This window comes from Camellia sinensis, chromosome 2, assembly GCF_055761805.1.
Source record: "Camellia sinensis isolate YWXY chromosome 2, ASM5576180v1, whole genome shotgun sequence".
Lineage (NCBI taxonomy): Eukaryota > Viridiplantae > Streptophyta > Magnoliopsida > Ericales > Theaceae > Camellia > Camellia sinensis.
Genome location: NC_138962.1, coordinates 16255925 through 16328013, shown reverse-complemented (window position 1 = coordinate 16328013; position 72089 = coordinate 16255925). Strand labels below are relative to the sequence as shown.

The following is a 72089-nucleotide window of genomic DNA, read 5'->3' as shown; positions in this document are numbered from 1 at the left end:
ATAGACGTACGGGTCCCACCTAAATAATAGACTAAAGTTAGCAAAAAATTTTGTTTTTACCCAGAATTTTTCTACCATTTCCAACAAATTGTTATAAAGTAGGGATTAGTTTTAGGTGTGAAAGTATTTTATGAATGAAATTGAATGTTTGATTATGATGCTTGCATTTAGACAAGACCATGTGCATTGTGGTTACATGAAATATTATTGGCCATTCAGATTTGCCAACTCTAAGGTTGTGTTTTACTAGCCCGATCTGATCATGGTCGATTCTCATTATTGAATCTATTGATAACCGGACTAGTAAATCTATTTGTCCAAAAAAAAAGGGTCAGAAAATTTATTGAGAATTTGATTATGCGGGCTTTCTTTTTTAATAAAAAGGCGCTTCTATGATGAAGGAGGCATTGTGGACTATCTTGTACATTATTTGTAGTGTTCATGGCGAACACATAGCCCAACTACCACCTTGAGGCATGGACAACACATTGCCCAGCCAACACCTAGAAGTATTGTCTGCTTTGGCCTAAAGCATGATAGCTGGAGAGCCGCACGGATTTATTCCTTTGGTTTCCCAAGGACGCCTCCACAATGGAAGTGTCCAATGCTATCTTATAAGTCTATTCTAAATATTATATACAATCGATGTGGGATGGCAACACATATTTGAAACAAGATAATTGAGAATATTATCCGCAATCGATGTGGGATGGCAACCCATATATTTGAAACAAATGATATAATAACAAATATATAGCTTGGACATGAACATTAAATACATCGTATTAATATTTTTCAAAACTGGTGTCGTTCAATGGTCAATTTTATTGAATTATTTTAGAAAATTTGAAGTTATTTTCAAATTTTCAAAACTTTAATTTATATTTCTTTATTTATCTTGATGAAACTTTGTCCCACGTAAAAAAAGAAAGGATAAAAATAATGTATTAATAAATGAAGTTTTCAAAGTAATTTTTAAATCAAAGAGGCTTGATGATTTAAACCAAAAAAGTATTTTGACGGTGGAGGTATTGCTGATGAAGAGTGATAAAAAAAATTTATTAAAAAATCTACGTCAATAAATTTTTATTTTAACTTTACAAATGGTTGATATATATATATATATATATATTAAATATACTTAAACAATTTGATAGGTATAGACTGTTAGTTTTTAAAAGTACAATCATATAATACAATCTTATGAAATCAAATAGAAATCTCGACATAATCGATCAAAATTCTAATATTTAGAGCTTGTTTGGCATGAGCGTTTTTTATGAAAGTAGTCAAAATGTCAAAACATCTAATCAGAACACTTTTTTACTTTTTATACATCTTTTCTTAAAACATAAAAAGAATCAATTAAAAGAATCAATTCCGAAATAGCCCCTAATGTCTTTTTTCACCTCTCCATTTATTTATATTAATCGTAACTAATAGATTAAAATTTTACAATACATATGGCACGTTTGTTTGTTTGGTGAGTGCTACATATGAACTTAATATTCAATTCATTAACTTTTTTCTATTATAATTTGAACTCACAAAATGATTACAGAGGTGCGAACCAAAATTATAAGCAAATAAGTCTCAAAAACTGAGGCTCCGTTGGGAAAGTCTCTCAAAATATGGTTCCACCCGTTGATTTGAGTGTGTTGTTTGTTTGGATCTTTCAAATCATAATTCTACACCCATTTCTCAAAACTCAATTTAAAACAGAATTGTTACTTTTCAAAACTCATAACCAAACACATAATTCAAAACTTTTTTCAAAACTTAATTCAAATCAATATTTTAATTTTAAAAATATTTTAAAAATATTTTAATTTTGTTAAGATTTTAAATATTTTAATATTTAAATATGTTATGCATTTTTTAAATTTTTTGAATATTTTTAAATATTTTAATTTCAAAATATTACGATTCTCAGTTTTTAAATTTTAAAATATTTTATTAAAATAAATTCAAACTCTATTTTATAGAAATATTTTTAAGTATTTTAATTTTTTTGTTATGTATTTGGTTACGATTTAGGTGTAGAGTTGTGAAAGTCGTATGGAGTTTCGAGTTATGCGTTTGGTTATGCGTTTTAAAAATAATTTCATAATTGACTTTTGTTTTATGTGTTTGGTTACGATTTGAGTGTAGAGTTGTTTTTAAATTTAAAATATTAATATTTTAAATTATTTAAAATTTTTTAATATTTAAATTATTTAAATTTTTTGAATATTTATTTTAATTTTTTACTTTTTAAATTTTTTAGATTATTTAAATTATTTAAATATTTATGATTTTAATTTTTTGAGTATTTATTTTGAAAAAAAATTATTTCCTCTGTAGTATTTTCTATTAAAAAATTGATTAATGTTATTTTCTATTAACAATAATTTTTTTTAATAGAATTCTAAAAAGAGTTTGGCTATTAGTGTTGATCAGAATTTTCAATAGTGTGAAAGTAGTATGTTTTGTTTTGAGTTATAATAATTTGAATTAAGTTTTGAAAACTCTTTCCAAAACTCATAACCAAAAATTTTTTCTTACTTCGCATGTCAGATCAAACTTTCAAAACTCAATTCCACACTCTATTCAAAAACTATAACCGAACAAATTTTCTACACTCAAATCATAATTCCATAACTCACAAACTCAAAATACAACTCATACTTTCAAATCATATTTACAAAACTCTACCAAACGTAACCTAAAATTATGTAGTATTCAATACTCAAGATCTAAGAATAATTAAAACAAAAAATAAAAAATAAAAATTTAAAAATTTTGCCAAACGGGCCTTACGAAGTTGAAATCGAGACGTAATATAATTTGTTTTTATCAATTTAAATAGAATGGTTCACGACACTAGAACTATTATAAAACTACACAATTCAAAGGATTTGTAAATTCATACCAACTCAACTCGAGTCAATGCCCGAACCCACAAACAAATTAAGAATATTATTTAACAGATACCCAAAAAAATAATTAATAAATAAATAAATAAATAAATTTAATTTGATTCAACTCGTTACAAATATATTATTAACATCACAGTTATAAGAAGTATGCCATACAATGGTATTATTAAAATTTCAAAAATATCCCATGGCTTTTACTCAACCGCCTTACTATAGAGGCTAATAAATTGTGTGCGTGACATTAGTAAGGCCAATCGTCTAGCCACACAAGATCTTATGTCCCTATTTTTCCCTCCACATATTTCAAATTATTTATTTGTCATACGATAAGTTTGACCGTATAAAAAGAAATGATTTGAGACAATGGGTCAAGCCCGTGTGGTGATTTTTGGATCCAATGGGTCAAGCCCATTTTGCCCATAACCTCCCTCTCTACAAAACTTGGGCACCCCTTGGGGTGTGCCCCGAGGTCCAATCCCGTGCCTTATAAACCCACTCAAAACATCCCACCAAATCAATGTGGGACAAGCCATTTTCCAACCTTAAGGAATTTCCCCCAAAACTCCATTTCCGTGGAGCTCACTTTGGCTTCAATTTCCCATTCACCCGATAATGGTTTTGAGCAACCAAATATACCACGTGAATCACAACGCGGCATAGAACGCGTTACCGCTTAGACCCGCCAAAATAGACGTACGGGTCCCACCTAAATAATAGACTAAAGTTAGCAAGAAATTCTGTTTTTACCCAGAATTTTTCAACCATTTCCAACAAATTGTTATAAAGTAGGGATTAGTTTTAGGTGTGAAAGTATTTTATGAAAGAAATTGAATGTTTGATTATGATGCTTGCATTTAGACAAGACCATGTGCATTGTGGTTACATGAAATATTATTGGCCATTCAGATTTGCCAGCTCTAAGGTTGTGTTTTTCTAGCCCGATCTGATCATGGTCGATTCTCATTATTGAATCTATTGATAACCGGACTAGTAAATCTATTTGTCCAAAAAAAAAAGGGTCAAAAAATTTATTGAGAATTTGATTATGCGGGCTTTCTTTTTTAATAAAAAGGCGCTTCTATGATAAAGGAGGCATTGTGGACTATCTTGTACATTATTTGTAGTGTTCATGGCGAACACATAGCCCAACTACCACCTTGAGGCATGGACAACACATTGCCCAGCCAACACCTAGAAGTATTGTCCGCTTTGGCCTAAAGCATGATAGCTGGAGAGCCGCACGGATTTATTCCTTTGGTTTCCCAAGGACGCCTCCACAATGGAAGTGTCCAATGCTATCTTATAAGTCTATTCTAAATATTATATACAATCGATGTGGGATGGCAACACATATTTGAAACAAGATAATTGAGAATATTATCCGCAATCGATGTGGGATGGCAACCCATATATTTGAAACAAATGATATAATAACAAATATATAGCTTGGACATGAACATTGAATACATCATATTAATATTTTTCAAAACTGGTGTCGTTCAATGGTCAATTTTATTGAATTATTTTAGAAAATTTGAAGTTATTTTCAAATTTTCAAAACTTTAATTTATATTTCTTTATTTATCTTGATGAAACTTTGTCCCACGTAAAAAAAGAAAGGATAAAAATAATGTATTAATAAATGAAGTTTTCAAAGTAATTTTTGAATCAAAGAGGCTTGATGATTTAAACCAAAAAAGCATTTTGACGGTGGAGGTATTGCTGATGAAGAGTGATAAAAAAAATTTATTAAAAAATCTACGTCAATAAATTTTTATTTTAACTTCACAAATGGTTGATATATATATATATATATATATTAAATATACTTAAACAATTTGATAGGTATAGACTGTTAGTTTTTAAAAGTACAATCATATAATACAATCTTATGAAATCAAATAGAAATCTCGACATAATCGATCAAAATTCTAATATTTAGAGCTTGATTGGGATGAGCGTTTTTGTACAAAATAGTTAGAGGTATTACTATGAACAAAAGTGACGACAGACATTAAAAAAAATTATTTGTAATTTTGTTACTAGTTTTTAACAAGTTAAAAGTTGGTACTAAAAAAAAATTAAAAACACTTTTTCTCCTACTTTTAAATTATTTTTATTTCATAAATTATAAAAAAAGTAATATAAAATACTTAGACATAAATTTAAAAAATAAATAAATAAATAAGTAATTCCGTAAACTACACTATATGTAGTTTGGTACTGGTGGTTGAATGTGCCTCGTCTCGAAAAGTGGGCTTGTGAAAAACTTTTTTAAATAAATAAATAAAGAACTGGGTAGACTGCTTTAGCTCTCAAATCAAAAATATCTAACCACGTACCTGTTTGTTGGAGGAGTTACAAGATATTTGCATAACAACAATGATTGGAAGCTTAAGCCTCCGTTTGGGAAGTGGGTTGATTGTTTGACTTTTTAATTTTTTGTCTATTTTAATTTGAGGTTAAAAAATTTAGTTTGGGAAGGATTTTTTGATTTTTTAGCTTTTTTAACTTTTTTTGTGAGAGAGGAGTGCAATGATTATGGGTTGGATTTGATATTTTGTTTTTTGTGACTAAAATAACCTATTTTATTTTTTGCAACTATTTTAGCCCCTAACTCACCAAAACTAACTTCCCAAACTATGCCTAAGTCAGGTTTGGGATTAAATTTTTTTAATAGGTTTTTAATTTTTTGATTAAAATATAATATAAAAAATTAGTATATTTAAAATAATTTTTTTAATTTTTTACTAAAAGATATGCAAAAAACATAGAGATTTTTTTTTTTTTTGATTTTTTGATATAGATTATAAGACTTTTAATTTTTTAGTGACTTTTTGACTTTTAAGATTAGTCAATGAGAGTGAATCTCACTATAATATGATAGTTTGACCTTATTTTATTATTATTTATTCCCTACCACATTATTAAAATTCTAAAATTGGAAAATGTATGATTAATCTTGCATAATCACTCCACTCTTATTTTGTTTATGCCCAAATTATCCCTTGATTGTCAACAATTAACATCTTTGCTTAGGTCTCGAAAAGTGCGTTTTGTTCTCCTCGACTAATGCTAATATGGTGCCGTTTTGGAACTTTCATAAAAAGTCACTTTTTTTTATCATTTTCTAAAAACTTAAATGGCCAAAAACGTAATAAAATTAGGGATTGTTTGGGATGTCCTAAATAAGTGTGCTTTTTGACTTTTTATGAAATATGGATTGTGTATGAGTTGGGTTTGAAATGATGTGATAGAGAGGTGATGTGACTTAAATAAGATGATGTGACTTAAATAGAATAGTGACTTTTTGATTTTTTGAATTTTTTTGAGGATGCCAAACTTGACCTTAGTTTGGGAAGGGCAAAAAATGCAAGTGTAAAATTGCAAATTAGGGCTTATGATAAAAAAATATAAAAATAAATTTCTTATGTTGAGTAAAAATATTTTGGTCATTTTAATTTGATTTAACACCATAAATAAATATTAAACTAAAAAACAAAAAGCCAGCCTTTTACCAACTTTTCAAATCTAATATAAGTGTTTCTGAAGCACTAATTTAATAATATATATTATAATTTTAATAATTTTTTAATTATTAATTAAATTAATGAAACATTCTTCTCTAATTTTAAATAATATGAGAGATCTAATATATATTTTTTTTATTAATTAAGATCTCTCAATAATATTATTACAAAAATTTCAACTCATCACAAAAAAAATTCTCTATAAAATTTTTCTTTGAATAATTGAAATTTTTTTGTGAAAAAAAATATATTATTTGTGAAGAACTGATAATTTTTCTATGAAAATGTTAAGGAACTCTAATTGTTACGAAAATATTACATATCTTTTATCTTATAAAATTCTAATATAAAAAATCTTATATTATAATTTTATTTATTAATTGATTACTTCTTAATAAGTACATATGAGCACTTGTTACCATGACCTTATTCTAGTAAGAGTTCGTTTGGAATGGGAGTTAACTTTTTGACTATTTTAACTTAGAAATAAAAAGTTTCGTTTGAGATAGAACTTGTTTGGAAAGTTAGGTTTGGAGCTTTTTGGGCTAAAATAGCCACACACAACCAAAAAAAAAAAGAAGGTTTTTTATCCCAATAAGACAAAACATCACATCTAATTCATAATCATTACATTCTTTCTCTTACAAAAGTCAAAAAAGTCAAAAAAATTTATCTCAAACGAGACTTTTTAGCCTCAGGCTGAAATAGTCAAAAAGTCAACCCACTTCCCAAACAAATCCTAGACTTTTTTGACTTTTATGAAATAAAAATTGAACAATTATGAATTAGATATGATATTTTATTCTATTTAGCTAAAATAATTAATTTTGTCCTATATAACTACTTTAGGCCAAACTTACTTTCCAAACAAAGCCTAAGAGAAGTACCGATACATATCTTATCTTCCTCTAGAAACTCTTATAGGGCCTCTTTGTTTTGGAGTGTAGATGGTGGGATGGGATTAGGATGGATGTGGGACTCATTTTTGGTTTGCGGTGTCTTAGAAAAGTGTATTTTTTTGTCTTTTTACGAAAAGATATACAGAAAAGTAGAGAGATGATGTGATGAAAAAAAGATAAAAAGATAAAAAGATGGATTCTATAGGTTATGCTAAACCTAGCCTTAGTGTTGTGTTTGTTTGTAAATTTAGGGAAGGGATTGAGATGGAGGAGAGGATTAGGATGGAGGTTGGAAAGGGGATTGGAATGGAGGAGGTGGAGGTGGTATTAGAAAAATAGTGAAGGGACTAGAATTTTTTTTTTTTTTTTTTACATATAAGGCATTTTTTTTTAACATTATTGTTTAATTTTTTTATATATTTTTATTTATTTTATTATTTTATATATAAATAATTGAACAATTATTATACTAACAACTATTATCAAAATAAATATAATTTTACTTAATTTTTTCAATATTAATTCTATAGTGAATCCCTCCATAACTGGGCATAGAGCACTCAAGGAAATGAACACGCACTCGCTCACTCCTTCCTTCTTGGACGGTGACTTATTAATTAGTATTACTTGAAAACTTATTCGGTAGGTTTAGTTTCAAGTTTTTGTATTTAATTTTTTAAAATATTTTGTTTTTTGTTTTTTTAGTAAATATTTTTAAAATTTTAAATAAATTTTTTTAGATGCATCTTAAATAATAAAATATCTGTGAAAAATATTTTACAAAATTAATAAATATACAAAAATATAAAAAATGTATTAAATTTTAATTTTAATTTTTTGTATATTTAGTATTTAGTGAATTTTTTAAAGGTTTTTTTTCATAAATATTATATTTTTTAAAGTGTGTTTAGGTGTGTCTAAATTTTTTTTTAAAAAAATTACTTAAAATATTAAAAAAATTCAGTAAAAAAAAAAAGGAAAATGAAAAAGTAAAATTTTTTGAAAAATAAATTCTGAAAACTAAAATCAAAAGTATGATTACTACTAGTCCATGTTTATTTCGACGGATTAAATAAGGAGGTTGAAATAACTAAAATAATGTGTATCCGATTTTTATTTTGTCATGAGATTAATGTCTCAAAATAACCATTTTAGCAAATCTCACGTTTGATTAGAAAGTTACGAAAAATTCTGCTTGGTAAAGTTTTTGAAGTTTAATCCTGCCCCTTAGTTTGAGTGTGTAGTTTGGTTATAATTTTAGAAAATTAATTCTACACTCATTTTTCAATATTATATGTTACATCACTCAATTTAAACTATTTTTAAAACTCATAACAAAACAAATTTTCCACACTCAAATCATAATTCCAAAACTCACAAACTCAAAATACAACTCTATTCTTAAATCATAATTCTAAATCTCTACTAAACGCAATAATTTCTCAAAAGATTATTTTATCTTTTTGAACTGTTTACAATCACAATGCTATAATTTGCTAATACAATATATATATATATATATATATATATTATATCACGAGATTAATATATATATGTTTTAAAAAAATCAAAATGTTTATAAAAAATACGCTATATATTCTTTTCCTTTTAAATATTTACCCGATTTTTTTTTATATATCACAAAATTAATATATACATGTTTAAAAAAAAATTAATATGTTTAATAAAAATGTTTCAAAAAATTAAAGAAATAAATGTTATATAATTGAGGGTCAATTTCATCATTTAATTAGCTAATCAGCTAATCGGGAGATTGGCAAATATGCCAATTTCTATCCTACAACCCCCAATGTGATAGAGTTATCCCAAGAAACTATTAATCCAAGTTTTTTTTAAAATTTTTTTTTTTATCTAAATGTTGAAATAATTATTCCATTGGACATAAAGTCCAATCTAATGGTTCTATCTCACCAAACAAACAACCTCCTATTGTAATAAACAACAAAAACTCCGTTGTACCTTAGAACTAGAACAAAAAACACAAAAAAAAAGGGAAAAGTGGCTTAGAAACAAAATACATTATACATAAAACACATTCAAAACTATGTAACAATAACATTCTTGTAACTATAAGTTATAATAATAAGAATAATGTTTGAGGAGTTATGCTAGAGATACTAAAAATTTTATCAAAATTTTTATCAAACGTCTCATATGGGTATGAGACCTACACAATGTGAGTCTCATGTAGGTCTCACACCCATGTGAGATATTCGGTAGAACTTTTGATAAAATTTTTGAGGTTTCTATCATTTTTTATGTTGGAGAGCTCTAGTTTGAAAGTTTTAATGCAGCTCTAAGAATATCTCCAGCGATAAACCAAAATTTTCACCAAATTTGAAACAAAGAAGCCAATTTTCTCAATCTGATATGGCTTGCTTCAACCGTGCATTCAAAAGGGAAGGGTCGACTGGTGGGTCGACCGGTAAGGCTAATTTTTTTTTTTCTTTTAACCTGTTTGAACATTTTTGACCAGTTTAAACCTACCTATTTAAAAGGGAACCGGTCGATCGGTGGGTCAACCGATCGGACATCCGGTTGGTTGACCAGTTGGCCCACCCCAACGGTCAAACACAGTGAAATACTGAAATCTGATACGTGTTCTCAATTTGATGAAATTTTTGTTCCATTCTCATTTTGATATCAATTTAGTGAAACCATTGGAGTGAAAAAAAGTAACTGTTTCATCAAATTTCAAATCTGATACAAGGTTTGATAAACCATTAGAAATGACCTAATGTAATTTTAATGATGTGAAAAGTACTCATATAAAGGTGGAACTCAGACTCCTCTTCCTATCTCCCTACTCTCTCTCTCACATTACTAAAATTTTATTTAAAATTCTAGTATTAAAGTTATGTATGTTACTGTTCTTGGCACCCAACCCAAGTGACGGAGCTCAAAACCATTACAAATTGTGTACTTTTTTACGCACTATTTAAAAGATCAACTACATGTGCATGTGCTTTTACTGTCTTTCTTTTATGTTTTTTTGTTTTTCTATTCAATTTACCTTTTTGTCTACAATGGATGTGTCCTTTCATGTGCTACATTTATATGAAATAAAAGCTTACCTATTTCATGCAATTAAATGATTTTTTTGGGGATTAATGAGCCTAATAATAATTATAATTGCAATAAAGGTAACAGAAATGTTAGTTATCACTTAAAGGTATTTCATCATTTTATTTGACTTCACATGTATTTTAATGCAATAAAAATTATATGTATATGTAAGATCAATAATATATATATATATATATATACATATATATTTGATTTATCATGTCAAATAAAAAATAAAAAGATAAAAAAATCTAATAAAATATTTTAGTGATATATAACTATAAAAAAATTGAAGTTTTGATGAAGGCGTGCTATCATCAAGACTTTCAGTTATTTTTATTGCCTTAATAGTAGTTTGCTATATTTTATTGTAATGACATTTTTTTGTTCCCTTGTGAACTCAATATTAAAAATAAAATAAAATTGAGGTAATGTAGAAATGTACCAAATTAGGTACTAATTAATCAACTTTCATTAATAAAATAACTTTTTCAAAATTTAAAGTGAAGAAAATGACAAAATTACAATTTTTATATTTATAAGGACAAAAATGACAATTACACAACAAAAAATTATTTTACAACTTATTTATCAAATACTACTCCGCTGCTTAAATCTATAATCACACAGCTATACCAAACAGGTTACAAGCTTATACTCACAGTTGTAGGTTATAATCTATAACCACTTTCCCACAACTCTACCAAACGGAGCCATTGAAGCAAAAAAAATAGAGCATTGTAAATCCCCAAAAACTCTCTCATGGCTTACATTACTTCCGCAATTAGTTAGTTAGAAAATATATCTACTAAATATTTTTGGTATCAAAGCCCAAGTTAGTAACGAACTTGAAGAAACGCTTGATCAAGTTCTATGTAAGTATACGTTTGATGAAAGATTTGTGAAGGGAAAAATACTGAGATTTATAAATACTCTTCATCAAGAGTGTTTATGTATGGGATTTGTGGTTGATTGTCTTTAGTTCAACTCTCATGTGCTTGGTTTGCCTCCTGTACCCGCAAACTCCACACCAGCCAACGTTTTCTTGCACTCATTAATGCAATAATTCTGGTCATCAAACTTGGCAAAACCAACAATTCATGCCGCACAGCCATTAATGTCATTTATGAAGATATGAATACAACATGCTTGGAAAACTTGGGCTAAGCTTGATGAGGGGACAAGCGATAAATAAGGGAAACATTTGTCACTCCAAGAAAAAGACCATTACAAACACACAATGAGAAGATGCTTCCAACATTTTCACTCCAAGAACTATCTCCGACAAACTTACCTCAGATTGCCACCAATGTTACAAACATTTGTCATGAAAATGTCTACACTAGAGTTTGTTAGAATTCAAAGATACGAATAATCCTTGACAAGTCAACTTTGCTCTAATGGAGAAATGAAGTGCCAGGTGTAAAATCTTTGGAGAACCATTGTGGGAACTTAGAAAGCAACAAAAAAGCATCTCTTTCCTCATTCCTGAACCTTACTAAAACATATGTTAAACAAAGCTATTTCAAAAATTTACACGCATAATATACAAATGTACTTGATCAAGCAACTTTATGTTTCTTCTGGAAGGACAACCTGAGTTTCTCTACATCATGTAAGAGTGAGGAATTTCCTTCGCAAGTTTCTATTAATAACTCGAATCTTTTCTCAACTTCGCCCATACTTACGGATGAACCTTCCCTTTGTCCAGGCTTCTGGTATTGAATAAAATCCAACATCATGCCCTGTTATTACATTCCACCAGAAGTGGGCAAGTATAAATACCAACAAAATGGGGCTTTCTACAAACAAAGGAGAAAATGAGAAGATGGTTATGTCCATGATGCCACACATTAACTATCTTGCATATGACTGGTTCCTCAATCATCAGAAGTTGTGTTTCCCCCTTTGATCTGATCATACAATAATATATATATATATATATACTAGTAGCTGACACACTCAATGCATGTCAATTAAAACAAGTAAAATAAAACACAATTTTTACAATATATGGTATGTCATGCGAGTGGTAAGAGCCTTGTTTATTAAACCTAAGGTCTAAGGTTCAAGTCCTACTAGTGTCAACTATCTAAATTTTTTTATTTCAAATAAGAAAATGAGGACACGTGGCATAAGGAGAAGCCAACAAAGTTTCGATACCAAGTGAATTGTTCACTTTTAATAATAGTATAGATATGTGTGTGTGTGAGAGAGAGAATATAATCTCACACTTATCAGTGGTGAAGAGTAGCTTTGACAACTCCATGGTTAAAGCCACAAATTACACTGGCAAGACCCATGAACAGGAGCCTACAAGTGAGTGTGACTTCAAATCAAATAGATGCATATGATTTCACAATTTTACAATTGTACACAAACACAGTTACTTAGCAGCATGTCACACTTACCAAATGCACACAAATACAAGCAACATGTTTTCAAAGTCAGCAGGTTATCATGCATGAAGAAAAAATCTCTCATGTGATCAGATGCATATATAGTTTAATAGTTGTTAAAAAAAAATTCATACCTCATGTTGCTGTTTACGAGAGTAATCTCGCAGGAGAGACTTGGCAAGCTTATTTCGGAGTGTTAACTTATCATCATTGCAATAGCCAAACATAAAACATGTAAGATGGTGAAGAACCAGAGTAAAAGCCACTGTTCCTCGAGTTGCAGCTCTGTCAAGGGCACCAGATACCCATGACTTCACATAAGCCTCCAAAATCTTTTCATTATCCTGTACAAAGACTGAAAATTAAACTCCGTACTTTGATACTGTGAAGTTTGTTGTCCTTGGGACATCTAACTAATAAAGTACCACATATTAGCACATGCAGAGTCGGTGCCTTTTTTTAAAACAAAAAATGTACTAGCAAGAATTAGTTTCCAGTGTTACCTCAACAGGTTCAAGGTACCCTTCAGCTTTGGCAAAACAGTTTTCCAAAGGAGGCAAAAGTTCAAGAACACGAGCATTAGATAGTGCACTCCAGGCTGCAAGGCGTACAGAAGATTCAACACAACGGTGTAGATAAATTGCAACTTGTCGACCATAAATCTCATCACCATAAGATATAGCAGCAAACTGCTCCACAAGAGTTTCCATAAACATAGAATAGCTCTCGTGTATCTCCGATTGAAACCTCAGGAATTCCACACTGTAATTTTCTCCAGTTTCTGCCAAGAATTCTTTGCTTTTACTTGACCATGATTCATCAAGAAGCTTCCCATAGAGCTCTTGCAAAGTTTCATACACATCCCTACTCTTCTCCTCTTCAAGCACGCCCATACCAACAAGTAAGATTACAGACAAACAATGCAATTTCCAAGTTATTGGTACACTCCAAATTGGTGACTGGATCTCAGTGGAAACAAATGAAGACATTGCTTCAATACCTAAAAGAAAGAAAAGTCCACCTTTAGCAACTTCAATAATATCAATGAGGTCCTCCACTGGATTTATTATGTTAGAAGTGCTAGGAAGATTAGCTTGTTTGCTGCCATTGATAGTTGAGACTGGACTGAGAAACCAATGCATGGGAAGAGGCAGTCTCTGATGAGCCCATTCTACTGACAAAGAAGTGCAGAGATCTTGACTGGTCATACTTGATGTATCCAAGTCCTCATGAATAGTATCCAGATTACCACCCTTCTTAGACATTTTCTCCCCAACACCACGACTTCCATCCACTGCTTTCTGCTTCTTCTTCTTTACTGTCAACCACCTGTTTCTGAAATGAGAAGCCAAAATCTTACTGAAAAGCTGGTAGTCCTCTTCTTTGTACTTCCACACAAATGGTTTTAATCCCTTATTAAGGCTAATAAAATGGTGAATACAGAAATCAAAATACTTTAGAACAGGGACTTGGAGCAAGGTATCCAATGCCTTATCCATTATAAATCCAAAGCTTGGTCCCACAATTAAACATACACCAAATGCAGAATTTATCCTTTGAGTAGTAAAGGTCATCTCTTCACCTGTATGCAGATCTGTAGCAGATACATTTTGGAAGATTTCAAGCAAGGGAATAAGCAATCCTACATCTGTTTGTGCCAACAAAACATTTTTAGACCAAAACCCTCCACCAACAGAACCCCAACCCAGTCCAACCCCTGGAGCTGGGCCGCCTCTGCCAAATATCTCAATTGACTGCATCAATTGCCACTCAGAAGAAATTAACTTCATGAAAATAGTTATTACACTTCTGAATTCAAGAATTGACGACTTAACTATCCCACCAGAAAGAATCAAACCTTCTCTTGACATAATGAGGTCTTGAGATGATGGAGTTAGAATCTCAGACTTAGCCAGTTGGATCAACTTATCAACAGAAACAACAACCTTAACTAAACCATGAAGGCAACAAACAGAAGCCACTGAAGTTTCATGTTCACCTTGATGTCTCAAATGACACAAATACTCAACGAAAGAGCTACCTTGCACGGGATCAAATCCATATTCTGTACCATTTGTCATTGAAAAGCTCAGAAAACCATTCTTAATAATTTCAAGTCCAATCTTAGGGACAAACTCTGGTAGCCATGGCAAATGGCCGCCAGGCAGGCTGATTGCATCCTCTGGGATCACTCTATCTAGCACACCAGAAAGCATGTGCAGGGCAGCTGAAATCGCCCATAACAAGGAACTCATTGTTGAATACTGGATAAGAGAATTTCCCTTATTTCCGTTCTTCCACTCAAATATTTTAGAAATGTATAGATTACTCCTCAATGCTGTCCACTTTATAGCTAAATCGACCATTGGACCAACATGGACCCAGCACCAAGTCTCCATGTCTTCAGCAGCAACTTCAGATGTTTGATTATGTGAATAAAAATTTGGAAGTTTTCCACTTAGAACCCCCAAAACAAGGAATGTTTCCTTAGTGATGGCAACAAATTCACTGAGAACATTGTTTTTGACGAGTTCTTCAAATGTTGGTACACTCAACCACATGCAGAGAGCAGGAAAGAAATCTGAAAAGTAAGATAAACAATATCCATACTGAATGCAGACCTTCCAAAAGCGCAACTGTTCAACTATCAATGCTGATGAGAGTTTACAATTCTCCCTTCCCAATTTTAGCCACTGGTCAAGCGGGAATGCATATTGATACAAATGCCATGTTGCATTCCGGAAAATTCCATTTTTCATAAAATCAATACAATGCTTCTTATCGGATCGTGCCAACACCTTTTTGTTTACCCAAAAAATGAAAAACAAAGAACACTAGTGTAAGAATATGCCTTCTGTTAAATGCCAAAGTAATTGACCTGAATATTTATATATATATATATATATATATATTAAAACATAAAGACAGATTGTTCAAAGTAAAAGCAAGAAATTGCTTACCTTCAAAAGGGTAATCGATTTTATCTTAGAAGGATTGACTTCCATTGGCTCTTTTGTTGTAAATCTGTCCACAACTGTTTGAACAAGTCTTTCACTGTTCATGATTGCATTTGCACAAGTAGGGGAATGCCTCGCTATTGCTATAAGCATGGAAATAATACATTCTTCCAAAGCTGCAGAAGGGTCTGTCTGGACCATAAAAATCAATATATCATGTAAAACTAGAGAACCAGCAACCACACAAATCTGTTAACTATTGCCACAATCATATAAGCAATCAGAGAACAGGTTAAAAGAAACATGTTTAACCCGGAAAGTCTACACAGTAACCATGTCTTCCCACATATTCAAATACTGTACTTTTAATGTTTCTTATAACAGATGTATATATTAAGACATGTAAGACACTGTAATTGAAAATGGCATGGTTAGTGCTACTTGGCACAAAACTTCCATTTATGGTTATCCAATTCCAATTTATAGATTCAAAAAGAGCTCCCCTCACCAACTAAAGAGATGCATTAGAAGAAACAATCATGTGTTTTCATGCCACTAAAACTATTTTAAAGTTCCTAAACTTTGTTTCTTTACTTTCTACAATTATTCCATGAACACACAAAGTTGAATGAAGAGGGATACATCCCGATTTCGTGCAGCCCATTATCGACAACTAATGAAAATATATACATATGTATAAATTCAAATTACTAAATGCAGAATTCATGAAATATTCCTGTGCAGTTCTTTCAAATTAATAAAGAAAACAAAAAAAATCCATCAACATCATGCTTACCTCCAAAAGATAACAAATCCTTGGAAGGATACCCATCCTTACCAAACCTGCTACAAAATCTTGTCCAGCTACAACCATATCATCCTGAATAGTATGTTCACCTTCTTCATTATTGTCATTCACAATATGCTCACCAAAAGGCAAAATATTAGAAGGCTTAGCATTGTACTTCCAAAAGCCACCCTGAAGGAACCCAACATCAATATCTGGTCTACTTCTGAATACAGGAGCGGTAAATGTGTCCTTTGAATAAGCTGCTATTTTCTGAAAGCAGAATACATCAAACTTGAATTTGTAATAATGTCGATAAAGTTAGGGGAATAAAAATCCTGACGAAAGCAAATTACCTCTGAGATGTCAAAATAGTTCTCATTGATATCGCAGCTCAATATGCACTGAATAACTTTCGCACAAGCTAAAACTACTGAATTGTGGTTATCATCAAGAGACATTCTACAAGATAAGTAAGTGTACAGTTAAAATGCAACAAGAATTTCTCTACTTAGAATTTGAAGTACATAGATGGTGACAAGAAATTGGAAAACAAATTGTAAACAAGCCTACAAAATTATTAACCGAGTTATTGAAGCTCATGCACCTATCTACGATGGAAGACACTACTCTGAACCAGAAAGAAGATAAATCACAAATGCAAGTTGGTTCTGCTGTTAGAATTTCCCATCTTTACCTTCACCTACTCCACTACACACTCCACTTCACCTACCTCCACTTCACCACACACTCCACTTCACCTAACCCACTATCACCTCCACTCAAGGTTCTGAAAAGCGGTTGCGGTTGCCGTAACGGTGGCGGTGACGCGGTTGCGGTTGCGAGGTGTAAAGGCCGTAGTGTAACGGTTGCGGTAACCGGAACCGTGAATTTTTTTATTTTTCGCACAATTTGAAAAAACTTACAGATACACATTTTTTTTCCATGATCATATTTATTGGGTTAAAAATAAATATTTATCAATTTTTATAAATTTTTAAGTATGATCCAATATATTTCATATTTTTAAATCACTATAAATTGAGTTTTTTACATTTTATTTTAATAATTAATGACTTTATATTATACAAAAAATCAATCACTAACTATTATATATAAGATAAACAATGACAAAAGTAAGAGAATAAATAAGAGCCTAAATATATATATATATATATACATATTTTAACCAAGCCAAATAGATAATGACTACACTTATTAGCATTATTATTTTCAAACAATATATAGATAGATACACACAAACAAAATGGTTTAGTGATAGCAGCTGAATAGAATAGCATAGGTTTTACAGTTTCAACAAATCAATAACATGTTCTTCATCTTCTCTCTTCTCTCTCTCTATCTCTTGCTCCTCCATTTTCTCTCTTTATTTTCCCTCTTCTCTCTATCCCTCTTCCTCCATTTTCAGCTTTTTTTTTTGTGTTTTTTCGAAAGAAACTGTTTGGAACCGTTACGTAACAGTGTGTATCAGGCCGTTACGGCACCGTTACGACCGCTACGGCAGCCCTTACGGCCGACACACCTGTGAATCTCAATCACACTGTAAAAGCGGCCGTAACGGGTAGCGGTAACCGCCAAAACCGTTACGTAACGGCGTTACGTAACGGTTGCGGTCGCTTTTTAAAACCTTGCCTCCACTACACCTACTACCACATTTTCTTCTATATATAGATTGTATAGGAATTGTAATTAATCAATCAGATATCAATCAATAATACATCATTTTTAACATGGTATCAGAGCAAGGTTAAGACCTTAGTATTTCTCGCTTCACCGGCGGGCGGCAACCTCGCCTTGGCCGCCCGCCGGACCTCAACCTAGTCCGCTAGAATTTTCTACATACCTTCACTTTCCTGCATCTTCCAACTCATCAACAAAATCCCCACCGTCTCTTCTCGCGACGAACACGCCGATCTAAGGACTGGTTATTGTTGAATTATAATTTAGATAAGAAGAAGAGAGGAAATCTAATGGCATCGACGTTCAGCGGCGATGAAACTGCTCCGTTTTTCGGCTTCCTCGGCGCCGCTGCTGCCCTCGTTTTCTCCTGTATGGGTGCTGCCTATGGAACTGCAAAGAGCGGTGTGAGCGTGGCATCAATGGGTGTAATGAGACCAGAGCTTGTGATGAAGTCGATTGTGCCCGTTGTTATGGCTGGTGTGTTGGGTATTTATGGTCTGATTATTGCTGTGCTCATTAGTACAGGTATTAACCCGAAGGCCAAGTCGTATTACCTCTTTGATGGATATGCACACCATCTTTCTTGGTCAATACCTGTTCACAGGAAGTGAAACTACTTCTGTTTGGCTGGAGGTAAATGAATTGAAAGGGGAAGACGTGGTTTGTTTGATAAAGAATATTGCAGGTGCTGCACTTATGTCTTTCCCTGTTTTGAATTCATGTCCACATGCTGCCAGCTGATCACCCAATTATGTTGTTTTTCTCTCTCCACACTTGCCCCACATGTCCCAATAAATAGACTTTCTCACTTTCCCCCACTTTACCTTTATTTATTTTATTTTATCTTCTCTTTTTCTTTATCTGCAGCTGTTCCCAGCACATGCTTTCCCTCTTACTCTATCTTATTATTATTATTCTTATTATTATTATTATTCTTACACAATCACACCATTAATCTATTATTATTCTATAGTTTTTGAAGCCCACGGTTTTCCATTCTTCTTATTATTCTTATTTTATTATTATTATTATTTTTTTTTTTTTGTTTTTAAATAATAAAAATAATAATAATAATAATAAAAAAAAAAAAAAAAAAAACGAAAACAGGCAGAAGACGAACTTGCACAATACACTCATTTTATTCATCTCGGGATCAACCCCGATCACCATTTTACAACATCAAAAAAAAAAAAAAAAAAAAAAAAAAAAAAAAAAAACACAACCACATCCACAGTGGGATTTTTGTCTTCTCTACTCTGCCGCCGATCTCTTCTTCTTGCCTCCGTCCTGAGCGGCCCTTGACGGTGCTGCCTCCGTGTTTTCCACACCGCCGAGCACGTTCACTCCCCCATACTCCTCCACTGCAGCATATGGCGGACCTCCGAATCGAAACATCACGGTGGCTTTCCGCTTCAGTTCCTTGTTTTCCGCCTTTAACACACTTATCTCTGCTCGCGCATCCTTATACATGCGTTGGAGCAGAGCCAGCTGGGAGTTTAACTGTTGCACCTCATTTGTCCTGCTCTGCAGTCGGTGCGACAAGTTTGTGACCGCCGTCATGGACTCCACACATGCCTTCAAAGTATACTGATTAGCCTCCACATCCGTTTGCACTGCCATTTTTTGCTCCACCGACTGCATCGGAAAGTTCAACGGAGCAAACCCAGTGGTGTTTGGTTGAGGTTCACTGGCCACCGCACCAGTTATTTCTCTTGTGGGCTCGTTCAGTTCTGGAAAGAGCGTGAGCAGGTTCTGGGTAGCTGGACGGGAAGAAGAGGCCATGTTTTTGGGTTGCTAAGTGTTTCAGAGAAGGGTTGGTTACCGGGTGTTTCAAGATTTGCAGAGACAAGCTCTCCGAGAGTTCAGAGGTTTCAGACTGGTATGCACAGCCTTCGCCTCAACCTTGTTTTAAATAGCCAGGGCCAGCCACGCGCATCGCGCGCCTCTTGCCACCAGCCGACAAACGGGCACGCAAGCCAAGGCGCCCACGTGCCTCGCCATCATGTCCGGCACACCTTTTGATGAATTGGGCACGCCTTTTGATGGCACGCCTTTTTTATGGATTGGGCACGCCTTTTGATGGCACGCCTTTTGAAAAATTGGGCGCACCTTTTGAGGATGCGATTTTTTAAAGGGTCCGACAAGACTCTGTAAACTGTCCCGACATTGATTCCGGTTAGCTCCTTTATGGGTCCGACAAGACTCTGTAAACTGTCCCGACATAGATTCCGGTTAGTTTCTACAAGGGTCCGACAAGACTCTGTAAACTGTCCCGACATAGATTCCGGTTAGTTTCTACAAGGGTCCGACAAGACTCTGTAAACTGTCCCGACATTGATTCCGGTTAGTTTCTACAAGGGTCCAGCAAGACTCCGTAAACTGTCACAACAACTGTCACAACATTGTCTGCTACAACGGTCCGACATGACCCCATAAACTGTCTTCTACAACGGTCCGACATGACCCCATAAACTGTCTTCTATATCGTTATGACACCCCCATACAGTGTCATCTACAACGTTATGACACCACCATACAGTGTCTTCTACCACGTTATGACACCACCTTTCAGTGTCTTCACCAACGGTCTGACACGACCATACAGTGTCTCCTATCCTTTTTTATTTTTATGTATTTTCTTGTTTTGTTACTCTCTCCAAACTCAAGTTGGTTAGTTTCTCTCCTCCTTGAGTTTGCGGGGGGCTGTTAGAATTTCCCATCTTTACCTTCACCTACTCCACTACACACTCCACTTCACCTACCTCCACTTCACCACACACTCCACTTCACCTAACCCACTATCACCTCCACTACACCTACTACCACATTTTCTTCTATATATAGATTGTATAGGAATTGTAATTAATCAATCAGATATCAATCAATAATACATCATTTTTAACAGTCTAAATATCGACATTTTTTAAGCAATATGTATCATGTAAAATACTACTGTAACATATACCATCATCTCACGTGTATGCCAGCGGAACTATGAGAAGCCAAAATAGGTCAAAGATTTTGGATCCTCAAGTTTTTATGAATTTTCTTCTTTGTTACTGGGGTCGACCCCCAAAGCCATAGCGTCTCAAAACAAGCAGCATAGTAGAAGACTTTATAAATGTAGCTACTCCCTCCGTTGCATTTTGTTTGTCCATGTTTCCATTTTGATTCGTCCCAAAATGTTTGTCCACTTTCTATTTCGGGATACTAAATATTGTTAGACTTCCAAAACTACCCCCTATAAATCATTATAAACACATTTTAAAATTCAAGTAGAAGGGCAATGGTGGGAAAAATATTTCTAAATTTGAATTAAAATGTAATGATTGCATATCTTCTTAATAAGTTAGATTTCCTATAATGGACAAACAAATTGGGACAGAGGGAGTAATTGTTAGTTTTTTTTTTTAATCCTCTTGGTGTGTGATAAGAAATCACAGATCCTTTTGCTGGTTTTGATTGCTTTTTATGATTTATTTATAATTTCTATCTGTAATCAATCAGCAGTTACAGTGCATTATATGAGTTACTTTTGACCAAGGGTAATTCTATAACCAAACAGTATTCAAAAACAGCTGTACTTGAATATCATTTCCGCAAGTATTATGAATAGAGACATCAAGATAAAGACATTAGAACTCACTACCAGGTAATAAATGGTGAATAGTTGTTCAATTCAAGCTAGTTAGCATATAACCTAAATCTGAAACCAATAAATAAGCATATAATAACTATTAGATAACAAGTTTATGGATAGAATGGCACATACTAGAAGCAGAACAGTCAATTATGATAAAGGGTCATTAAAATGAATCACAGAAGCATTGAGAATTTACCTCAGAGATAAAGCAAGTTCAGGTTCTGGGCCAAGTGCATAAGCCCATACGGCAGCCCAGTCAATAAAATTGTTGGCGCCAGCGTTTTTCACATTTAACCCAACTTGGTTTTGACAAATGTTGTGTAATGCTTTATCAAGCACGGACGCAAGTAAATGCAATGCAAGAGAACGTTGGCCAGGAACCTGAAATTGGTGTTTGAACAAACAAGTTGGGGAAACATATATAGCTGTTTAAATATAGTCACTTTTGAAAAACCTACTGACAAAAAAGCAATCTAGCACCAAGATAAATGTCCACTAACCACACTTCTAGTGAGAGCTACTGCTTCTTTGACGGTGTAACCTGCAGCAGCAGGATCTCCCTCAGTTCGAAGGAAATCACGTTCAGAAACATTGTTGGAGCTATACCCACTTTGAGTAGATAAATTCCCTACAATATGATAAGTAGGGGGCAAGAATCTGTAAGAAGATGCATTGGCTACAATATGATACACACGGGGGAACAAAGGTCCTTTTATTGGAAAATAAATTACTGCGTGACAATATAGTAGTTTAAGAGTTAAGACTCAGGCTTTTTGACTGCTTGAAGATGCAAAGAGTTTGACATAAAATGCATAATTTCGTAAATGACAAACAACAGACTACCACAGAGAGAGAGAGAGAGAGAGGTTTCGCAAGTAATAATCAAAACCATGACAGTAAGGACGATTATCACAACAATAATCAGAATATAGTGACTTACCAGTCTTTGGTACCTCAGCAAAATTATTTTCAACAACATTACCATCCAATGAAAACCTCAATTCCCTGACAGCCTCAACTGTCTCACTCCAAGCATCCCACAAACTGCCAGAACTGGAACTCGAATTCTGCATAGCATTATAACTCAGCCCGCTCCTTGTATCTATTGAAGCCGCTGTTGTCACATCACGGGAGATATCCCTCTCAGAGAGTGGAGAACATTTTGCATCTTTGATCAACTTTTTCTCATCCTGCAGATTACCCACCTCACCTTTGGCAGCCATGTCTAAGCTGGAGACTCTTTCTTTCTTCAATTTGTGTTGTCCACGCTTTCTTAATGCCTCTATTACTGCAGGATTCATCTTCTCCAGGATCTCAGCCTGCGCTTCTGCAATCTCATCAGCTGACATTCTCTGTAACTGGGCACAATTCTCGGCATCAATTTGACTCTCAAGACTTGTGGACTCTTCCATGTTGATGGAAGTATGACTGGAAGTTTTATGCGATGTTGACACCTTTTGCTTCTCAGTATCCACTCGCCTTTGCCTTTTGGACACTTCTAACGATCCAGGGTCCATAACCTTGCCCCTTGTTTCTGCAATCACATTTTGTGAAACTTCTTCTAACAATTCGGGATCCATTGCCTTCATAGTCACATCTTCTGAATTTGCATCCTTATCTGGTGACATTTTCTGTGGCAGTCCACCATTCATGGCACCAACGCGGCTGCTTACTTGGTCGGAATTTTCAGTTAACTCATTAGTCTTCTTCTGCTTTTTCGATTCCAAAACTAAATACCTATTATTGTTGTTTTTCTGAGCCACGTAAGGATTGTCATTGGCCATTAGCTCTCTCCACCGACTCAAATCCAAACTTTTCTTCTCTTTCCTTTGAACTGGATTAGCAGAAACTACTATTGGATCAAACTCGGTCAAATCTTCATCTTCTGCATCATTCTCCTCGTCCTCGTCGTCCTCGTCCTCGTCGTCGTCACCACCACCACCACCACCACCACCACTGTTTCCACTACCCATTGGAGCCCAATGCTGCAAAACCAAACTCTTTTATAACTTTATGAAGCTACCAAAAACCATCAAAACAAAAAAAACAAACACAAAAAAGATGCTCCTAATGCTTCTTTAAAAATCAAAATTGCAAAAAAATAAAAATAAAAATTTAAACTTTTTTTGTTTTTTTTATAACTTCAGTGCTCTGGTTTGCCGCAACCTCTTTTGACTTTTGGAACTTCATATTTACCCCACAACAATGTAGAATTGTTTATAATTTACTTCCTTCTTCTGTTTTTTCTGATAGATAATCTATAGCCAAAAAAATCTAATTCGCATTTAATATCGATATAAGATGCACCTTTTAATTGCTGATATAAAAAATTAAAAAAAAAAATTAAAAATGTGGCTATGTTGGGGGATTTTCTAGAAGAGAAACAAAACAAATGAGCCCTTTGCAGTTTTTTCAACTACTTTATAGCCTATATTTGGGAGTTTTTTAGCCTATGTTGAGAAAAAAACCCTTTCTTTCAGTTTCTTTCTTTTTCCTTGGCTTTCTCAGCAACCATACAGAGGAGGGAGGGGCTTACAGGGCCATGAGAGCGATGACGAGCCACGGGAAAAGGAAGAACGGTTGGACGAGGGGCCGAAGTCGGCGGAATAGGCCGGTTTTGGGGCTTTTCTGAGATTCCCTTCTCGACTATGCTGCCAACTAGGTGTGAAGCATCGTCTTCTGACATTTGAAGAGAGCTCGCTCCAAAAATCTTTTGCCGCGAGGGTTTCGCAGGGGTTTTTCCTCCGCCGCCGCCGCCGCGAATCGCTTTCTCCATCAAGACTGTTTACTTCGTAGACGGCTGTAGAAGCTATTGCCGCAAGGACCGGGAAGTCACGATGATGTGAACTACACCTCTGCTGAATTTTATTACTGTGGAATATATAAGTAATCCCATTATTTCAACAAAATTACATTAACCAACATTTTTACAGTGTTTTGTTTATTTATATTTACTTTTCGGGTTGACAGGATCAATTTGGAAACTCAAAAACTTAAAAATTTTAGTTTATTTTGAATTATATTACCTCTTTTTTTATACATATTTTTTTAAAAAAAAATTAATTTTTAATCACTTTCTCAAAATAACCCTACATTTGTTTGGGAAGAAAAAAAATAGGGGTATTTTTTTTAAGGTCCCTGATATTATGATTTTATAGTATAAAGGACATCAACTATTTTCATGATGTCTAAGGTCCCTCAACATCAATCCAGAGAAATTTCAGTCCCAGAGAAAATTCGATCCAGAGAAAATTCAACCAGAGAAAATTCAATCCAGAGAAATTCTCTGGTCCAAACCAGAGAAAATTCAATTCAGAAAAATTCAATTCTGTCTAAAATTTACCTCTCATTCTAGCTAAAATGAGGTGTACAATTCTAGAAACTAAAGAACGAGAAAATGAAAAACATGAGTTGCAGAGATAAATCTCTCAACAGCAACGGTATACGGACACAGCTCGTTGCCTTGAAGGTGGCATGCACATAATCACCATGATGAGTATGAGAACAATCAGCATAAGAGTTGACTTGATATCTGGAGCTTCGTCTTCACCTTCTGCCATGATCAACACTTCTTGCTCAAGCTTTCTTCTTCTTTAGTTTGTTTCTCTGTAAACTATCAGTTTGATGCTTTTGCTTGTTCTTGTACTCTGCCCAAAATAAAATGTAAAGTTGTGGTTAACAACCAAGTTGACTTGTTAATTATTTTGTGCCTGAGTTGGGAGTGTACATTGAATTTGCATTTAGTTTCTTTGAATTTGCATTTAGTTTCTTTGAATATTTGACCTAAAATTCAGTTCAAATGAAAAAAAATAATCGAAATAGACGTTTTGTGAGCTAAATTACCAGAGAAATTCTCAATCCAGAGAAAATTTTCAACCCAGAGAAAATTCAGTTCCATTGCCAAATACTCTTGGAAGCTTGAACCCAGAGAAATTTGAATTTTCTCTGGGTTGAATCCAGAGAAAATTCTCAACCCAGAGAAAATTCAGTTCCATTGCCAAATACTCTTGGAAGCTTGAACCCAGAGAAATTTGAATTTTCTCTGGGTTGAATCCAGAGAAAATTCTCAACCCAGAGAAAATTCAGTTCTATTGCCAAATACTCTTGGAAGCTTGAACCCAGAGAAATTTGAATTTTCTCTGGGTTGAATCCAGAGAAATTTGAGAAATTCTACTACTAAGAAGGTGGAGAATTTTTAAAAACAGAAAAAGAAAAAAAACCTATTTTAACCTCCTTCACTTGTGCATGTGTTTGGTCTCCGAGAAACCGTGGAAAAATTATTGAAAATTTTTAGATTCAGTATTGTATTTTGGTTGTAAGTGGCTGTACTGATGTTTCAAATTTTCAGATTCAAAGCATCAATCGGAGCTCCGTTTGACGAGATCTGGTAACCCTTTCACATTGATTCCCTTTCCAATCTTCTTCTTGCCCAACAAAACCACCCACCTGAAATCGAGACAGAAACTTGATTTCTAGAGAAAGAGAGAGAGAAAAGGAGGGACAGAAGGGAGTAGAGAGAGAGAGAGAGAGAGATGTGGGTGTTCCATCTGATCTCGCTACCTCTAACATTGGACATGGTGGTATTGACGCTGTGGTACTTCGCTGGACCATATGTGCCTCGCTACGTCCTCTTCACCGTCGGCTACACCTGGTTCTGCTCTATCTCTGTATGTATGTATATATGTACATGTCTGTGTGTGTGCGTGAGAGTAGACAAAAGGAAGGGGCAGAATTTCTCTGTGATAAATGAGAGGGACCTTAGACATCAAAAAATAATTTTGTGGATCTCTTCCATTATGAAAAGTGGGAGAGGGACCCTAGACCAATTTTCCCAAAAAAATAACTTAATTTAAGCTAAAATTCACAAAAAGACAAAATAGGCTAAAATAGTTAATAAGACAAAATATCACATCAAACCTATAATCATTTCATTTTTTGTCTCACAAACATCACATCCAACCATAAAAAAATCCAATCATCTTCCCAAACACAAAAATTTTTAACCTACTAAAATAATCAAAAACTAAAATAGCAACTTCCCAAACGAAGCCATTATTAACTTTTGGGTTGAGACACTACATTACTCATACTTTACCAAGGCTATGCCCTCCTTTGGAAGGTTGGTTATTTCAATTAATTTTTAAATTTATTTGATTATTTTAGTTAATAAAAAATATTTAATGTGTTTGGTTTGAGTTTTTTGAATTAACTTTTTTAAAAATTGAGTTTTTTTATTTTCGTATTTTTTTGTTTTTAGTGAATACTTTTAAAATTTTAAACATTTTTTTACTTTTTTAGATGCACCTTACTTAAATGTATTTAAAAAGTAAAAAAATTATGAAAAAATATTTTTAAAAATTAATAAATACATAAAAATATTAAAAAAAAATGTACTAAATTTTTTTTATATATATTTTTGGTATTTAGTGAATTTTTAAAAAGGTTTTTTTCAATTTTTTTTACTTTTAGGTATATATATGTTAGGTATGTCTAAAAGTTAAAAAAATTGCTCAAAATATTTTAAAAAATTCAGTAAAAACAAAAAAATAAGAAAAATAAGAAAGTATAATTTTTTGAAAAATGTTTTTGAAAAATGATAACCAAGCATGCTGATTTGTGTTTATGGATGATCTGTGATTTTTTTTTTTTAATTTAATAAATTATTGTGAGAGAAAAATTGATTGATTAATTGATGAATAAGACATGAGATTTTGTATTATTAATTATTTTAGTCAATGTAGTTCATAACACCACCTATGTTAACAAAAGTGGGTAAACAAGTACTAATAAATAAATAAAAAATTGATAAATATGTGATTATCATGAGATGTGGAGAAAAACGAAGGGTTTGTTTGGGAGGTTGATTGGTTTTTTTGCTTTTTGGTTTTTTTAATCTGGGGTTAAAAAATCTCGTTTATGATTGATTTTTTAACTTTTTTGACTTTTGTGAGAGAAATAATGTAATGATTATGGAATTTGATGTGATGTTTTGTCTTATTGACCTAAAAAACCTATTATGTTTTTTTATAATTATTTTAACCAAAAAAACCTCAAACCTAATTTCTCTGTTTGAGAAATTAGAATAATCTGACAATGTTGTTCAAGTGTCGTAAGTCTCTGTTTGGAATGGTTAGTTGCAAGATTATCCGATACCTAAGTAATCGTAATAAGTGCACCAAGAGTATAACTAGAATCATTGATGTTGTTTGTACCTCTTAGGCTTGAATGACTTGCTTATGTGGGCCTAATTTATGGTCATTGGGTACTCAAGAGATCACATTCACTAATTCTTTACTGTTCCATTTTGAATGAAATCATGTTCTGTGATCACAATTTTCAAAGAGTGAATAAGTCCACGATAAGTGGCCTAGATGTTGGCCTAGTTTCCCAATGTTTAAATTGTCTATCCAAATAGCTAGTTAGCTTCAAAATTCAAGTTGACACATGGTATTGCTCGATTTTTTAAAGTATTTAAGCTCGACCAATCTGTCTTGCTCCATCCCCTAGATCGTCTGTCCAACTTCTTAGCCTTAAAGCAAACTCACTTAGCGAGATAACTTTTAGGCGACGGGTTGTGGCATAGATTTTTGATTTTACCTCTCACACATAGCAATGTTATTCTTGTAGTGTAATAATAATATAAACAAATATAACTAATACACAATTATTTTTATCCATTTATATATTTTCATTGGCAATTCCATAAACGTAAAATATTAAAATTATCCATCTTCCTATTTTCCTTGTCTAACTATTGTGTGTCCCTCTATATTCTCACATTTTAGAACAAAAGGAGACCTTAAAACTATTGCATACCACCACCACCACCACCACCATCTAGCACCATCACACATGGGCACCATATTCTCTTTCCACCCTCACCAACATCTTCAAGCTTGGCTACAACAACTCACAACTAGGGGTGTACGCGGTGCAGTTTGGGCGAGTTGATAGTAAATTTACAAATCGAATGGCGGGTTGGCGGATTAGTAGATTGACAAATTGTGGTTTATTCTAATTAATTATCATATATTTGCATATTACATAACACCAATTTGTATAATATTTGTTAGATATATAACATAAAGTAATTTTACATAATATGTTTCATATATATAACCACTAATTTGTAATAAATTTCATATCTTAAATCTCTCTCACACTCATTTTTACATTGATATTTTATTGAAAGTTAAAAAATATATATGTATTAATTATAGCGGAGCGGAACGGTTCGGTTGACGGATTATAAATTTTAAAGTTTAAACCGAGGTTAACGGTTAGAGCGGTACGGATAGATGCGAATCAGAACGGTTTTAGTGGATTTGGAGGTATTTTGCACAGCTCTACCCACAACCCTCATTATGGCTTTGCTCTCTGCAACTTTTAAAATTGTTAACCATGATTGTTAACCCCTAACCACCCCATTGTCACAACCTTCTTTCATAGTTACCAACCATCTCCCATTATCACAATCCCCAACTTTTACAGTCGTCAATGACTACTATATGTGTGGGTGAAAATCTGACCACACTGCCCGTTTAGTGATCAGCTGGAGAGCACAGGAAGAATAGATGGCTTTAGCAACCTGTAACAGAAAGAAAAAGCTCCGGCGGTGGTTCTTCCACCCGGGGGCACTCCGACGATCAAGTCAGTATATCTCAAAGATAATCAAGTGCTAAACTGAATACTCAAAACATAAATTACATACCTTAGATCCACGGGGGTGCCTCTCTTTTATAATATACTCAATCCAAGTCCCACTAGAAGTATGACTTCTATGAACTCCAATTTACTGCTTACTCTGGACTCTATAAGAGATAAAGATAAAACTCCCTAAGAGCTTTATCCTTATCTTGGTTAAGTCCCCTCTTTACCTTAGGACTCTTGTCCCTTATCTGCTTATCTCGGATTCCGATATATTCGGGGATAACCTCGGCAACTCCGAGATAAGCAGATAAGGGACAAGAGTCCTAAGGTAAAGAGGGGACTTAACCAAGATAAGGATAAAGCTCTTAGGGAGTTTTATCTTTATCTCTTATAGAGTCCAGAGTAAGCAGTAAATTGGAGTTCATAGAAGTCATACTTCTAGTGGGACTTGGATTGAGTATATTATAAAAGAGAGGCACCCCCGTGGGTCTAAGGTATGTAATTTATGTTTTGAGTATTCAGTTTAGCACTTGATTATCTTTGAGAGATATACTGACTTGATCGTCGGAGTGCCCCCGGGTGGAAGAACCACCGCCGGAGCTTTTTCTTTCTGTTACAGGTTGCTAAAGCCATCTATTCTGCCTGTGCTCTCCAGCTGATCACTAAACGGGCAATGTGGTCAGATTTTCACCCACACAATTTGGCGCCGTCTGTGGGAACGAAGGAAGAATAGATGGCCAGTAACGGACAGCAGGAAAATATTGGGGATGACGCCCCCACTGGGAGTGGCAGACCAATTGACCTTGACATTGAAGGAGACAACCACGATGCAGAAGCCCGTGACCAGGGTCACAGAGAGAACGATGTCATCCCAGAAGGCGACACGTCAAAAAGAACAAACCGAGGAAAGTACTACAATGAAGATAACCTCCAGGTATGGAGAGACAGGTGCCTACGGAGGGATGAAGAAGTGAAAGAACTAGCAAACAAGTTGGCGGACCTTCAGTCAGTCGTCAACTTCATGATGCAGAATAATGTTATGCAGCCACCATACCCGCTGCAAGATACGCCGATGCCAGCGACCAACACTCAGAAGGGTGGAAGAAAAACAATCCCCGAGGTCCCTCAGCATACCAGGAGCGGAAGGCATTCTCACCGGCCTTCCAGAGAAGTCGGACGGGAAAAGCCGAGGCAAGAAGAGTCCCGAAGGACACACCACATGAAGAATCCATACCCCAAAGAACATCGACATGTTCAGGGGCAAGTACTCCATTTTGACACAACCCGTGAAGAAAGACCCAAACGGACCCACCACGAGGCCGAAAGCAGTGTACCAAAAAGACTAAAATCCAAAGACAGCCGAGCTCTAGGGAGGAGCAAAGAAGACCTAAGGGACTACCTCAAAAGGAGGCAGCAGAATGCAGAAGCCGAGGTAAACTCCCCAGTAAAACCGAAGATAGCCTTCTCGGTGGAACTGGACAAATTCGAACCGCCTAAGAGATTCAGTATGCCGAGGTTTCAAATCTATAATGGTAAGTCAGATCCAAACTTTCATGTTGGGCTATACCTAAATTCAATGGCATTATATAGCGGGAACAAGCCGTTGCTCTGCAAAGTATTCCCCTCATCCTTTGGGGAAATTGCATCTGATTAGTTCCATAAGTTACCAAAAGAAAGCATAAAGACATGGGAAGGCTTGGCCGAGATGTTTGTGGCCAGGTTCGTGACCAACAAGCTGCAACCCCTGAGGGTTGATGCTTTGATGGCTCTACGAATCACCAAGGAAGAAGGCCTTAGGGCCTATGCGAAGAGGTACTACGAGGTGTTCAACCGAATACCCGAATGCAACCAGGAAGTAGCAGTCGTGTCTTTTAAGAACGGCCTGAAAGATGACTGCCCACTACGGAAGTCTTTGGCAAAAACATTTCCAAAAAGCATGGAAGAACTCATGGCAAGAATTGAGAAATACGCCAGGGCCGAAGAAGATACATCGGGAAACAAAGAGGTGAAACAAGAAAAGGGAAACGGCTCGCCAAAGCGAGGCCGAGTCAACAATGGGCCGACCAAACAAGAAATAGAATTAAGAAATAAACAGGCGGTAACCACGGTATTCCGGATCCCAATCCATAAAATCTTAGATCGGATTCGAAATCAACCTTATTTCAGGGCCCCGGCAAGAGCACCGGGGGAATTCATGGGAAGGAACGTTGGTAGACGTTGTGCCTACCACAATGAAGAAGGGCATCCAACTCAAGGTTGCAGAGCCTTAAAAGCACACTTGGAGGACCTGGTAAGACAAGGCCTTCTGAGGGACTTGGTCGATGAGGCCAGAACAAGGGAAGAGCAGGCAAGGTTGCCTCAAGCACCAGCAGCACCCCCTCCCCCAGCACAGCTACCACAAGCAGGAGAACCGAGGGTGGTTAATGTGATCCACTCAAGGGTCAACGAAAACGAAGTCAGAGGAGAAACCCAGAGGGTAAGACATTTACAACATATCTACCAAGTCGGGGAAAAGAGACATCGGCCAGAAGAATGCCAAGGGCCAATAATAGCCTTTACTGAAGCCGACTTAGAACTGGTCCAACATCCGCATAATGATGCCTTGGTAGTATCCCTCCAGGTTGGGGAGTGCCAAGTAAAACGCATCCTAATAGATCAAGGCAGCTCCTGTGACATCATGTATGTCAGATGTTACAAAGAGCTAGGCCTTCACCCCGATGACCTAGAACAATCAAGCGGCCCGATGGTCGGCTTTAATGGAACACCGACATAGCCACTGGGTGCAACAAACTTAGAAGTACAAGCCGACACTAAGAAGATCAGGACGGAATTCCTGGTAATTGACACACCCTCACCATATAACATCATCTTGGGAAGGCCGTGGTTGCATGCAATGGGGGCAGTTCCCTCGACGTTGCATCAACTACTCCGGTTCCCAACAGAGCATGGGATTGAAGAAGTTAGAGGGGATCAACTACAAGCCAAAACTTGCTCCATGGCAGCAATAAAATCCACCTGTAGTATACGGGAGCCAAAGAAAGCAGAAGTTGAAGACGAGGACATGGAAGTCCTAGAAGACGTCAGGAAAGAACCAGCCGAGAAAAGCGAAGAGGCGCTAAAGAAAATTCTCGTCCAGGAGGGCGACGAAGAACGATTTTTTCTTCTCGGCTCAGGCTTAGCTAGAGAAGAGGAAAAAGAACTGGAAGATTTTTTAAGGGCAAACATAGAGGCGTTCGCCTGGACACCTTATGAAATGCCTGGCATTGACCCCGAGGTCACCTGCCACAGTCTGAATGTCGATAGATCGGCAAAGCCTGTGATTCAACGAGCCAGAAGGTCGACGTTGATGCACGTCGAAGCAGTAGAGGAAGAGGTAGACAGACTCCTTGAAGCCAGGGCCATCCGAGAAGTTCAGTACCCAACATGGTTGTCCAACACAGTAGTAGTAAAAAAGAAGAATGGCAAGTGGAGGGTTTGTGTAGACTTTACCAGCCTCAACAAAGCTTGCCCCAAAGACAGCTTTCCTCTGCCCAAAATCGACCAACTGGTAGACGCCACTTCGGGACATGAAAGGATGAGTTTTTTAGATGCATACAGAGGGTACCACCAGATTGCTATGTACCCTCCAGATGAGGAGAAGGCCGCGTTCATCACCCCGAAAGGCCTGTACTGTTACAAGGTAATGCCTTTTGGGCTGAAAAACGCAGAAGCAACCTATCAGAGGTTAGTGACAAAGATGTTTAAACACCTGATTGGCAAAACGGTAGAAGTTTACATCGATGACATGGTCGTAAAGACCAAGGAATCAAAAGGTCATCTTGCCGACCTAAAAGAGGTCTTTGACATACTCAAAAGATATCGGCTCCGACTCAACGCCTCGAAGTGTGCCTTTGGAGTTGGGTCAGGTAAATTTCTAGGATATCTGGTAACAAGAAAGGGCATTGAGGCCAGCCCAGACCAAATCAAGGCCATCCTGGAACTACAGAATCCGACATCGGCAAAACAAGTTCAAGTGCTTACTGGAAGGGCCGCAGCCCTAAACAGATTCATCAGCAGAAGCTCAGACAAGTGCAGACCCTTCTTTAACCTGGTGAAAAAAGCCACAGACTTCCTATTAGGGGTGTTCGCGGATCGGTTTTGTGCGGTTTGCGGTTCGGTTTTGACCCGCCCGCATCTATGCGGTTTGGGAAAAAGTCAACTCGCAACCGCCCGCAGTGCGGTTTGCGGTTTGTGCGGATAGGGTTTGCAAATGTACGGGCAGTTGCGGGCGGTTTGCGGTTTACACTTTTTTCTTTAAAAATTAATTTTCGAGTTTTTTTTTTCCAGCGAATTTAGGCATCAGATTCTTTTTATATATTTGTGATAACAATTTTTTGATGAGTTTACAAATAAAAATTGAATATCAATGCATTAAATTAAAGTACCCAAAACAAAGAGACCCTACACTAGCATTTTTGCTATGAAAAAAATGTATACCAATGCATTAAAGGTTGTACTCAATTAGAATTGTCAGTTCAGTAATCAATAATCAAACTATAAGTTCTATCGACCATTAGAAGAAAAATTTTATTAGGAAAAAGTGGATGAATCACCAATGAAAATCATATAAGAAACCAAGTTTAGGACTTGATAATTCTACGGCATTAAAAAAGTTGAGAAATACTTAAAAATAAGGATCCTAGTGTCATAGAGAATATAATGGTGCTCCTGTAAAAGTTACAAAGTTAGTATATAAAAAAATAATAATAATAATAATTAAAGTGCGGGCGGTTTTTGCGGTTTGCGGGTTTAAACCGCGACCCGCCCGCAACCCGCAAATTTGTCATATTTCAAACCGCATCCGCCCGCATTATGTTTGCGAAACCGCCCACTTATATGCGGGTTGGGCGGATTGGGCGGTTTGAGCGGTTCGGATAAACCGTTGCCCACCCCTACTTCCTATGGACAGAAGAATGTGAAGCTGCCTTAGCCGACCTAAAAAAGTACTTGACCACAACCCCGGTCCTTTCTAACCCAGTTCCAGGGGAGGAATTGTTTTTGTACTTAGCAGTCTCTGAACACGCAGTCAGTGCAATGCTAATCCGAGAGGAAAAAGGGGAGCAGAAGGCTGTCTATTATGTAAGTAAGACTTTGGCTGACGCAGAAACAAGATACCGACCACTGGAAAAATTAATGCTAGCCTTGGTAATGGCTTCAAAGAAATTGAGCCATTACTTTCAGGCACACAAGATTGTGGTCCTAACAGAGCACCCACTAAAGTCCTTGTTACATCAAGGAGACTTAACAGGAAGGATAGCAAAATGGGCAGTAACACTGGGCCAGTTTGACCTAGAATTTAGGCCGAGAACAGCAATAAAAGGCCAAGTTTTGGCCGACTTCGTCGCAGAACTCACACCTGAAGCCATCACACCTCGGGCTCCGTCGAGCCGAGATGAGCATCGCCCCAACAAACAAAAAGAATCCCAGTCAAAGACAAAAAAGCAAGAGAAAGAAAAGCTCAGACCATGCAGCATCTACATCGGCGATTCATTCAGACTATTCGTCGATGGAAGTTCAAACCGCCAGGGAGCAGGAGCAGGAGTACTGCTGATATCTCCAGATGGAGAAATTGTAGAACAGTCCATCCGTCTGGGGTTCAAAGCCTCCAACAATGAAGCAGAATATGAAGCATTAATTGCAGGGCTAAAGCTAGCAGCAGCAGCAGAGGCAGACGAGGTAATTGTTTTTTGTGATTCACAACTCATTGTTAACCAGTCAACAGGAGAATTTACAGCCAGAGACGAAAGAATGTCGGCATATGCAAAGGAAGTTGTCCGACTGGCAGCCCTATTTCAGAACTGCAGATTACTCCAAGTTAGCCGAGATGACAACACCCACGCCGACGCGTTGGCTAACCTGGCCAGTTCAATTCAAACTGGAAAAACAAGGACAATTATGATCGATTACATGTCGGCCCCGAGCATAGACAAACAAAGCACCAAACAAGAAACAATGTGCGTAGACTTGGGACCAAGCTGGATGGATGCAATCATTGCATTCCTAAAAGAGGGGAAGCTGCCAGAAGACCATAAAGAAGCACATAAAATTAGACTGAAATCGGCCAGATTCAGTCTAACAGCAGAAGGCCATCTCTACAGGAGGTCCTTCACTGGACCACTTTTAAGGTGCGTACACCCTTTGCAGGTTGAAGATTTTCTTTACGAGATTCATAAAGGAATTTGTGGAAGCCATGCTGGGGGCAAATCGTTAGCCCACAGGGCCATTACCCAGGGGTATTGGTGGCCCTACATGCAAAAGGATGCCGAAGCCTATGTAAAGAAGTGTGAACAATGTCAAAGATTTGCACCTTTGATACATCAGCCAGCTGCCGACCTAAACCCAGTATCCAGCCCTTGGCCGTTTGCCCAATGGGGCATGGATCTGGTTGGACAACTTCCCCAGGCAACTGGGCAGAGAAAATACTTGCTGGTAGCAACAGACTACTTTACAAAATGGATAGAGGCAGAACCTCTTGCCAAAATCCGAGATGTGGACGTCAAGAATTTTATATGGAGAAACATTATCACAAGATTTGGGATTCCAAGAGCAATAGTTGCCGACAACGGAACACAGTTCGACAGCAAACTTATCAAAAACTTTTGTGCAAAATTCAAGATCAAGAATTATTTCTCAACACCAAGTTTTCCTCAAAGCAATGGGCAAGCAGAGGCATCCAACAAAGTAATCCTGGATGGAATAAAGAAGAGGCTGCAGGCAGCAAAAGGAAAGTGGGTGGACGAGTTGCCCAACGTACTTTGGGCATATCGGACTACGCCGAGAAGATCAACAGGAGAATCCCCCTTTGCCATGGCCTATGGCACAGAAGCAGTCATCCCATTGGAGATCGGCATCCCATGGATCAGAACCCAGGGAGTAGAGAATGGCACCAATGACATACTCTTAGCCCGAAACCTGGATTTGTTGGAAGAACGAAGAGAGAAAGCTGCAATTCAGCTTGCAGTGTACCAGTAACAGCTTGCCAGAGCTTACAACAAGAAGGTTAATCCAAGAGATTTTCAAGTCGGTGACCTAGTACTAAGGAAAGTCGTCGGGAACAAGAAGGATCCCAGGGAGGGCAAGCTTGGCCCAAACTGGGAAGGACCCTACAGAATTACTTCAGTATTAGGCAATGGAGCTTATCGGCTTGAGGACAATGAGGGCAAAGCATTGCCCAGACCTTGGAATACTTGTAATTTGAAATTTTTCTATCATTAGATATACATCATTGTTTGGCCGATATCATCAATAAAGTCTTTTCAGAATCCTTTCAACATGTATGAGTGATAAAGTTATGCATTAATGAGTATTAAAGACATAATTAATGTGAACCCAAGTCAAGCTCAGGCAAAATTAAGCTGAGATTATTCCTTAATTCACTTGTTGAAATTTGTAGCAATTTACAAGTTGGAATTAAGCTGATTCCTTATCTTCACTTGTTGAAATTTGTAGCAATTTACAAGTTGAAGTTAAGCCGAGATTATTCCTTAATTCACTTGTTGAAATTTGTAGCAATTTACAAGTTGGAATTAAGCTGATTCCTTATCTTCACTTATTGAAATTTGTAGCAATTTACAAGTTGAAGTTAAGCCGAGATTATTCCTTAATTCACTTGTTGAAATTTGTAGCAATTTACAAGTTGGAATTAAGCTGATTCCTTATCTTCACTTGTTGAAATTTGTAGCAATTTACAAGTTGAAGTTAAGCCGAGATTATTCCTTAATTCACTTGTTGAAATTTGTAGCAATTTACAAGTTGGAATTAAGCTGATTCCTTATCTTCACTTGTTGAAATTTGTAGCAATTTACAAGTTGAAGTTAAGCCGAGATTATTCCTTAATTCACTTGTTGAAATTTGTAGCAATTTACAAGTTGGAATTAAGCTGATTCCTTATCTTCACTTGTTGAAATTTGTAGCAATTTACAAGTCGAAGATACACCGAGGTTATTGCTTAAGTTCTCATAGCAATGTGTGGGTTGCTTAAACCCTAGGGAAGATGCTTAACACTTGTTGAAATTTGTAGCAATTCACAAGTCTATGTTAAGCCGACATATGATCACCCGCTGAGGTATACAGAAATTTACAGGTTGACATAAAGGCTAAGTATATTGTTTACTACTTGTTGAAAATTTGTAACAATTTACAAGTAAGATAGATCAAGATCACTGTTTGATACTTATTTGAGAAGAAACTTGCAAAATTTACATTCAGAAATATATGTTTTATACTTGTTGAAATTCATGAAAAGTTTGCAGGTCGGTATCTTGCCGAAGTTTAAATTTTATAGTTATACCCGAGGTATGTCACCCCGAGAAGATTACACAAAGGAAGCAACATGAAGAAGCATGCAAAGAACTTCTAAATACAAGACTATGCAGAAACCAGTCAACAGAACATCACAAGATTAAAACATCCATAGAAAAGAACAGTTGCAATTACATATTGAAAAAACCACGTCGGCCATAAGAAGAAGTTTTGCATTGTCCAGAAATTAAGAAAAGTACAAAAGTGCAAAGTACAGAAAAAGAAGGAAAAAATACAAAAGGCAATTTTCTCAAGCTTCTTCAATGTTAGCCACTGCAGGGACTGGGACCTCGGACGATTCTGGTGGAACCTCGTCGGCCACTTTATCCGCTTGTATCTCGGCATCAATCTCTGCTAATGATTCCTCAACACTTCTTTCTATCAAGAGAAGATTGGACGATAGCTGCCCAGTAGCAGTTTCCCTAGTTGCCTCCTTGACCTCATCACCCTCCTCATCCAAGGTTAAGTCCATAACCTGCTCAGTAGGAGGAGGGAACTTGGCTATGACGGCATCCTTGGGTTTTCTCACCAAGGCTTCTTCATTGGTTTCCTTATCTTCATCCTCGGCGTCAGCATCAGATTCTGATTTACCTTCAGCTGGAGGTGGAGGTGGAGGAAATGGCAAAGGGATGGCATCAGCATTCCGAAGGGGCGAGTCAACAGGGAGATCAAGCTTCTTTATCAGGGACATCCAACCTAGGGAAAAACCCCTGTTGCATGCCTGCCTGACTTGAAGCTTATAATCTTCTGCGACGTCGGCCATACCTTGGGCGTAGGCCTTTTCATCGGCCTCTTTGACTTCGGCCTCTTTCGTGGCTAGAGCTTGCTGGAGTTCCTTCTCCGCTTGGGCCTTCTGAGCCTCGGCCTCTCTTTTCTCGGCCTCAGCAACTTTTCTAACGGCCTCAGCAGCTTCGGCCTTCTCAAGAGCTAAAGTTTGAACTTTAGTTGCAGCCTCGGCTTGATCCTCCAGTTTTTTCATTTTTGCTTCAAGGGACTTTATCTCTCTCTTCATGGAAGATGCTTCCCTTTTCATATCAACCAACCTTTGACGATTTTCAAAAGATTGCATTGAAAATGAATGGGCATGCTGAATGGCCTGCAGAAAAAACAGAAATGTGAGATAGTACTCTCGGTAAAGAACGGAAGAAAAAATCACAAGTACAAACAGAAATACTTACTTGAACGGAGTGTTGGAGCATGAGAGCGTAATTCTCATACTCACTAAGCTTAGCATTTCGTTCCAAGTCATTCGGAAGGAGAAGAGCAGTGCTGAGGGCGACACCAACGTTAATGTCGTCAGCACTTTCACTAGCCATAATGGGCCTATCCTCCAGGGATAGATCAGGGGCCCAGGGGACGTCAGGCTTCTTTGAAGCCGAGGTCGTCGCAGACGATGACCTTGGCCTCTTTGATTGAGTAGACCCTGAGGGTTGACCCTCAGCTGACCTCTTGGTGGAAACAGAGGTTGATTTTTTGTTTTCTGCCAGCTTTGAAATAGGCGCAGCATCCTCAGCTTCGGCATCTGTAGCCTTGGCTTTAGGCTGAGCTTTTTTAACTCTCTTTGGTTTGGGTGGGAGCATTGATTGCGTTGGTGCGGCTTCGGCGTCAATTGGAAGATCGGCGAGAAGGTCTTGAACGACAGGCCTTGGACGAACCATCTTGGCAGTCTTTACAAGCCTTCGTCGACGTTTACGTTCAGGAATTGGTATTAAGTAGGGGGCCGAAGTTGATGGAAGATCGGCTGGGTCAGATGTGGACTCTTGATCTGTTCGGGATGTAGAAGCAGTTAAGGTTGTGGCTGTGGGTGGAGAAAGACTCTTCTTCCTTTTTCTTGGGACGTCAGGTAAAGTGGATTTGTATGTAGGGATGAAGTTTAGTAACAGTGGGGCTTTTCGTTTATGGATTGGAAGGTTAAGGAGTGTTTTTAGATCTGTTCCTGGGAAGAAAGATTGACGAAAATTTTTCGGTGGCTGACGAAGATCTGCAGGACAAAGAAACAAACGTCAGAAACAAAAAAAATATTAAAGACTTAAATAAAAACAACTAAGTGTTGACTCAAGGCTCTTACTCTTGCCCTCTGTAATTGTTCGAGGAAGAGGGTAGAGGTGGACATCTTCATCTGGGCCAAATTCCCAATTTCCAGAAGCAATGAGAAAATCATCTCCAGCCCCCTTGTTGGAGTCTGGGAGGTCGGCTACGATTTTGTACTGAGTAGATCTCAGTTTAAGGTAATAAACGAAACCCCTATCCTTCAGGTCAAGAGGGCACATGGTATAGCAGTATTGAAGGTCGGCTAGAGTAATTCTAAGGTTCTCTTGCCTAGCTAAAGCAATAATACCGTTAATTACCCTATAGGAATTGATAATAAGTTGCATGGGGTTCAGCCTATAGAAGTAAAGAACTTCGCGAAACAGGGGATCAAGTGGAAGCCGAAGTCCACATTCGGTGAAAGCTACTATAGGGAAGGGCATCGTATGGTCTGTGGGCATGATGGTATCACTGTCCCCAGCTAGTTTAAGATGAACATCAGCTGGGATAGAGAATTCCTACCTAAAGTATTCAAGTTTTGTTGGGGTATTTACCCTATGCCTCCACATACCCATTATGTCAATTTAAAATATGTTTCAGAAGATGGGCGTTTTTAGGAAGGGTTACAAGAACCTCGATAAAAATCTAAGAAATGGCTGGTAAGGCTTATTTCAGTTTTCCCTAAATTTGAAGGTTCTACGCACAAATCCCAAACCTAAGAACTCTAAAGACCAAGATTGAAGGCATAGATCTGGGGCAGATACAAAAAAGAGAAAACAAAGACGAAGTTTCAGATTCCAGAACAGAGGTATAGCTCTCAGAAACAATAAAGATACAAAAAAAAAAAAAAATCAAGAACAGTGGCAAAGAGAATGGTGAAAAAGTATAGAAGTTCAAGGAATAGCCACAAATTCAAGATACAAATAAACCCAAGGCTTCGAACAAGATCAGTAATGGCAACAGGCAGACAAAAGCGCAGAAAGAGAAATTAACATTGAAGGGAATGAATCTTACCGGAACAAGTGAAGCCGAGGCAGTGTTCGCCGAGCTCAGAAATTGGTTGCAATAGCAAAGAAGGCTTCGCAAGAATGAGGGATTAAGGGTAGTTCCAGAAGAGAGATTGAAGCGATGGTAGATTCGAAGAAGAAAGAGCTTTCAGAGAGAGAAAGAGCAAAAAGACAGAATGAAAAAGTAAGGGAAAAATAGAGGCAAATGAGAAGTTTTGTCAAAAACGTGAAACGGCGGCAAAAATAGGGCAATTATTGCGCCTAGAGCAACGCACGCGTCAGACGGCGCAGAGGAACGAACAGACAGCCTTCAGGCGCGTCACTGACACGCTCCAATGAAGACAAAACACGTGAAAGGAACGGTTAGATATGCATGACAGCTCATGCACGTGGGAGAGTACGATCGAAGCCTTGTTCTCCGAAGAGAACACATCGGCTGAAAGTGGATAATCTTGGCTAATCAGTTTTTGAACCATTACTCAGAAAAGAAGTGACAAAATATCGGAATAGGTTCCATCACCTCAAAATGTCGAGGTAATAGAACCTAGGGGGCAGTTGTGGGGATGTATTTTCTGAATACCAACACGTGGCATGGTGACGCCGACGTGTCAGCCGAGGTGCCACGTGCCCTGGTAGTTAAGCCGAAGTAATCTTGGAGAAGCCGAGGTTATCTCCGAGGATATCGGAACCCGAGATAAGGGACAAGAGTCCTAAGACGGAGAGGGGACTTGACCTTGGATAAGGATAGAACTCTTAGGGAGTTTATCTTTATCTCTTTAAGAATCCAAAGTAAACATTGAGATGAAGTTCATAGAAGTCATACTTCTATTGGGACTTGGATTGAGTATATTATAAAAGAGAGGCACCCCCGTGGGTCTAAGGTATGTAATTTATGTTTTGAGTATTCAGTTTAGCACTTGATTATCTTTGAGAGATATACTGACTTGATCGTCGGAGTGCCCCCGGGTGGAAGAACCACCGCCGGAGCTTTTTCTTTCTGTTACAGGTTGCTAAAGCCATCTATTCTGCCTGTGCTCTCCAGCTGATCACTAAACGGGCAGTGTGATCAGATTTTCACCCACACACTATAGTAGCCCCAATTATCTTTTAAGATTTTTAATTTTCTTATTTCTTTATTATTGACCATCACAAATTCCTTTACAATCAATAACCACTACAACCCATTGAATCATGCATGATCTCATTCCTTCTTATTAAAAGTTTGTCGATTAAATTTCACATCTGGTACATTTTCGTATTACAAATTGATTAACAAGAGGAGTGAAAAGCATAATTCCATTCATTTTTTTTTTTTTTTTTTTTTTCCAAATTATGAGACCATCTCCTATAGTATTTTAATGTAGGTACACTTCCGTTTAGTGTTGAAAGATTTTTTGTGTTCCGAGACCATCTTAGCTTAATAGAGATTTTTCTTTCTTCCAACAAAATTTAGTTAATATGGGCCAGTTTTGCTTTTCCTCCTAATGAAATTTTCTGTTTCTTTTTTTGTTTGTTTGTAAGTTTTCCTTTTGTTGGAGTAGATATGATGATGAATGTCTTTTATGAATATATGCTTATTATATATTTTTTAATCGATGAAAGTGTTCCAACTGAAATAATTAGAATTTACCCAAATCCATATACCACCTAGTAGGAAATCAGCTCAATTAATAGAACGCATTTGAATTACTTGGGAGTATAAACAGAATACAAGGCTCAAAGATGGAGAAAGGGGCTTGTGAAAGAAGCAGAGAGACTGAGAAGTGAGAAGTGGAAGATGTTGCTTTTCTGTCCCACATCGAGTAATGATGAAACAGAGAGGCCACGAACTCAGTTGAAAATGAAGGAGAGGCGACATTAAAAAATCACGCAGCCGCGCGGTGAGCACAAAGCGAACTATTCTTTCGCCTTTTACTAAAGAATACCGTGTGCTCGTCGCAAATAGCGGCATACGCCCATTTTTGGAGGGTTCCTTCCCTATGAAGGGTTGGTCCCCTAAAATTCCAAGTTAAAAATTTTTGATCTTTAATTTTTACCTGAATGGGTTGATGATGTCCTGCCATTGCTATTTAATATGAGGAATTTACACACGAAATGTTTGGGAGGGTACCAAGCTGATTATGTTCAGTAGAGCTGAGTTGTAATTGTTTATGCTCATTTTTTTATGTTCAGTAGAGCTGAGTTGTAATTGTTTATGCTCATTTTTTCTGCAGGGGATTGCAACTTAGATGCTGTTAATGCCCAAGCTATGAGAAATTTCATGGGAACTACAGACAATTTCTTTCAAAATAGAAAACTACTGAACTGGATGGAGATTTTTTCAGTTTTAATTCTCGATGGGAGCGTGTCGGAAGAAAAAGAAAAAGAAAAAAAAGCATAAGCATGCCAATGGCTGAAATCAATTCACAGAGTGAAGTCCAAAGGTTTATATGATTTAGTAAGCACTTATATTTTGTATTTGCTCAATAATAATGCAAATAAATATGTAATCCTAGTAAGATGTGAATGAATTCAAGTCAAGTTTGTACCAAAGGAGATTATTATTATATTAAAGAATAATGCTATATGTACTAATTAATGTACACATAATGTGATATCATTTGTAGGTTTTGGGTATTTGTAACTCGTATAATAAATATGATCAATAATAATATCATAACACTAATTGGTATACTAGTGTGTATATTAATTGATACATGTAACACTACTGTATATTAATCCACGAGTTTAATGGATGGGTATTATTTGGTGACCAAACGAAGTGAGTCCCGCATCGGTTTGTCATATGGAGGACTGAGTTAGGAATGTTTGTATAAAAACAGCAAGAAGAGAGTAGAGGAAGGCATCTTTGCGCTTGGGGCAATGACGCAGCTAGTGAGGTAATAACCGAGGCGCGTCAATTGCTGGTTGAAAACTATTTCCAAACCCCCTCATTGGCCTGGGTTCAGCCCGGGCCTCTGAGAATTTCTGGAAGGGCCTCCCTCTAACCAAGGGTTAAAGCTCTACAATGCACCAGTTTTAAATGTTTCACTTTAAGACAAGTATTCAGTCATATAGGCCCATGGGCTGTCTTAATTAAATTTGGTTCCCTTGCATTTTGGATTTTGAAAACTTGGACCATGCATGGGTTGTCCTGACGGAAAAGTCTGGGGGCCAATTTATATCCATGGGTGGACCTCTATTCTATTCATACATGTTTATGCCATAGCTTCATCTACACAAAAGGGCTCTGAATTTCATTGATAACAAAGCAGCCATTCAATTGAAGTATAAATTGAGTTTAAGAGGCATACATATCTTCCCAATTGTGTACCATGACAGAATCATTCATAAACTTTAATCATGTTGTGCAACAGACAGACTGACTTCTGCAGTTGTCATTGCACAGCTACATCTAAACATCCTTGTTAGCAGAACACTTCCAAGTTTAACACCGTGCCTCATTTTGCACCAAGGTCACTTGAATTCACTCAATTGTGGACTTGAACTGAACTTCATTTCATTCTAAAAATTTGTAAACATGTTGATGAGGCATATCAAGCCATGAAAGGCTCCTTCTCAAGGCCGAAAGATTTGATCTCAGAAGAGAGAAGAGGGGAGCGGCCATCCATCCTTATCATTTCACAGCTCCATTAACATGGTGGTTGGAGGTCGAAAGAACATGGATTCGTAACAGAACACCTAGCTTTGCACCGTACACAGCAGCCACACCACATTTGCACCAAGTTTTGGCAGAGCATCATTTCTTTCCACGTGAGATGCAAGACTTTTATGAGTTCCCTCTCCGCGCTGGACATTGTTTTGATTTTTGCCAATTGTATAGTTGACATTTGAATTTTGTTACAACCAACTTGATTCTGAATCAGAGAGTTTTTACAGTGCTTGGGTGAAACCAGAAAGAAGACAGATTGAAGAGGGGTTTAGAGAGAGGGGGGGGGGGGGTGTTGTTGAGCTAGTTTAGTCCCACATTGGGAATATGGGGAGAGAGTGGGATGAGGGCGGTGAATATAAGGATGCAAAGGAGCAAGAAGAAACATACTTACCTGGACGGGGTCAATGGGTGATCAAAAAGGCCCATGGCCTAGGTTGACGACCTCCATTGCACAATTGGGAGGGGCGTCCGCCTAAGGTCTACCCAAGTTGGTAGAGCCTACGTCATAATTTGTGCCAGTGGGGGCCTGCGTTCGCGCGGCCCCTATTCAATTCAAAGTATAAAACTCATCAAATATTGGTCTTTAAATTCAGCGTCTGGGCTTCCAAAAAATATACTATATTTCTTGATTGTAAGTTGGGGCATGTGAAAATAATTTTTTATTGCTACTATGTATATATGTTCATTAAAATTTGGGACCTTTATGAAGGTTTGGGATGGAATAGGCCGTGTGTATGACTTAAAAACCATATAGTAGTAGCACATGAAATTTATGTACACATGGTTGTCAAGTGTTGGTCTTGTGTCATTTGATCTTGTGCACTTCTCTACTAAGCTGCAAGTCAATTACTAACTGACATGTGCCAGAGGTGGTGCTGACCATATAACGTTACTCTCCTTTTATTTTCTGTCTATCATTTGCTGGGTAACAATAATTGGCAACAGATTTATAGTCAACGATTTTGAGTTAAAGCGATAATCAGTAGTCAAAGTCAAGATAATACAATAATAATATAATCCTAGAGTCAGGTAAACCCCATTGGTCAGAACTTTAAACCATGCTATATCTACCAAAACAAATATACAAAGATTGTAACTGCCAACTATCTTCAGCCCTACCACCATAAGTGACATTAATCAGGTAAAGCAACATCCTAAGATTTCACTTAATCGCCCCCAGGAGCATCCCCTGAAATTCTTCTGGAACTATGTTTCCCAGAATATGACCAAGATTTCTCCAACTCAGCAGGCATTGGTTTTTCCAACTTCTGGCAAAGTGGTCCTTTAATACTGCTCTTACTTGAGAGTTGTGGTGCTCTACCGGGGCTTTGGACTGGCGGAGGGGAAGAACAGAATGTTGGAGTAGCAAATGCAGAGGTATAAGGGCTATGCTGAATTGAGAAGGGACTAGGCGACATCCGTTTTTGAACGGGAAGACCACCCAAACCTCCCCTGCTGAAAAAGGACTTCGATTCGGCTACAGCGCATTGCTTAGTTGCATCATCTACATAAAGGACATCATCAATCCTTGCCATTATATTGAAGGCCAAGCTCTCCATTACCCTTGAGTAGCTTTCAAGAATCGACTGTCCTACGTCCTGCAACAAAAAAAGAATAAAAATAAGGCTGATTAATACATCGTTATACAGATACATCATTTACAAGTTCTTTTTTTTAGGTGCGTTGGAGGGGAAGGGAAGACTCAAACCTTCGACCTCATAAGATGCATATGTTCTGACACTGGGCTAAGCCAAATGGTTCATTTCCAAGTGTTTATGATAGGATAAATGATACCATATTTGGCTTAAGAATACAGTAGATGGCACTAAATGATCAGTTAAACAGAGAAATCCAAATTGCTATTTGAAATAAACAAGATTCAGCCCATTCAGCAATTCATCAGGTATTGCCAGCAAATTGTTCAATGACTCTGCTTCAAGTAAACTATTATTGCATCATGGAAGATGGAAATGCTTGCTGTTTGTGCAATGAGTAGAGTAGATTGTGCTGGTAAAAGGCTCATCATATGGCTGCTTCCCTAGGCCTCTCACTGAACTAGACCTCTGTTAAATTTAATCAAATCTTCAACAATTATAAAAATCAAATAGCTATGTGATAACTATGTTCCAAGTGTTCAAACTTTTCCTTGTTCTTTAACCTATACTTAGACTAATTGGACATTTAACTGTTTTTGCTCACTAAATGCTAAAGAGGGGAGTAAAGTACCTTGTTGTATTGAATTTTGCTCATGTCCAACGCAGTTTGTGGAAGGCCAGGGAAACGCAGTCTCAGGCCACGTAAAAGTGTCTCTGCTCGCTGTGCCAGGAACTGACTTTTGTCACCATCAGAGACAAGGCCCTTAACCTTGCCTCCCCAATTTGAACGCTTAGCTTTAGGGTGTTTTGTATGTTTTCTTTGGTCTTTCTGCTTCCACACATGTACAGCTGCCTCAATCCTGTTCACCACTTCTAGTGTATGATGCTCTGATGACAGGTCTAGGCATTCAAGAAGATAATCTGGTGAGAATTTCTCAGAAGTTATGTAGCGGTAGATGATATCACCTAGACAAGCCTTTCCACTCTGCAATGACAATTGAATAAGACAACCAAAAAGTTAAATGCATTCCTATCTATTAATTATTAACTATAACTATGATGCATAACATAGACTTGATGGTAAGACCTGTATTCAATTCAATCTATACTATTATCACACGGCAGCACCCCCACTTTATGAAGACTGTTTTGAAGCCCTATCACATTTTTTATTTTGAAAGCAGTCCTTAAAAAATTGATTGATTCATTTGTGCAATGTGTTTATCACATAAGGATTAACAGGTAATTTGATAGATACAATTTCGTACAAACCCACAAGTTTCTCTCTTTTTTATTTCTACGCTGTCAGACTCACTGTGTGTTTAACTCCTATTCTCTCACCTCCCATCCGCCCTTTCATTCATGAGAACCCTAAAACCATTTTAGTTACGTTTTCTAATTTTGCAAATTATAGGTCTCATCATCTGCATCAGAGTAATGGTCAATTCATACTCATGCATTTTAGATACCCTGCAATTTTTATATGTAGCATGAATCCTTCTCTTTAAGTATCCAATATATACTCATCCAATATGATGGTCAATTGATGATCATTAAAGTATTGTTCAGCACAGACATTGTAATACAATAAAGTTTATCAATATTCATATGGAGACACAATAGGGAATGAGCCAACATGTACATATGTATGTAGCTAATATATATTTCGGAATTAAACAAACACAAAATTGCAACCGGTACCTTAGGCAAGGTCTCCAAATAGGCACTTGGAATCTCCATTTCAGCAAGAACGCTGCTATTGATCGCCATTGCTGCCTTGAGTATCTGGTTTGTGCAATCCCTGCATTGCTGCAACCTCTTCCTTGCATCCTCTGATAAACCCTTTGGAGGAACTTTCGGGCATGGGAGCCACCACTTCTCTTCCTGCCTAATTGAAGGCCTCCCACCAGATGTGCCCGATACATACACATCACAATCATCTACACCAGGCACAATTATGCCCCGGTCAACGTACCAAAACTCTGTCTCTTGAAACCCATCAAGGATGCCAATTAACATGCCATCGAGTTTCTTTAGAGCGGGCAGATTCATGTACAAATCAGACCTTGGTCGCGTGGCCATGACTTCGTATGTTCCTCCACCAGGAAATTGCTGTATAGAAGGTACAAGCTCCACAATTGAATCGCTCACACATAACAGCCATTCCATCTCTCTGCACCACATTACCTTCTTTTGTGATGCCAATGGCTCCAACCTCCAGATCTCCCCAAACACAGTGGCTAAAATTGCAAACAAAAGCAGATTTGAGTGACTAAGCAACATTAATACACACAAGCATCACACACAAAGAGTAATTGCTGTCTGACCAGAGAGGTTTGTGATCGCATTTGAGATTGCAAGGGCAGTACAGACTCCTTTACCCCCTCCGGACATGTCTTCCCCAAGTAGAAGCTTAGAAAATCTTTCCTTCATCATGTCAACTTCTATAAATTCATGAAATTAACTAGAAAGTTAGCAAATACATAGAAAAGGTTTTACTCACAGATTTATGGTAGAATATATAACACAACACAGTATTACCAGAAAACGCTAAATTATGTATTGGTACGTATGCTACACTTCTATTTCAAAACTGTAAACAATAAATTTATTCCAAAACGGTAAACGATAAATTTAATGATTTGAAGCTATCCTCAAAGATTTTTCCAATATATTTTCTTAAATGTTAACTTAGGAGGAAAATAAGTTCAAGTTTGGCTATCCTAAATAAGTATACACTTTTTATATTTTTATCTTTTTTTTCATCACATCATCTCTTTATTTTTCTGTACATCTTTTCGTAAAAAGACAAAAATCCCAGACAAATTTTGATTTGACAAAAACATCAAAAATGAAAAAAAAAAAAAAAAAATAGTTAAAATAAAATTGCTCTAAATAAAAGTCTACCTATCGTAGCACACAATTCGTACCACGTTCCTGTTAATTTACGATGCAGGTAGCATAGATCTAACAGATTAATTGTAAAATTGAGGCTAGTAAGATCTAAAACTCACTAATGTACCACGAATTAGCTTCAATTTAGCATCAAAATCACAAATTAAACAGTAAAACAGATTTAAAAAAGAAATGCACTGACCAGACAAATCAGTATCACGTTTCTCCGGCTTATCGCCCCAAACCACATCTTTGCCGCCGATCACCGGAAACATAAACGGCGGTGCCGCCGGCGGAAAACAGGAATTTCCCGTCACCGGACGGAAATTGAACGGAGACGATGACATCGAACTCGAAGCTCCATCGGCATCGTAGAGGCGGTACCAGAAACTACTCGAACTCTCGGACTCACTCACATCGGCACTCAAGCTGTAACTTCCACAGAGCTCACTCTGCCGATCCGAGCCATCTTCAGACGAAACACTCCCCATAGACAATCGATCAAAAGACTCTGACTTGTTCTGTGAAAGCTTAGATGCACATCTCGTCGTCAATGAATGTCTCGCGTGGTCTGTGAATTGCAGAGAAATGGTGATGGTGGTGGTGGAGAAAAAGTAAAAAGAAGATAAAGCAAAATGCAGGTTTACTCACAACGTACTCTTCTTTCCCTGATGATGATGAAGCTGCAAAAGAAGTCCTCACTCACTCTCTACAATTTTTTTTTTCTCTCTCTGTGTAATGAACAGAAGCTGCAAAAGTAAAAGGGTACGGCGTTTGCAGAGTTGTCCAATCTTTTCCGTAACGGCAGAGCTTGGCGTTAGCGATGGTCACCCGACATTATACTTTTCTTAATCCAATGATTTGCTGCCACGTAATATTATAAAATTATTAGTTGATCATAATTTATAATGTCCCTGTTCAATCACTCAATATAAGTTGAAGAATTTCATTCTCTTCACTCATCAAAATACCATTAAAACATCATATAATTATTTTTTTATTTTGATTATTAAAATTTTGAACAAAATATAAGAGCTCGTTCGAAAAGTGGGTTGATTTTTTAACTTTTTTGATTATTTTAGCCTGTAACTAAAAAGTCTGATTTTGAATTTTTTAACTTTTTTGTGAGAGAAATAATATAATGATTATGGGTTAAATGTGATATTTTATCTTATTAGGCTAAAAAACTTATTTTGTGTTTTTTTTTGGACTATTTTAGCAAAAAAAGCCTCCAAACTAACTTCCCAAACGGAGGCTAAATACATTTGCTTTAAAATACGGATTATCTTTCATTATTTTATAAATTATAAATATTTTATTATCAAATTTTTTTTATTTAATAACATTAATAAAAAATTAATTTTATAATTATTATTCTATATAATAATAAAATTACTTAAATTATTAATTAAAATATATTTTTAATATCATTAAATTTGTTAATTATCTTGATAATTTATTATACGATTAGAAACTTGAAAAGCCGAAATAGAATTTTTAAAATCACTAGAGTGAATCTATATTTTAAGGAAATATCAAGGGATATATTTATAATTTACTCTAAAAAATTTTGTTTCTCACTTTAACTCTTCATATTTTAAATTTTATTTCAAAAATTAACTTATATCCAAAATTAAATAGAAAATAATATTGACATTTATGCGACATAAAAATATTTTATCATTTATAATTCTTTCTTCTAACAAAAACTCATAATTTAATATAATAATTTATTTTTGTATGTCATATAATAGTTAACGTAATATTTTTTTATTTAATTTTAAATATAACTTAATTTAAGAAGGGAAAATTATGGAAAACTCCCATTTGGGAGAGTTTTAGTCTAACAAGTCTTCTTTTTATATTAATACACATCAAAGTCCTGATTTTTTGGTAATGTGATCCGAAGGGTCCCACTATGTGGTTATAGGATGGATTTTGTGACTAATATACCCTTTCTTTTTCTTTTTTCTTTTTTTGTGGCTGGAAACGTTTTTTGGAAGGGTGTTTGAATTCTCTTGATTACGTTGATCTCGGTGTGCACTACATGGGAAGATCATGTATGACTAGATTTTTGGGATGACGAGGCTCATGAGTATTTGAATGCTGCGTGGGAAGGGGGGTTAAGGCGTGCGCGTTGTGTAATGGTGTAGTTAGCCATCTGCTTCAATGTTGAAGGCCATGGTGTTGTGGTCTTAGATTGCGGCAACGGTAATGTTGTTGGTTATTTATTCGTTATGTTAATGGGTTTAGTTTGGGGGAGTAAATGTTGACATGTTGTTCGCGATGTCGGCGGTTTGTAAACACATGTATAACGTTGCGATGGTCACACCCCACAAAAAAATCGATGTCTTTGATACATGTTTGCGGAAAGCATAAACAAAATGCATCGCTGATTTGGAAACTTCAATCTGACATATCTACGCCCAAAATAGCAGCGCTATAATGTAGACACCCCATTTTTGACCGACCTTAAGACTCAGACGTCGCCGATTGAGCACTCGGTGATGGTGCATATTGTGCTCATTCAAAAGTTTCAGAGTCTCGGCTGCGAGTCTTGCCTCCGGACTTCCGGGCTCTTTCGTGTCTTCCCTCGGTTTGCGAACCAAGCTCCGTTTTCTCTGTTTTCTCTTTCCGAAGGGAGGGAGAGGTCTCGTAGATCATCTCTCAGTGGCCGTAGGCTACGTTTCGTGGTCGTAGGTCATTTTTCCCGTTTGGAGCCCGGTTTCCCGTTTTTTGGAGCCGACGGCCGTGTGCCTCGGTTCGGGACCACTTAACCACCTCCGTTTGCCCCGGTTTTTGGCATGCATCTTATTTACTCCCTTTTGAAGGACACTGTGGTCCGAAAAACCAACTTCGTGGTCGAACACCACTTCCAGTGCCTAACAGTCAGCTTTCGGGGCCTCGGGCTGCGCGTTTCGGCCCCCGAACCTCCATTTTGCATCGGTTTGAGTACATTTTTGGCAAGGACCTCTGTTTCATTGTTAGGAAGGTCGTAGAAGGGTGGGAGGCCAGTAATTGTTCTGACAACCAGTTTTATTCCTCCATCGCCCTCCGTCGCCCGTTTTTCTCACTTGAAAGCCAATGTTGACCACCCTAAGGCCACTTTTTCCAGCCCTAAACCACATATTTGTGTTGTACACACCTGGGAGGCCACCAATATCACATGGCCGGCCAGTAATTGTGTTTGACCCTTTTGAACCCCTCCAAAAAGTGGGCTTTTATCTCTCTTGGTTTATTTTCTCCAGTTTTTGACCACATGGTTGTGTTGTGCACACATGGGAGGCCACCAATCTGGGGTGGCCGGCCACTAATACTGCTTGACCCTTTTGACCCTTGGCCGACCCGCCATGGGGAAGGCCGACCGGCCACCTAAACCCTAGGAAACCGGCCGGCCATGATCCTCTCTCCAGGTACATTACAAATCTGTATTTTGTTTCCTCCCAAATTGTGTATCCGGGGGGCTGCACTTTGGGGGGGAAATTTGAATTCCATTCCCCCCCTCTTTTACCTATATAACCAGCACCCCCAGCTGTGTTTTAGGGGGTTACAAAATTTGCTTTAAGGCTCTTGCATTGCATCTCTCTCTCTCTCTACACTCCAACCCTCAAAACCCCTCAAATCCCACACCCCTTTCTACACCACCACATAGCACCACACCACCACCATCCTTTCCAACACTTGGAGCTGGTTTTCCAGAGCTTGGGAGCACCTTTTCTCAAGCCAAGAGCTGCTGAAGTTTGGTCTACAAGGGTGAGTCTTCATTCTCCCTCTTTTGTGCTTTATTTTGTTCTATATCTAAGCCATACTTACTTGCATATTTGGGCTCCGACCCTAGCTGAAAATAGCATTATTTTGAGCTCCTTTTCATGTTTGTTTAAGGGCCTCTCCCTGTTTGAGGCTTCCTTTTTACACTTGCTTCTTTACCTCTCTTGTATGCCTCTTTCTTGCATAGTATTTTAGGCCTATTTGTAAACTGTTTTGAGCTTGGTTACAAACTGTAAAGTGGCTTATTTTGAGCCCTTCTTCAACATTGTTGAAGGGCTCTTCACTGTTTGAGGCTTCCTTTTGTCACTTTCCTCTTTATCCCTCTTTTGGCCTTATTTTTGCATGTTTTGTTAGCCCTTTGTGATTGTATTTTTGGGCTCTGGTCCGAGCTGTAAATAGCCTTATTTTGACCCCCTCTTCATGTTTTATCAATGGACTTTTTATTTTTGAAGCTCCCTTTTTGCTCTTTGTGTTTAAACCTCTTTTTAGGCCTTATTTTGCATAGTATTTTAAGCTTGCATATGCACTGTTTTGGGTTTTGTCACTAACTGTAAAATACCATATTTTGGGCCCCTCTTCAACTTTGTTGAAGGGTCCTCCTCTGTTTGAGGCCAGAAACCATCACTTGCTTCTTTGTCTCCCTTTTGGCCCATTTCTTGCACAATAGTTTAGCCATACTTGTGTTTGTTTTCGTGGCTTGTTGTAAACTTTAAAGTGCTTTATTTTGATCCCCTCTTAAACTTTGTTGAAGGGCTCTTGGCCATTTAGGGCCAGAAGATGCTACTTGCTTCATTATCTCTCTTTTGGGGTCATTTTTGCATGTTAACTTAGCCCTATTTGTGTTCACTTTTTGGCCTTGCTTAAAACTGTAAATATGCTTGTTTTGGGACTGTCTTGATTCTGTCTTCACACTTCATGTTCGAATAATGCATGCTTTGTATAGCTATAGGCCATTGCGTGTGCCTAGTTTTGCGTTTCGGGTCTCATTTCATGCATCCGGTACCATATTGCCATGTTTCGGGGCTGTTTTGTATCATATTTCGGTATTGAAATTTGCATGCTTGTATGTCATATTCCATGCCCTGCCATGTTTTGTTAGAGTGGCATTTGTGCCTTAGGTTCAGTCCTCGGTTTGTGTGCACGTGTGTACGCATCTCGAGTGTCTCATTTTCATCGAATGGCTACCGATGTGAGTGTGGCTGAGGTCCACTCATGTTGGTGTAAGTCCATTGTGCATTGAGTATGCCATTTCATTTTATAGCATTGCGTATGCTAGGTTGTATGTTAGAGCATTGCGTATGCCTTGTTACATCGTGCATTGTGTATGCCATCTCATAGCATTGTGCATGCTAGGTTGTATATTAGTTGCATTCATGCATATCATGCATATTGCATTATGCTTGGGATAGGAGTTAGCCCGAGCACGGGAAACGAGGGACGTTTCGTACTTCGAGTGACGGAACGTGTCTCAATTCCCAGTCACCGACATTCCGGATTATCCATGATGGAGTCTTGGTCTTGTTGTGTTTATATGTGCATTCATTTCATATTGAGTCATGCAAATCGACTCCTCGGCCATCATGCATCGATATGCGTGATTGGTGGCACAAAGATCAAGGACTACACTCCCTGAAAAGTAGTCATGCATACATATACGAAAATACTTTGCCATGCCCCTTTGTTGCTCTCTGTTGCAGCAAATCAGAAATCAACAGCCTTCCGGAACTTGGCACGTATTCCAAGAACAATTGTAAACAGAGGCAAACCGGGGCATCGCGAGGGATTCTCCACACAAGGCAACCTGAGCATGTATCATTCATCATCCGGAGCAGATTTGAGGCAGTCCCTGGCTTGCATGCCAATTTATTGCTTTCCTAATTTAATTTGTTAATTAATTAGGGTTTTGTACATATTTGGACTGTAATATTCATTCGGGACTGTATATTATTTATTCGGACCCTCTGCGCGAGGGCAACATTGTAATAAGTGTGCGTGTGTGTGATGTATGTCTTCCAACCCCACGTCTTTCTCCCTTTTATTTACCCGCTTATGATGGTTAGATTAGGGCATGTTTCAATTAGCATACAGTATGATAGCATGTTTGCATTCATTCATTTGTTTTGCATGCACCGGGCTCGGCACATCATACTAACTGCATTGTATTTTCAATTCCAAGTTGAATACATGTTAGCTGTAGCATTTCATATGCCATGTTTAGAATAGCCGAGCCTGCTATAGTTGCATTTTTGCATGTGTTGCATTAGGCATTTCCGTATAATTAGGATCATGCATGGATTTCTAATTAGCTTTTGTTTTGGCTTGGAGTACTCGGTAAGTTTTATGCTTTGGCATCCTTGCATGCGTGTGAGTGACTGCCATGAATAGCATGCTTACCATGAGGCTATATGCTTATGTGATATAACTGCCTGAATGCCTGTGGGTGAAGGTTGGGTTATTTGAATTGGAACAATTCATCAAATGTGTGTTTTAAGCCCACTAGATAGTGGCAAAATCATGTTTTTCTAAGCCCACCCGAGGGTGGCAAATCCACGTCTTAGCCTACTTGCGGGTAGCGCCATCAAACCACTTTAAAAAATAAACATGAAATGTTTTGTTCCAATTCAGACGATCTAGTCTATACTTGTATGCTGTGCGCATCACATAGTAAATCTAGGCTAATAACCGGAATAAGAACGCATAATGTTTTCAAAAATAGATATCATGGTTAGTAGAGGCCGATCTTTGATCCGGCGAGCGGGGGTGCTCACGAAGTGACCTTTCCCAATCGTACCCAAGTTCCCGAGCCGAGGCAACTTTGGTGATGACGAACACGTGGCCTTAGGCAAACGAGTCAGGGTTTCCTAAATTTCTCCAAAATAAAACATTTAGGTGGCGACTCTGTATCTGGCAAAGCAGTCCATGTTTGGCACTTCTTTCAAAATCTGTTTTCTCAAAACGATTTGTCAGATTTGGACTCTTTGGTTCAGATTTAGAACTGTGACAATTTGAGAGTCCGAACTGTAGTGAACCCCAAATGAACGGAACGGGACTCATCCCTCCCGGGGCGTTCGGGGACGTCTACACATAACAGCGCAACAATTTCATTGGAAAACCCTAGACTAGTCTCACCACATCATGTTAGCCACCGAATTCCTAGGTTGTGGGGGATCACACTTCAAATTTGAGGTGCTGACACTTCACAAAATGGTTAGAATGTGAAGCTTCAGAGGTTGGTTTTGAAAACTGATATGGTCCATCAAAATATGGGTTTGCAAATAATGTGGTCCATCAAAATGTGGGTTTGCAAAATGATGTGTGCCGACAAGATGTGGGTCATCAAAATGTGGATCACCCAACATACACTATTAAACCCATAAACCTCTATAGTACACTTTTTTCAAATGTTACGTACACATACATTATTCAAACATAATATCACAAAACAAATACAATACATAAATGGGCAAAATCGTCAACCACCAAATAATAGGACCTTTGGGTGTACAGAATTAAATATGAGACTGATTAGATTATAATTCCACGTTTTAGGATTTATGGGTCAATTCCCCATTTAAGAATAAGTTACGAAAAATTTAAAATATGAAATGTTAAAGTGAAAAAAAAAAATCAAAACTTTAAAAAATTGACAAATATAAAAAGTGAAAAATGACCAGTGTAGGTTGTTTGGAGTTTGTAAATTTAATATATTTTTTAACTTTTTATTAAAAAAAATAAATAAATAATATAGTCTAAATAAATAGAAGGAGGATTTGGACAAAACCCCCTTATAATAAAATTTTAATGCATTAAGAATAAATACAAAAAAATTTTCTTGAAAAATCTAACAAATACCACTATTATCAAAATATTAAATTTTAAAATAATATAACTTTTTATGTAAATGTCGTTTTTAATAAAATTAATATTTTTAGAATTCGCTTATCAAGATCTATCAAATAAGATTCATGTTGACTATGAAATTCTTTTTTTTATTTTAAATATTACTGTTGAAATTGATGTAAACAGCAACGGTAACATATTACTTTGTCTCACGGTAACATGCTACTCTATTTAAGAGTAACATGTAACTCTGTCTGACAATAATATGTTACTCTAATAATATTGTCCAAGAAAGAAAAATATATATATATATATATATATTTTACTTTATCCTTATTTAATTATGTGTTTTCTCCTTAGGGAGTTTATGAAAAAAAATAAATTGAACTGTCCTTTTCAACAAATAAAGATCCAATGAAGGAGTTTTGACTAAATTTTTCTAACTATAATTATCACATAAGCTTGTTTGAGGTGTACTATATAAGTACACTTTTTATATTTTTTATCTTTTTTAGATGACACCACTTCTCTACTTTCCTACATATTATCTATCTATCTATATATTATATATTATATAAGGAAAATGAGGTTTTAACCACAAGGCTTGTGGGAGCTCTAATATCCCAATCTCAAATTTCTAATTTTTTTTATTTAAATTTTTTTTTAGCATTTATTGACTTCCCTCAACCCACAAGCCTTTTTGACTTCTCCCATATCTACTTCAAATAGTTTCTCAGTTTCTAGGACCCACGCTTCGGCCTTTAAGGGCTCAAGACCCCCCTGGAAAGTTGGTGGTTCCATTTTGATGAACTTCTGTGTCAAAGCAATCACATCATCATTGGCATTTGGTTCTGGCTGCACTAGTTGTGGAGGAGGAGGTGGGGGCTGTTGGTTTTGTTGTTGTCTTAAAGCCTCGGTCAATAATTCAACCATTCTTTCCAACCTTGCCATTCTTGCTTCGGATGATTCAGGTTCATCTGTATTCCTTGCATTTTCCATTTCACTATAAAAAACATGCTAATAATAAACATAGGAAAGATGGTTTCATATTCATGCATGTCGATTCATATACACATATCATGTTCGTACATACCTATGTATGCTCATGAAATGCCCTATTACTTTTCTAGGACACTCTATAGCTCATTTGGACACGTGTGTGCGGTATAACTCGTGCTCTGATACCACTCTGTCACAACCCAAACCCGCCCCTATGGGTTTAGCATCGTAACCGGCCAGTAACCCGTAATTACCGAAGGCCTGATTAACAATAATGACTATCAAACGATATAAAAGAGGCTGGCGGAAGCCAATCAATAGTAATCTACATCGTCCAATGAGCTGTGAAGACTTGAATGGAAAAACTTTCATGCACATGGCCATATTCATATGTCACTTAAAAGAAAAGTGCAAATACATAATAAGGACATAATCCCATCATTGAAAAAAAAACTGTACAATCGATAGTCTTAGACGTTCTTTACATTAGCAGAGACAAAAATGGTGAATCTGAATCACCTCAAAACAGCCTTAACTCGTGCAGGTTTGGGACCTCGATGTGAGGCACAATAGATAGCTTGACAAAACAAGAGGTTGGGTCAGCGCCTCTAGCTTTGGTCTGGTGCTTGGCCACCTACATATATATATAAACTGTGAGCTATAGCCCAGTGAATAACAAATGTGTAAAGAGGTTAAGAATGATGTCCTCCAATTTTTAAAACAGTCAATTAGCATTAGAGCATTTTCAATCAATATCATTTGTCAATCAATCATTCAATTCAATCAATTCGATCTATCATGTTCACTTAGGTCATACGTACATCCAATAGCAACAATACACTAGGTCTTAAAGGCCGAACAATCGATTGATGGCCATTATGCAATAACAATAGTTCAAAGATTTGGAACTGATAGAGATCTCTATAACAATAGCGATAACAATATCAATAACAATAGCAATATGCTATGGATGCCACGAATACAATTCAGAAAATAGGATCATCATTCAATCGATAAAAAGTATCATTTTAGAAAATAATATAATTCATCAATCAGAAAATAAATACGATTGAATATATCTTTACAACAGTGTTACTCACAGATAACAGGGCTGTAAGCGGGTTATTCAGCTCCCTTGAGGCGCATACTCTACACAGTTACAGAACGAACGTATACTAAATTACACACCCGGAATTGATAACTTGATCTTTCTACCTGTGTTGGTGTGGTTCTAATTCATTATCCTCATTATGATGTTTTAAACATGGCCTAGGAATGCCTAAGGTGAAATGAGGATGCAAAAATGTGCTTAAAAATATTTTTCAAAACTTGCTGAAAACAGGGGTCTCGCTCGAGCGTGGCTTCCTTCGCTCGAGCGGACATGCAGAATGTGCTTGGTTGCTCGAGCGTAGACTCCTTCGCTCAAGTGATCTGCAAAAATGTGAAGAGTACTAGTTGCTGAAAATCTTCGCTCGATGCTTGCCCGATGCTCGCTCGAGCGTGAGACATAGTTTTTCGCTCGACGCGCAAGTCTTGTCGCTCGAGCATGCTTCTGCACACGCAAAAACCTGAGAGCTTGCAATTCACGCTCGAGCCCGCATTCCGTTGCTCGAGCGAAAGACTGAAAACAAAGGTGGTCACTCAAGCGTGGAATCCCTCGCTCGAGCGAGGAAGCCAAATTTTGGGTTTTCCAGATTTGCTCCCAAAGCTCAAACCATGGATTTAATATGCCAAAACTCATCATTTTGGGGCAATTCTTTGGAAAATACTTAGAAACTCATAACACAACATGTTTTGAAGATCATTTCATAAAATCAAAACCCAAAAGTATGCCAATTGTATACAAAATCAACTTGAAATGGAAGAACATGGTGTAATTATGTCATGCATGTACTTATTTGAATTCATGACTTCCAACACATGATCATATGAGCTATTCTTTCCAAAAACATGATGGATTTTTAAATTACAACTATAATATGAACATGCATGTGTGAATTTTATGAAAACAATTTCAAAATTCAATACTATGGACATGCATGCATGAATTGATTTTCAATTCTATTCTTTAGGCCATTTCTTGACTTTAGCCTCCAATTTCTCCATGAACCATGCATGAAAAAACTTAAATTCATGATTAAAAGGGTGAATTCCTACCTTAAGTCTTGAATTTCCAAGTATGGTTGTCAAATCTTCCAAGTCTTCTTCAATTACTTCTAAATTCAAGCAATTCTCTTGTTGAACTCACTTTTCTCCCAACTCTCTCTCTCTCTCACGTTTGTACAAGGAGATGGAGGCTAATGTGGTGTCAAACATCTATGAAATAGAACTAAAATAATGGTCTTGAGGGAGCCTACTCAATGGCAATCATGAAAATAACTTGGGTTGAATTAATTAATGTTATGTATTCTAATTTAATTGTTCTAAATTAAATTTCAATTAGACCTACCATAAAATTCCATAAATCCTAATTAGCATATAAATCAGGTTAATTTCTGAATCGGTCGCCGTTAAGGCTTTCAATTCGCAAATCGAAATCAAAACATGAACAGATCGTTCCATAACAAACAGATAGAAATGTAATTAAAACAACACACTCACATAATCGATTTGGGATTTCATCTTAATCATTTACTTAGCATGCTTAATCGTAAATTAACACTAATTATAGGTCAGGGTTGTCACAATATCCATATATCTATATACTATTATAATTGCAAAATATTGTCATTTCATTAAAGTTTGAAGTTGCAATTTTGTCTTGTGTTTTTTTTTTTTTTTTTTTTAAATTTTTTGTTAATATGTGTTACAATATGATTAGTCTATAAATTAATTTTATATATTCTTAAAATAAAATTTCAAATTTGAATTCTTACTTAAATTATGTTACTATAATTGGAATGAGATCAATTTCAAATTGTTAAAAAGTTACTTTTGCTAAAATACATTAGAAAGAAACATTAATTTTTTTTTATATTAAAAGTGATAGTTTGTTAAAAAATTTTTATTTAAAAAAAAAGGTTATAGGTGATAATTTGTTTTTCATCTAGAATTATTTTCAGATTAAATAAAAATACCATATTAAACTTTCTTCTTACCTTTTTTTTGTTCAAATACTTTTATTTTATAAGAAATTTATTTTTATTCTATTTAATATTTTATTGTAATTTTTAAAAAATCATATTTAAATTATTTATGTCATTATAAAAGGTAAATTTTTTTAATATCAACTTAGTGGTAGTTTGGGAAATGTCAAATAAGTATACTTTTTTACTCTTTACAAAAATATGTACAGAAAAGTAAAGATGCGATGTGACTCAAAAAAGATAATTAAGTATGTTTTTTTGCTTTTTATGAAAAGATATGTAGAAAAGTAGAGATATGATGTGATCCAAAAAAGATAAAAAAAAGTGAGTTAATATGACATTTCCCAAACAACCCTTTATTCGATAATCTATTTCTAAATGGTGTATTTTAAAATATTTTCAAAAAAATTTCTATTGGAAATCTTAAGTAAATTTCTTTTTCTTTTGTTCATTAATATTAAAATTTTAATTAATTTTATTTATTATTTAAAAAAAATAAATTAGAAAATAATTTGTATATTTATATATATAATTTTGTTTTGGTTGCTCAAGTTATTTGGTATTTTTGTCCAAATCTACTCAAATTTAATTTGAATTTTTAAATTTCTGCATAGGTCATCACTTAATTAAAAATTATATTATTCAATCTTTAAAAGTTTTTAAGCTTGACTCAAGTTGTTTGGGTTGAGCTTACCTAAGTTTGCAAGTCTCACAAGGAATTGAAAGTTACATAATTAAACTTGTGACAAATTAAAAAATAATAAATAAATTATGATAAAATTATGGGATTTAAATTACAAATTTCAATCTTCTTTGTTTTTTTGCATACAAAAATTTAACTATTTATATTATTTTGTATAAAAATAGATTATTAATTTTTTTACATGCCCTGTATAGTACGGGTTACCACTAGTCTATACTATATATTAAGCAAAATGGGGTTTTTAACTCCAAGTCTTGTGGGAGCTCCAATCTCCCAATCTAAATTTCCTAATTTTTTGATTTAAAAAAAAAAAAAAACTTAGCATTCATTAACTTCTCCTAACCCCGAAATCTTACCCTCATAATAATACTTTAATGCATTAAGAACAAACATAAAAAAAAAAATTCTTTGAAATCCAACACATATGAATTTCTTGAAAAATCATAACACATATGATTATTATTTCTCATAATAACACTTTAATGCATTAAGAACAAGCATAAAAAAAATTTCTTGAAAAGTCCAACACACATAATTATTATCAAAATATTAAACTTTAATATAATATAATATAATAAAAAAATACATTTAATTTCTTGAAAAGTCTAACACATATGATTATTATCAAAATATTAAACTTTAATATAATATAAAAAAAAGAAAAAAAGAAGCCACTTAAAAAAAAAAAAGACATTTAAAAATCGCAATTCACATATATAGATAATTGTAAAAATAAACCGTGCATAGCACGGTGATATGTTGGTCTATACTATATATTAAGCAAAATGATGCCTTGTGGGAGCTCCAATCTCTCAATCTAAATTTTCTAATTTTTTGATTTTAAAAAAAAAACCTTAGCATTTATTAATTTCTCTCAACTCCCAAGTCTTACCCTCATAATAACACTTTAATGCATTAAGAACAAGTCTAAATTTTTTTTTTTGAAATCCAACACATATGAATTCCTTAAAAAGTCCTAACATATATGATTATTATCCATCATAATAACACTTTAATGCATTAAGAATAAGCATAAAAATAATTTCTTGAAAAGTCCAACACATATGATTATTATCAAAATATTAAACTTTAATATAATATAATAAAAAAAGAAGACATTTAATTCATTGAAAAGTCCAACACATATAATTATTATCAAAATATTAAACTTTAATATAATATAAAAAGGAAAAAAAGAAGACATTTTTTTTATAAAAAAAAGACATTTAAAAATCGCAATTCACATATATCGATAACTAGCCTATCAATTATAAATATTTATATTTGTGTTAGATTTTTTTTATATATAAATTATGTTTTTTAAGATTTTTTATAAAAATAATTTAACAATCTTATCACTAACTATAATGTATGAGAAAAGTTGAAAATAGTATTGCAGTAGCTATACACGGGTTGTATCTATAATTATTTGTATGAGGGGATTTTAAATGTTGATCAGGAGATTTTGATCAAATCAATAAATGTAGGCATGTGGAAAGACATGTGGATTGAAAAAAGTTAATAAATACTGATCAGAAAATTTTGACCAAATCAATAAATGCTGAGTTTTTTTTTTTAATAAAAAATTTTGAAAATTTAAATTGAGAGATTGGAGCTCCCACAGGCCTTAGGGGTTAAAAACCCTCTTTTGCTTAATATATAGTATAGAAGTATAGATTGTAAATATATTAAGGAAAATAGGGTTTCTAAACCCCAAGCTTTGTGGGAGCTGCAATTTCTCAATCTTAATTTTCTAAATTTTTTATTTAAAAAAAAAATCACAGCATTTATTGATATGGTCAAAATCCCTTGATCAGCATTTCTTAACTTTTTTCAATCTACATGCTGCATTTATTGATTTGGTCAAAATCTCTGATTAGCATTTAAAATCTCTTTATACAAATAATTATAGATACAGCCCGTGCATAGTTACTACATTAGCATTTTTAATTTATCCTATACACTATGGTTAGTGATAAGATTGTTAAATTATTTTTATAAAAAATCTTAAAAAACTTAATTTATATATGAAAAAAATTAAAACAAACATAAATATTTATAATTATTCTGTGCATAGCACGAGTCATAGGCTAGTGATATATTAAGCAAAAGAGGGTTTTTACTCTTAAGTCTTGTGGGAGCTCCAATCTCCCAATCTAAATTTTCTGATTTTTTTATTTAAAAAAAAATCTTAGTATTTATTAACTTCTCCCAACTCCTAAGTCTTACCCTCATAATAATGCATTAAGAACAAGTATAAAAAAAATTCTTTGAAATCCAACACATATGAATTTCTTTAAAAGTCCGAGCACATATGATTATTATTCCTCATAATAACACTTTAATGTATTAAGAACAAGTACAAACAAAATTTCTTGAAAAGTCCAACACATATGATTATTATCAAAATATTAAACGTTAATACAATATAATATAATAATAATAAAAAATTCATTTAATTCCTTTAAAAGTTTAACACATATGATTATTATCAAAATATTAAATTTTAATATAATATAAAAAAGGAAAAAAAGAAGACATTTAAAAAAAAAGACATTTAAAAATCACAATTCACATATATAGATAATTGTAAACACAATCCGTGCATAGCACGGGTGATATGTTAGTACTATATATTAAGCAAAACGGGATTTTTAATCTCCAAAGCCTGTGGGAACTTCAATATGCTAATCCTAATTTCCTTATTTATTATTTTAAAAAAAAAAATAACCTCAGCATTTATTAACTTCTCTCAACTTACAAAACTTTTGACTTCTCTCATAATTACTGCAGTACCCTTTCCATAACCAATAACTAACCTATCACCCGTGCTATGCACGGGATAATTATAAATATTTATATTTATTTTAGATTTTTTTAAGTATATAAATTATTTTTTTAAAGATTTTTTTATAATAATAATTTAACAATCTTATCATTAACTATAGTGTATTGGAGAAGTTAAAAAAGGTACTGCAATAACTATGCACGAGTTGTATCTATAATTAGGGGATTTTAAATGTTGATTAGAGAATTTTGACCAAATCAATAAATTCAGGCATGTGGAAAGACATGTGGATTAAAAAAATGTAATAAATGCTGATCAGGGGATATATACGTGAATTGTGATTTTTAAATGTCTTTTTTTTTATAAATGTCTTCTTTTTCTTTTTTCTTTTTTATATTATATTAAAGTTTAATATTTTGATAATAATCATATGTGTTGGACTTTTCAATGAATTAAATGTATTTTTTTATATATTATATTAAAGTTTAATATTTTGATAATAATCATATGTGCTATACCTTTCAAGGAATTTTTTTAATGCTTCTTCTTAATGCATTAAAGTGTTATTATGAGGGATAATAATCATATGTGTTGAGACTTTTTAAGGAATTCATATGTGTTGGACTTTTGAAGGAATTTTTTTTATACTTATTCTTAATGCATTAAAGTGTTATTATAAGGGTAATGCTTGGGAGTTGTGAGAAATTAATAAATGTTAAGGTTTTTTTTTAAATAAAAAAATCAAGAAATTTAGATTGGGATATTGGAACTCCCACGAAACTTGTGGGTTAGAGATAAATATAAATAAACAGATAGATATAGATATAGATATAGATATAGATATAGATATTTGTTTTAATTCTTTTTTAATATACATTTTATTTGTTTTTGGAAAAGGTACTGTAGTAATTATGAGAGAAGTTAAAAAGTTTTATGGGTTGAGAGAAGTTAATAAATGTTGAGGTTAATTTTTTTTAAAAAAAATAAAAAATTAGAAAATTAGGATTGGCATATTGGAGCTTTCACAAGCCTTGGGGATTAGAAACCCCCTTTTGCTTATTTGTTTTGGAAAAGGTACTGTAGTAATTATGAGAGAAGTTAAAAAGTCTTATGGGTTGAGAGAAGTTAATAAATGTTGAGGTTAATTTTTTTTTTAAAAAAACAAAAAATTAGAAAATTAGGATTGGCATATTGGAGCTTCCACAAGCCTTGGGGATTAGAAACCCCCTTTTGCTTAATATATAGTATAGATTTGTATATTAAAACAAATTTAAAATAAATATAAATATCTATATCTATCTGTTTATTTATATCTATCTCTAACCCACAAGTTTTGTGGGAGTTTCAATATCTAAACCTTAATTTCTTAATTTTTTTGATTTTTTTATTGAAAAAAAAACTTAGCACTTATTAAATTATTTCAAATCTTTTTAACTTCTCCAATACACATCTTCTTTTTAAGTTTTCACATACCTATTGCAAACAGTGAGTCTCATTTTTGTTTTCTCCTTCTTGACTTCTCACTTCTACACTTTCAATTTCAGTGACTACGTATGTAAATAGTAAGTCTTCTTTTTGGTTTCTCCTTCTTGACTTTTCCTTTTGTTTACTATTTTAATATTGTAATTAGATAGCGCATAAAAATATTTGTGATTTGTCTAGCGAATAAAAAATTATAATTTGATTTTTTAATATGATTGAAGTTAGATAAATATAAACTCTCACAAAGAGAAAAATGTGATTATAATTAGTTAAATGATTTTTTTTTTAATGTGATTGTAGTTAGTTTAATACTTTTTTTTTAATTTATTTATTTTATTATGTGAAAAATGTGATGTGATTGTAATTTGTTCAATGGCTCTTTTTTTTAATATGATTGTTGTAGTTAATTCAATGGTTTTTTTTAATGTTATTTAATTTTTTTTATTTACAATTTTAATTTATTTTTTGATTTTTTAATATGATTGAAATTAGATAAATATAAACCCTCACAAAGAGAAAAAATGTGATTATAATTAGTTGAATGATTCTTTTTTTTTTAATGTGATTGTAGTTAGTTTAATAGTTATTTTTTTCATTTATTTAATTTATTATGGGAAAAATGTGATGTGATTGTAGTTTGTTCAATGGCTCTTTTTTTTTAATATATGATTGTTGTAGTTAGTTCAATGGTTTTTTTAATGTTATTTAATCTTTTTATTTACTATTTTAATTTTATTTTTAATATGATTGAAGTTAGATAAACATAAACACTCACAAAGAAAAAAAATGTGATTGCAGTTAGTTCAATGGTTCTTTTTTTTTAATGTGATTGTAGTTAGTCAATGGTTCTTTTTTTCATTTATTTATTTTTTTTATTATGGGAAAAATGTGATGTGATTATAGTTTGGTCAATGGTTCTTTTTTTTAATGTGATTTAATCTTTTATTTACTGTTTTAATGGTTTTTTTTTACAATTATTTATGAAAAAAATATGATTGTAGTTAGATAGCATAAAAATGTTTGTGATTTGATTTTTAAAGTACCAATTATTGATAATAATTAGATTGTATTTTGAAAAAAAAAATTTGTAATTGATTTTTTTAACTCACTGTGTTTTTTTTATTGATAATTATTGTATTTTTTTAACTATCAATTCACTTAATTTATGATTTGATTTTTAACTTACTGTATTTTTTGAAAAAAAATGGATTGTACTAATTAGGATCACATAATGTACCAATTATTGATGATGATTAGATTGTATTTTGACCCAAAAAAATTGTAATTGATCTTTTTAACTCACTATGTTTTTTGAAAAATAAATTATTGTGTTTTTTAATTATCAATTGACTTAATTTGTGATTGATTTTTTTAATTATTGATGATGATTAGATAGCATTAAAAAAATTGTGATTTGTACGATTGAAGTTACTCCTTTTCTAATTTTTTATTTTTTTTAAAAAAAAAAATTAACCTCAGCATTTATTAACTTCTCTCAACCCACAAGACTTTTTGACTTCTCTCATAATTACTGCAGTACATTTTCCAAAACAAATAATTTGTATATTAAAAAAAATTAAAACAAATATAAATATCTATATCTATATCTATATCTATCTATCTATACTATATATTAAGCAAAATGAAATTTTTAATCCCAAGGCCTGTGGGAGCTTCAACATCCCAATCTGAATTTTCTAATTTTTTTATTAAAAAAAAAACTCAGCATTTATTTATTTGGTCAAAATTTTTTGATCAGCATTTATTAATTTTTTTTAATTCACATGTCTTTCTACATGCCTGCATTTATTGATACAATCCCTTGATCAACATTTAAAATCCCCTCATATAAATAATTATAGATACAATCCGTGTATAGTTACTGTAGTACCTTTTTCAACTTCTTCCATACACTATGATTAGTGATAATGTCGTTAACTTATTTTATAAAAAATCTTAAAAAATATAATTTATATATTAAAAAAAATCTAAAACAAATATAAATATCTATAATTATCCCGTGCATAGCACGAGTGATATGCTAGTCTATACTATATATTAAACAAAAGGTAACCCAAGTATTGTGGGAGCTCCAATCTCCCAACCTAAATTTTCTGATTTTTTAATTTTTTTTTTAAATCTTAGTATTTATTAATTTCTCTCAACTTCTAAGTTTTACCCTCATAATAACACTTTAATGCATTAAGAACAACTATAATTTTTTTTTTGAAATCCACCACATATGAATTCCTTGAAAAGTCCCAACATATATGATTATAATTCCTCATAATAACACTTTAATGCATTAAAAACAAGTATAAAAATTTTTTCTTGAAAAGTCCAACACATATGATTATTATCAAAATATTAAACTTTAATATAATATAATAAAAAAGAAAAGACTTTTAATTCCTTAAAAAGTCCAACACATATGATTATTATCAAAATATTAAGCTTTAATATAATATAAAAAAGGAAAGAAATAAGACATTTAAAATAAATAAAAAAATATTTAAAAATCACAATTCACATATATAGATAATTGTAAATACAATCCGTGCATAGCACGGGTGATATGCTAGTATATTATATAAGGAAAAAATGGTTTTTAACTCACAAGCCTTGTTAGAGCTCTAATATCCCCAATCCTAATTTTCTAATTTTTTGATTAAAAAAAAAAATCACAGCATTTATTAATTTCTTCCGACCCCACGCCTTTTGGGAGATTTGGTCAAAACCCACTCATAATTAAACTTTAATGCATTAAAGACCAGCATAAACAAAATTCCTTAAAAATTTCAATACATATTATTATGATCAAAACTAGTCTATCACCCGTGCTATGCATGAAATAATTATAGATATTTATATATTTTTTTATTTTTTTAATATATAAATTATGTTTTTTAAGATTTTTCATAAAAATAATTTAACAATCTTATGACTAACCATAGTGTACAGGAGAAGTTAAAAAGGCTACCGTAGTAACTATGCACGGGCTGTATCTATAATTATTTGTATGAGGGGATTTTAAATGCTAATCAGGGATTTTAACCAAATTAATAAATGCAGTCATGTGGATTAGAAAAAGTTAATAAATGCTGATCAGGAGATTTTGACCAAATCAATAAATGCTGAGTTTTTTTTTTAAATCAAAAATTTAGAAAATTAAGATTGAGAGATTGGAGCTCCCACAAGGTTTAGAGTTTAGAAATCTCATTTTCCTTAATATATTTACAATCTATCTATACTATATATTAAGTAAAAAGAGATTTTTAACCCCAAGCCTTGTGGGAGCTCCAATCTCCCAATATAAATTTTCTGATTTTTTGATTTAAATTTTTTTTTTTTTTAACATTTATTAATTTCTCCCCACTTCCAAGTCTTACCCTCATAATAACACTTTAATGCATTAAGAACAAGCATAAAAAAAATTCTTTGAAATCCAACACAAACAAATTCCTTGAAAAGTCTCAACATATGATTATTATCCCTCATAATAATACTTTAATGCATTAAGAACAGGCATAAAAAAAATTTCTTAAAAAGTCCAACACATATGATTATTATCAAACTATTAAACTTTAATATAATATAATAAAAAAAAAGACATTTAGTTCTTTGAAAAGTCCAACACATATGATTATTATCAAAATATTAAACTTTAATATAATAAAAAAAAGGAAAAAAAGAAAACATTAAAAAAAACATTTAAAAATCACAATTCACATATATAGATAATTGTAAACACAATCCATGCATAGCACGGGTGATATGCTAGTATCTATACTATATATTAAGCAAAAGGGAGTTTTTAACCCCCAAAGCTTGTGGGAGCTCCAATATGCCAATCCTAATTTTCTAATTTTTTTTAAAAAAAATCTCAGCATTTATTAATTTCTCTCAACCCACAAGATTTTTTGACTTCTCTCATAATTATTACAGTACCTTTTCCAAAACAAATAATTTGTATATTAATTTTTTTTTAAAACAAATATAAATAACTCTATCTATATCTATCTATTTATTTATATTTATCTCTAACCCACAAGTTTTGTGGGAGTTTCAATATCTAAACCTTAATTTCTTAATTTTTTTGATTTTTTTGAAAAAAAAAAAAACTTAGCATTTATTAAATTCTTCCAAGTCTTTTTAATTTTTTCAATACACACACTCTTTTTAACCTTTCACATACCTATTGCAAATAGTGAGTCTCCTTTTTGTTTTTTCCTTCCTGACTTCTCACTTCTACACTTTCAACTTCAGTAACCACGTATGCAAACAGTAAGTCTTCTTTTGTTTTTTCTTTCTTGACTTTTCATTTTCTTTATTGTTTTAATATTGTAGTTAGATAGCGCATAAAAATATTTGTGATTTGTCTAGTGAATAAAAAATTATAATTTGATTTTTTAATATGATTGAAGTTAGATAAATATAAATCTTCACAAAAAGAAAAATGTGATTATAATTAGTTGAATGATTTTTTTTTTTAATGTGATTGTAGTTAGTTTAATAGTTCTTTTTTTTTCATTTATTTATTTTATTATGGGAAAAATGTAATGTTATTGTAGTTTGTTCAATGGTTCTTTTTTTTTAATATGATTGTTGTAGTTAGTTCAATGGTTTTTTTTAAATGTTATTTAATCTTTTTTATTTATTATTTTAATTTTATTTTTAATATGATTGAAGTTAAATAAACATAAACACTCACAAAGAAAAAAAATGTGATTGTAATGTGATGTGATGTGATTGTAGTTTGTTTCAATGGCTATTTTTTTTTAATATGATTGCTGTAGTTAGTTCAATGATTTTCTTTTTTAATGTTATTTAATCTTTTTATTTACTATTTTAATTTTATTTTTAATATGATTGAAGTTAGATAAACATAAACACTCACAAAGAAAAAAAATGTGATTGTAGTTAATTCAATGGTTTTTTTTTTTAAATGTGATTGCAGTTAGTCAATGGTTCGTTTATTTATTTATTTATTTATTTTATTATGAGAAAAATGTGATGCGATTGTAATTTGTTCAATGGTTCTTTTTTTTTAATGTGATTTAATCTTTTATTTACTGTTTTAATGATTTTTCTTTATAATTGTTTATGAAAAAAATATGATTGTAGTTAGATAGCATAAAAATATTTGTGATTTGATTTGATTTGATTTTTTTCTGATTTGGTTTTTAAAGTACCAATTATTGATAATGATTAGATTGTATTTTGAAAAAAAAAATTTGTAATTAATTTTTTTAACTCACTGTGTTTTTTGAAAAAAAATTGTAAGTGATTGTAGTTTGTTCAATGGCTCTAAATAATCTTAATTTGAATTTCTAAATTTTTTATTAAAAAAAAAACTCAGCATTTATTGATTTGGTCAAAATCCTCTAATCAACATTTATTAACTTTTTTCAATCCATATGTCTTTCCACATGTCTGTATTTATTGATTTGGTCAAAATCCCTTGATCAGCATTTAAAATCCTTTCATATAAAAAATTATAGATACAATCTGTGTATAGTTACTACAGCACCCTTTTCAACTTTTCTCATATACTATGATTAGTGATAAGATTGTTAAATTATTTTTATAAAAAATCTTAAAAAAACATAATTTATATATTAAAAAAATCTAAAACAAATATAAATATTTATAATTATCCCGTGCATAGCACGGGTGATAGGGTAGTACTATATATTAAGAAAAAGGGGTTTTTAACCTCTAGCCTTGTGGGAGCTCCAATCTCCCAATCTAAATTTCTTGATTTTTTGATTTTAAAAAAAAAACTTAGTATTTATTAACTTCTCCCAACTCCCAAGTCTTACTTTCATAATAATACTTTAATGCATTAAAAACAAGCATAAAAAAAATTCTTTAAAATCCAACACATAAATTCCTTGAAAAGTATCAACACATATGATTATTATCAAAATATTAATGCATTAAAAACAAGCATAAAAAAAATTTCTTGAAAAATCCAACACATATGATTATTATCAAAATATTAAATTTTAATATAATATAATAAAAAAAGAAGACATTTAATTTCTTAAAAAGTTCAACACATATGATTATTATCAAAATATTAAACTTTAATATAATATAAAAAAGGTCAAAAAAAAGACATTTAAAAAAAAAAATTTGAAAATCGCAATTCACATATATAGTTAATTGTAAATATATTAAGGAAAAGAGGGTTTCTACACCCCAAGCCTTGTGGGAGTTTCAATCTCTCAATCTTAATTTTCTAAATTTTTGATTTAAAAAAACAAACCTCAGCATTTATTGATTTGGTCAAAATCCCTTGATCATCATTTATTAACTTTTTTCAATTCACA

General features: G+C 34.5%; 2 protein-coding genes, 2 long non-coding RNA genes and 3 other non-coding genes across 8 annotated transcripts; 4 read left to right on the top strand and 3 right to left on the bottom strand.

Moving 5' to 3' along the window:
• Positions 1 to 11675: 11675 nt before the first annotated feature.
• Positions 11676 to 24822, bottom strand: LOC114261007 (transcriptional elongation regulator MINIYO). The gene is made up of 10 exons (XM_028201216.2): positions 24458 to 24822; positions 22862 to 23906; positions 22422 to 22549; positions 22118 to 22302; positions 16934 to 17039; positions 16587 to 16850; positions 15794 to 15982; positions 13337 to 15631; positions 12968 to 13177; positions 11676 to 12179 (listed from the first exon to the last, which is right to left on the bottom strand). Exons 1-10 carry the CDS (start codon positions 24695 to 24697, stop codon positions 11997 to 11999), a joined length of 4845 nt encoding a protein of 1614 aa, XP_028057017.2. The 5' UTR covers positions 24698 to 24822; the 3' UTR covers positions 11676 to 11996.
• Positions 24823 to 25148: 326 nt separating this feature from the next.
• LOC145819493 (uncharacterized) lies at positions 25149 to 26744 on the bottom strand. Its single transcript, XR_014360243.1, has 2 exons — positions 26482 to 26744; positions 25149 to 26367 (listed from the first exon to the last, which is right to left on the bottom strand). It is a non-coding gene; the product is annotated as an uncharacterized LOC145819493 (long non-coding RNA).
• Positions 26745 to 42810: 16066 nt separating this feature from the next.
• Positions 42811 to 43478, top strand: LOC145819879 (uncharacterized). Its single transcript, XR_014360626.1, has 2 exons — positions 42811 to 42932; positions 43160 to 43478. It is a non-coding gene; the product is annotated as an uncharacterized LOC145819879 (long non-coding RNA).
• On the top strand, positions 42818 to 42935 carry LOC145820766 (U5 spliceosomal RNA). Its single transcript, XR_014362830.1, has one exon. It is a non-coding gene; the product is annotated as a U5 spliceosomal RNA (small nuclear RNA).
• Positions 43479 to 43790: 312 nt separating the features above from the next.
• On the top strand, positions 43791 to 43942 carry LOC145820764 (U4 spliceosomal RNA). The gene has a single exon (XR_014362828.1). It is a non-coding gene; the product is annotated as a U4 spliceosomal RNA (small nuclear RNA).
• A 1039-nt stretch (positions 43943 to 44981) lies between these two features.
• On the top strand, positions 44982 to 45145 carry LOC145820797 (U1 spliceosomal RNA). The gene has a single exon (XR_014362853.1). It is a non-coding gene; the product is annotated as a U1 spliceosomal RNA (small nuclear RNA).
• A 399-nt stretch (positions 45146 to 45544) lies between these two features.
• LOC145788587 (rop guanine nucleotide exchange factor 1-like) lies at positions 45545 to 49901 on the bottom strand. Of its 2 annotated transcripts, none has more exons than XM_082913825.1 (6): positions 49740 to 49901; positions 49291 to 49659; positions 48521 to 48637; positions 47895 to 48433; positions 46825 to 47178; positions 45545 to 46196 (listed from the first exon to the last, which is right to left on the bottom strand). In XM_082913825.1, the coding sequence occupies exons 2-6, from the start codon at positions 49577 to 49579 to the stop codon at positions 45765 to 45767; spliced, it is 1731 nt and encodes a 576-aa protein (XP_082769951.1). In that variant the 5' UTR covers positions 49580 to 49659; positions 49740 to 49901; the 3' UTR covers positions 45545 to 45764. The 2 variants fall into 2 exon arrangements, with proteins under 2 accessions (XP_082769951.1, XP_082769952.1); XM_082913826.1 differs by having other exon boundaries at positions 49747 to 49901.
• Positions 49902 to 72089: the final 22188 nt, after the last annotated feature.

Bases quoted from the DNA above. Each gene is read 5' to 3' on its own strand.
- LOC145788587 (XM_082913825.1), bottom strand. From the start codon at position 49,579: ATGGGGAGTGTTTCGTCTGAAGATGGCTCGGATCGGCAGAGTGAGCTC. The intron at 48,638-49,290 runs GTCAGTGCATTT...ATGAATTTATAG, and splicing joins ACGTGATACTGATTTGTCTG to AAGTTGACATGATGAAGGAA. The intron at 46,197-46,824 runs GTACTTTACTCC...TTTTTGTTGCAG, and splicing joins GCAAAATTCAATACAACAAG to GACGTAGGACAGTCGATTCT.
- LOC114261007 (XM_028201216.2), bottom strand. From the start codon at position 24,697: ATGGAGAAAGCGATTCGCGGCGGCGGCGGCGGAGGAAAAACCCCTGCG. The intron at 22,303-22,421 runs GTTAGTGGACAT...CACCAATTTCAG, and splicing joins TAGCTCTCACTAGAAGTGTG to GTTCCTGGCCAACGTTCTCT. The intron at 12,180-12,967 runs GTATGAATTTTT...ATGTAATAACAG, and splicing joins CTCGTAAACAGCAACATGAG to GGCATGATGTTGGATTTTAT.